Below are 72,089 nucleotides of genomic sequence, written 5' to 3'. Positions count from 1 at the left end.
TCTAAGTTTGAGATTTTAAGCTCTCGTTGGAATATAGTACTTTCTTAACTTAAAAACTTAGCTAAATTCTTAGTTTTGAAACAAAACTTAGCCTTAAAAGCTCAGCTAACTTTTAAGCTATGGAAATGACTTACCTTTCAAATTAGCTAATTTTTTATGCATTAAAAATGACTTAGAGTTTTTTCCAAAAAAAAACTTAGCTAAATTTTAAACTTTAAAATTAACTTGACTTTAGTTATACTTTTAAAATGTCAATTACTTAAATTTTTTTTAAAAAAAACCTGGCTAATTTTTAAGCTTAAAAAAATTAGTTATACATTTGAAATGTTAATTTTGAAAAATATAACTTTACTTTTTGAAACATTCTTAAAAATATAACTTTAAACTTTTGAAAACTACTTAAGAAAAATGCTTAACTTTGAAAACAGGACTTAGGAAAGACATAACTTTGAAAACTTACTTTTACTCCTCCTTTGACATAAATCAAAAAGAATTTCAAATAGAGAGAATTAGGACTTTAATTTTGAAAAATGAATTTTCTAAAGAAAATTTTAATTGTAAACTCCCCCTTGATTAGTGCCTTAAAAAAATTAATTAAGTGCTTTTATTCTGAGGGGATAGTTAAAGTAAATAATATTTATCCTAGAGTCCAAGTATGGAAAGTTCAAAGTAAAGGACATCTTTTGAAAAACAAACTTAAAAAAATATCTATTTTCCTTGGAATAAATGTCTAACCTTTAGTTACTAGTTGTTTACCATAAGGTAATAGTGTTCAATTTGTCACGCCCCAGAGGAGTCCTGCTAGACAAAAATCCGACAGCATCTCCCCTGTACCAGTGACAATCTGAAACATACATACATACATCACAACATATAAGCATAAACAACATACTCATCTATATAACCATCAGCCCACACGGCTAGAACATACATAAAATAGAACAACATAACACAGTTTAATAAGCCTACACGGCTGAAAGTAAATACACAACAGCGTAAACACAGCGAAAAACACAAACCAATACGAACATAAGACCAACAACGACACTAACAAAAATACCTGCAACCACTAGACTAGACTCCAAAAATCCACAGTGACTTGTTCAAAAGCAAAATACGTAAAGTTAACATACCACCCAAACAGTAACAAAACCCCAAAAGAAAACTATCCTCGAGCGTGACGTGGGACTGGCAGCTGGGACTCTCCAAGCATCCATGACTCGTCTACCTGTTACCTGACGAAAGAAAACCAATTTGCGAGGTGGTGAGTATTGGAACTCAGCGGGTAAAGAAAGAGATAGTGCATGAACATAATATATAAATAGAGAGTGTCAACAGTATACAGTCTCATAAGAAGAATAGCAGATATTAAAACAAAATCATAATAAATGATCATACCTGAAGCCATATCCTAGGCTAGTAATAGAAGGTCAGAAATAGTACTAATCTGCTACAGTATTGCTCATAACTACAGAGGAAATATGTAAGGTATATACAAACTTCCAATAAGTAAACCAAGGACTAAACCCCTACAACGAGGGCATATCTCAACATAAGCAAGCATAGCAATATAAGTGAGCAATAGCCACATAAACTAATACCAGCAGCAGAAGCAAACAACAACAGCATAAGCTAGTAACAGCAGCAAAAGTAGCAACAACAGTATTAGCAGATATAACGATAATAGCGTATGCACAGATGGTCACCCCGCCCACCTCTCTGCACCATGACCCCTGTATGGTTGAGAGGCTGGATCGATGATAACTGTACCACCCAAACGCCGCCACTACTCTCGAGTGACCGGATGAACAGCTGCTGAGTAGCTAACTAGCTACACAGCGAAGGGGGTCCCTGCTGCTCGCAACTCCAGCTACCACTACCCACGCGTGGCCGAGTGCGGCATGACAGGACAAGCCGCATCAACTCCAGCTACCACTCTCTCGAGTGGCCGAGGATGCGGCCCTGGTCAACGACTCTCTCGACCGCAAGGGAGAATTGGTCGTTGACATGCATGCCATGATATGATGCGCCAAATGCAACAATCATCATACAAATATAAGCAGAAAATTAAGTGTGCTACATGAAGCCAGCATGTTCAATATAATACATAAATAAACAACAATCAAAGCATACAAACATGGTATCTAGTATCTGCTACTTATCATGGACAACAACAAGAGACTGTATCGATATGGAAACGAATATCTCAAAGATCACGTGGAAATATCAAGCGCAAGAAAAATAAGAGTGGAGTCAAGGAAAAATAGTTTCTTATCCAAAATAGTTCATGCATCAAGGTCAAAGCACTAAAAGAAATAAAGTAAGAAGTATCCGCCTTTAATATATAACTCGAGCCAAACAATCCCCGCGTCGGAGTGCTCGTCTCGAAATAACACCCTGAAAATCACGTGATGTATAAATTTAGCTAATTTCATAAACAACAACTGTCTAAACCCAAGCCCAACTTAATTAGGGAAAACTCCTAATCCAACTATGAACCTCGATTCACCCAAATCCTTCCATGAAACTGAGACTAGCATATCAAAATAGAGCCAACATCGAAATCACCTCACAATCTTCCAAATCTATCCAGAATTCAAGGCTATCTGCCGAAACCAAAACAATATTGAGGTTGATTCAAAATATGCAAATCTGCCCAGAAATCCAAAGTTGTCTCTCCGAACAAAACTACATCAAGATCGATTCACAACCCTTAGATCTATCCAAACAATCCCAAGCGACCACAAAGAATCAAGAACAACATCCAAATAAGTTCATCACCTCCAAATCCATCCAAAATATGTATCATTACAAATGTAGAAATTCGTCACCCTCATCTAGATGAACACCAAGAATAAATGCTGAAATCTAACATCTGTACAACAACCCAAAAAAACATCATCAAATTGCATATCAACACCAAGATCCATAACTCACCGAGACCCACTCTAAGGTAGCATTTCAACACCATCCTCTAGATGTACATCAACATATGCATGAAAAAAAAACCGATAGCTATACAAGAATCGAAACACTTATCATACCTACAAGAGGAGAACTACTTACTGGATCAATTAGGGCACGGTAGGAAGTCTCTGGTGCTCGTGCGAGGAGAAGAGACCGTGCGGTTGTGGCTCGGCGGAGAAGAAGCAACCGCTTGGAGAGTCGTTCACCCCAGCCTAGGGTTCGGCTGACACCGGGATGAGCAACACCGACGCAATCGGGTGTTGAGGCAGCTGTGGTGCTCGCGTGAGGGCAAGATCACCAATTGTGATGGCTCGAGAAAGGAGGTCGCTAGCTGTGATCCGCGGTGCTCGTGCGAAGGAGAAAGATTGGCTGCTGTGTTGCATGCGGGAGGGAGAGAACCAGCGATTGTGGCTCGAGGGAGAAGAGTGTTGGTGCAATATCCTTTAGGTCAAGGTTGACCTGGTTGACCAAGCTTGAGTCTTGGTTTGGGTTTCGATGTTTGACAATATATTAGGTTTAGCTAGGTAGAGGAAAGTCCTGGTGAGTGAAGCCAGGCAGAAGAAAGTCCTGGTGAGTGAAGCCAGGCAGAAGAAAGTCCTGGTGAGTGAAGACAAGCAGAAGGAAATCCTTGTGAGTGAAACCAGGTGAAAATCCTGGTAAGTGAAGCTAGATGAAAGTCCTGGTGAGTGAAGCTAGTTGAAAATCCTAGTAAGTGAAGCTAGGTGAAAGTCCTGGTGAGTGAAGCCAGGCAGTTGGGAAGTCCTAGTGAGTGAAACTGGGCAAATGGAAATCCTAGTGAGTGAAGCTAGGTGAAAGTCCTGGTGAGTGAAGCCAGGCAAGGGAAATCCAGATGGGTCAAGGTTGGCCAGACATCTGGTGAAAGTCCAAGTAGGTCAAAGGGATTGATCGGATACTTGGCAAGAGGAGGAAAGTCCAAGTAGGTCAAAGGGATTGACCGAATACTTGGCAAGAGAAGAAAAGTCCAAGTGGGTCAAAGGGATTGACCAGACACTTGGTAAGAGAGTCCTAGCTGGTCAAGGGTGACCAAATGCTAGGTTTTATATACCAACAAGTCATGATTGACTGGATGCTGGTTTAGGGGGCTTTGGACTTGGTTTGGGCGAAAACCAAGATCTGGATCGATCAGCCGATCGATTAGATCATGCACAATCGATTGCCTGATCGATTGGGTGAGTCCCCGTGATAAAGCTCCTCCCAATTGATCAGTGGATCGATTGGGGAGAAGCATCGCGTGAACAAAACACCTCTGGATCGATCGGCCAATCGATCCAGAGCCCCCAATCGATCAGTGGATCGATTGGGAGGCGCGACTTCACGCGATAAGCCCTAGATCGATCGACCGATCGATCCAGACATTTTTTTTAGAGCACAGAGGCGCTCTAGATCGATCAGCCGATCGATCCAAAGCCTCCCCAATCGATTGGGAGTAATCCAATCGATCGAGATTCGACCGTTGGTGTCGTATTTAGCTGCAAGCGTTCGATTCCTTCGATAGAACTCTCGGCCACTCCTCCCGATCTTCACAGGCGACTTCACAGCTTCTCCACAGAGCTCTCCATGCCAGATCTTGAAGATTCTTGGAAGTTTTGTCCAAGTCAAGAGGTGAAGAAGAGAAGTTAGGGTTAGGGCTTTTACTGCACTTCTTGTAAGCTTTTGCTTGTTCTTTACTGTCCTTTCTTTCTTCTTGTATTGAGAGTCTTGTAGGGCTTCTCCGCCTTTGGTAGTTACCATAAAGGAGTGTTATTTATAGTGGAGGGTGCGTGAGTGTGTGGATCCTTGGATTAGTCACCTCTTGTGAGGTGGATACCAAGTAAAATCCATTTGTTAGCGTTGTTGTAGTTGTTTCTTGTATTTCCGCTGCATATCCTTGAAGAAACAAGCAACGTCGACCATGAAGATCGAACTGAGCTATTCACCCCCCCCTCTAGCTCCATATTTGGTCCCAACAAGTGGTATCAGAGCGAGGCCACTCTTCACCGGAATCATCGCCGGAAGGGGCAAACATAACAAGAAGAGCTAGAGGGTGAAGAAGTTGGAGCAAAATTATCAAAGTCAAAGAATTCAAGAAGCTCAACTTCAAGATGCAATTCCAAGATGAACTTGGATTTGACACAAGGGTGGCTCCACCGTACACATCTACAAGCTTCGATCTTTGGAAATCAAGGATCGAGAATTTCTTGATGGTAGAGATAGAGCAATGGTTTGCTCTTATCGAAGGCTTCGAAGCTCCAACAAACTCCAAGGGCAAAGTCCTTAAGAAAAGCAAATGGAGCCCGGAGCATGTCCAAAGATGCGAAGCAAATGACAAGGTAACCAAACTATTGGTTAATTTATTGCCTAGCACAATTCTATGCAAAATTGGACAATATGAAGATGCCAAAGAGATTTGGAGCAAGTTGACTAAGCTCCATGAAGAACCCTCCACTGTACCGAATCAAGAGGAATCTAAAGAGGGCGACTCATTGGAGCAAGACCAAGAGGAGGACTCCGAAGTTGAGAGATGCTCAACTTTCGAAGAAGAAGTCCAAGAAGCCTCATCTTCAAAGGAATGCAATGAAGAAGGCAAGGAGGGAGCATACTCCTTGTTCCATTTACAAGATGATGAAGCCTCCACCTCTAGGATTGAGGGGGAGCAATTTTCAATGACACCGGATCAAGAAGAAGGAGAAGTCTCCACATCCGGGTCAAGAGAAGAAGAGGATGAAGAAGCTTCCATCTCCACAAGTCAAGACAAATCTATTGGAGGAGTATCAAGTTCGGATCAAGAGGAAGCTTCTACCTCCGGACCAAAAGGAGAAGATGCCACCCCTACAAGCAAAGGTATAACAATTTCAATAAAAAATAACAAAAATCATATCATTTACTTTGAGTGTAGGGAAAAAGGGCATTACAAAAGTAAATTCCCTAAATTGGCCAAGAAGAAGGGCCAAGTGGCACAAAAGGGCAAGGAGAAGCCCAAGGAGACCGCTCCCGGAACCAAGAAGAGCAAGGAGCACATTGTGTGCTTCTCTTGCAATCAAAAGGGACATTATCGGAGTAAATGTCCCAAGGGGAAGAAGGCGGTCAAGACTCAAGGAGGAAGCTCAACTCAAGGGGGAGCCTCCAAGGTAAAAAGGAAGGTATCATTCATTGAATCTATCCCCTTAAATAATGATAAAAAGCATGATAGTTCTAATTTGTATCATTTCAATACTATTTACCATGAAAATAGGAGGCATGATAAAGTTAAGGAAAATCATGTAGCTTATCATGCTAAAACTTCTCAACCTAGGTTTAGAAAAGTAGATAGGAATTTAGGCGAGAACCCTAAAGATTCTAGGTATTTGCCTAAGAAGAAGAAAAATCAAGGTTTTAGTGAAAAACCTAATGTTGAAGAATTATGGAAGGAAAATCAAGTCTTGAGGTCAAGACTTGACAAATTAGAGAGGACTCTTAGAAAAATCACAAATATGACACAAGGGTCCAAGAGTCAAAACCTAGGTCTAGAAGTATCAAAGTCATCCAATGGTCATAAGAGTCTGGGATACAAATCTAAAACCAAGAAGGATGTAATTTCTTACCATAGGGTTCCATATAGCTATGGAACCAACCGTAGGCCTAGTGGGCAAGCCAACAATACTAGGGAGGTTATCCCTAAGAGTATTTTTGCAACAAATGTGACTAAGACTTCTAAGAAGTCTAAGAAAGTCACTAAGAAGGTCACAAGGGAAAAAATTCCTAGGGTTGACCTAGAAAATGTGACCAAGGCTTCTAAGAAGCCAAACAAGGTCACTAGGAAGGTATCTAGGGAGGTTATCCCTAGTGAGTACCTAGAGCATCCAAGGAGCACCAATAGGTTTTGGGTTTCGTGGAGCATCTTCTCTACCCCATAGATGGGTTAGAGAGTGTCAACTCTAAGTAGAAGGGTAGTTAACCCAATCATGATGAAGTTGACACTCAAGGAGCATTTTCAAGGTTATTATTAACCTTGAAAAATGAAGAGGATAAAGGATTTACTCTTGGAAAGAGTAAAATGTGTCATATTTTAAGAAATTAGATGAAAGCTTAAATGACACAATTTGAGAAAATCATTAGAACTACCAAGTTGGGATTTTGGTATCTTCTTAAGAAGTTAAAGGCAAATTTAAGCTTTAACTCAAATTGATTACTCTTTGAAAGAGTAAATTGTGCCAAAATTTGAGGAATATGCTTAATTTAAATTGACACAAATTAGGAAAAGCAAAAGAAATGTCAAATTTGGTTTTTGATATTTTCTTGGGAAAATTGGGCAATCTGGGGTTTAAATTTTTAAGTTAGCTAAGGTTAAGGATACTTAGGTAGGTAATCTAGGTATTTTATCTATGCTAACTTGCCATGCTTTGCTTGCCCATCAAATGCCATGGCATCATATTTATTTATTTGTGTTTGCATTCATGCCTTATTATGAAAAATACAAAAATACCATGTCATGTCATCCATACATCATATAGTTATAGGAAATTTTCTTTTGAAAATTATTTCTTTTAGATGTATGTCATAACATCATCATGCATCATTTTAATTCCTTGTTTATTAAGGACTAATGCCATTAATTAACAAGTAACATCGTTGGTGGATGTCTAGTATTCAAAAATGCCTAGATAGATATGCATGATCCCTAGATTAGGGTAAAACCAAACTTTACATCTCACAAAAACCTATAAGGTGACTTGTATGTGTTTTAGTGCACATTAGATACAAGTGAGATGCTAGGATCATGAACAAAACTCAAGATGTTGATTTAGTGCATTCCTTTGAGTTTTAAGTTCATCAAAACACATAGGTATGTGTTTTCCCATCATTGGGAAAGCTAATGTACAAGTCATGTGCATTAAGCACAAGGAACATGGTGGGATATTGGTTTTGAAAACCATTTTTAAATGCTTTTGGAAAACCTTGGTGAAGGCTATCTTTTGATAGTGATCATCATTGAATAGTTGAGCACAAACTAGAAGAAAACACTAAAGTTTGTACAAGTTTTCTAGTTTGTGTCAATCTTTGAAAATATAAAGTATTTTCTTAGAAAACTATTTTTCCATATAATATATGGCCTAAATAATGTCTACAACGATTTTTATGATTTTTGAAATCTTGTAGAATTTTCTAGGGGTTTCTGAAATTGGCTGGAATCGAATTTCAGCAATTTCAGGTCTCCAATCGATCTCCCGATCGATTAGAGTGCCTCAATCGATCAGCCGATCAATTGAGAAGGCCATTCTCGCGAGCAGAAGCTCGCTGGATCGATTAGTCGATCGATCCAAACTGGCTGAATCGATCAGTGGATCGATTCAAGGCAGTTCAATCAATTGGGACCCAACTCCAATCGATTGAGGAAGCTGATTTTGGTTGGGAAAGCCTGATTTCAGCATTCCAAACCAAGTTTAGTCTAGATAACCATTCCAAACCCATCAAAATACATTTGTATACATACAAATGGGGTTTTCATGTTGAAAACAAGGATGTATTGGTTGAGGAAGACTAAATTGAAGTTTAGGTTGAGGTTTGCTTCAAATTTTGAACATTTGACCCTCTAAACTTCTAAATTTGGGTTTCCTAAAGGTTTAGGGATTCGAAGTCGTTGTTGGTGCAATGACAGAAGGTACGACCATATCTTTAGGGGGAGTTACTCTTTAAGGACATGAAAATTTATTTTTCATACACCTTGGAAGGTGGTTAACCTTCTTTTAGAGAAAATGCTCAAGGTTGGGCATTGAAATTAATGGGGAGTGGATATCCTCATTGTTTAAGTGGAGTTTGCTCATGGATGAGCATTTGATACAAATGAAGGGTATGAGACCTTCATTTGGGTTATTCAAGTGGTTAATGCTCAAGGGTGAGCATTGATGATAATGAAGGATATGGGATCTTCATTATCGTGTTGATCACAACGAGTGAAGTTGTGAACAACAATAAGCAACTCTTCAGGGGGAGAGGTTGTGGTTGATGTGTGCCCAAAGATGGGGGCAAGTCTATGATGTGTGCCAATAGGGGGAGAATGCATGGTTAAGTTAGGCCTTCAGTACCTAAAGGGGGAGTTTGCCCTCTAGAAAAGGAGAAGAATGAAGGGAACCATCATTCAGATATTGGCATGAAGGGAGTTGAGGCTATGGGATTAGCCTAATTTCCTAACTTAACATGATGTATTGTCAAACATCAAAAAGGGGGAGATTGTTGGTGCAATATCCTTTAGGTCAAGGTTGACCTGGTTGACCAAGCTTGAGTCTTGGTTTGGGTTTCGATGTTTGACAATATATTAGGTTTAGCTAGGCAGAGGAAAGTCCTGGTGAGTGAAGCCAGGCAGAAGAAGTCCTGGTGAGTGAAGCCAGGCAGAAAGAAATCCTGGTGAGTGAAGCCAGGTGAAAATCCTGGTAAGTGAAGCTAGATGAAAGTCCTGGTGAGTAAAGCCAGGTGAAAATCCTAGTAAGTGAAGCTAGGTGAAAGTCCTGGTGAGTGAAGCCAGGCAGTTGGGAAGTCCTAGTGAGTGAAGCTGGGCAAATGGAAATCCTAGCGAGTGAAGCTAGGTGAAAGTCCTGGTGAGTGAAGCCAGGCAAGGGAAATCCAGATGAGTCAAGGTTGACCATGTTGGAGGATCGGTGGCCGGCTTGAAGGGGGGTTGGATAGACGGCACCCCCAAATCCTTGCTTCCTATGATGTTAGCGCAGCGGAATACAAACAAACATAAATAGAAAGCTAAACACTAAATACAAGAATGGAAATGCAAACCGCTAACACGATTGTTTACGTGGTTCGGAGATAACTTGCTCCTACTCCACGGCTGTCCGTAAGGTGGACGATCCCTCAATCCGTCGGTGGATTAGTCCCCGGAAACTCCGGCTATCTCAAGTCGCTCCTTGTGGGTGGAGAAACCTCACCACAAACTCACCAAGACCTCTTGGATTAGACAAGCACTTGAGAACTCTTGTGACTACTAATTAGGCTTTAACCAAGTCTAATTTCGTCGCCTTGGCCGACCATACCAAGCTCCTTCTTATAGAGCTTGGAACAAATCAGAACCTGATTTGCCCGTTACCAGTCGACTGGTCCATGCACCAGTCGACTGGTGCCAGCCCAACGGCTCTCTCAACGGCTCTCTGCTACAGTGCATCAGTCAACTGATCCATCACCAGTCGACTGCTACAGTGCACTACAGTAACTGCTACAGTGCGCTACAGTAACTGCTACATTGCCGCTACAGTAAACCCCTAAAACTAGGATTTTACTCCGAGTACAATCTCTCATGCACTCGTACCCTCACGACTCACTTGACTCTTCTTTTGCAACCTTGACCTCTTGCCTTCAAGCTTACTTCCTTTGGCTCTCGTCCCTCGGATGCATCCAAGCCCGCGGCTCGTCCCCAATGCCATCCTTCGCGTATGCCTCGAAGTTGCTTCCCTCGGCCCTTGTCCTCGCTGCCTTGTCCACGGTCCCTCAGATGCTCCATCCTTCACCGGACCCAAAGCCGTCAACCTGAGTCACATGTGTCACCTGCAGTCCTGCACAACTCAAGTACACATATCAAATAACAAGGGTAAACCTAACTTAAACCCTTTGCCCAAACACCAAAACACATGGTCCCACGAACCATTGGGATTGCTCCAACAATCTCCCCCTTTTTGGTGTTTGGCAATACGTTTAAGTTAGGGAAAACAATATGCTAAAACAATGGACTTACGATGCCAAGGCTACACACTTGGACTTACAACGCCGAATGGACTTACGTTGCCAAGGCTACACACTTGGTAACCGCCGAATGGACTTACGTTGCCAAGACTACACACTTGGACTTACACCGCCGAATGGACTTACGTTGCCAAGGCTACACACTTGCCAACTGCCAAAACAAAATGCAAACATGCATTAAAACCTATCACAAGGCTCCCCCTGCACCTAATCTCCTCGTTGAGTTAGGATTTTATCACAAGGCTTTTTAAGAACCTATCACAAGGCTCCCCCTACACAAAGGCACCAAAGGTTTTCCCAACTAAACCTTAGTTCTCCCCCTTTGCCTAACATCCAAAAAGTTCTCCAACAATATCCCAATTGTTGAAAATTTATTATCTAAACTGACCCTAAACTCATGTATTAATCCCCCTTGGATCTCATACATCTAAGCGAGTTGACATGGTCACAAACCAATGCTGAAAACAGTTTCAGACTGGTATCAGTCGACTGCCCTAAGTGTCAGTCGACTGCCCCCTTCGACAGAACCTTACAGAAACATTCTGTAGTTGAAATCTACTGTTACCAGTCGATTGGTATTGGCACCAGTCGACTGGTATCGACAAAATGAGCTTACAGAGACATTCTGTGCTCAAAAACATTGTTACCAGTCGACTGGTACCCTATTTCTGAAAAAATCAATATTTTCAGGCCAACTTCAGAAATGCACCAGAAATTCCCTAGACCTCCAAAAATTCCCAAATTTTGTGGAGAGTTCTATTGTACCCTTGTCTACCTGGGAAAAATATATTAAAAAATATATCTATCACCAATCCCAAGATTGAAACAAAATCCAAAACTAGCTAAATGGTTCAATTGAACCTTGACCTAAAGTCCTAGTTTTGGCTTCCTCTTGATGTATTTGCCCATACCAACCCACAATGCATCCCTAGCATTGGTTTATATGGCATCTATACATCCATAACCAATTATCATGCTATATGACCCCAAATGTCATATTTCTTGCATGAAACACAAACCATGTGTGCCAAATCCCTAGGTTTGAGACTCAAATCCGTCTTCAAACCATTTGGCACATTCCATGACTCCTCTAGACTCCCAAGTAAAACCCACCTGAGATCCATTGGTCATGGGTCCCAAATTGACTCTTTGAGCTCCCCCTAGAGCTCTTAACCTTAGCCACCTCCCTAGGTGACTCATCTATTGTGGCTACACCACAATGATGTCCCTTAGAAGATCTCCTTATCTTCTTGATCTTGGACACATCATCCTTGCCATAATCATATGCAACCCTAGCATATTTATTTTTAGCCTTGGATGGCTCTCCCTTGCCCTTATCATGTGCCACCTTAGCACATGGTCTCCTTTTGACCTTGGAGACACTAGATCGGTATCCCAAACCCGATCTATCATTGTTGGGTTTTTGACTCCCCAACACCATACTTAATCCCTTAGATCCAATAGTGAATCTCTTAAGAAATTTCTCTAAACCATCAAGCTTTGCCTTCAAATCTTGATTCTCCCTTTCTAGGTTCCTAACCCTAGAGTCAACATGTCCACCTTGGACATTCCTAGACCTACCCTTTCTAGGCATATGTCTCCCCTTCTTGGGATTAATGCCTTGGGTCTCCTTAGGTCTACCATTTCTAAATTTATCATGCATAGATTTCCTAGGGTTATGATCCACATTTACCCTACTCCTATCATGATATCTAAAACCAAAATTTTGCATGGACATATAATGATTAACATTATTTTTCCTAGCATGCATGGAGGAGTTTAAATTTGAATTAACCTTCAAGTTAGGGTATACCTCCCTTACCCTTGAAGCTCCCCCTTGACTCTTGCTTCTCTTCTTCTCCCATTTCTTCAAATGCGCCAACTTCTTGATTTCTTTCTTCTTTGGGCATTTGGTGTGGTAATGACCCCGCTCACCACACGTGAAGCACACTATGTGCCATTTCTTCTCCTTCTTTTGGGCTTCTTTATTCCTACAACCCATGTTAGTATTCAAAATAACTTGATTGGGTTTAGGAGTTACCTTCTTCTTACCCAATGGACACCTACTCTTGTAGTGTCCCTTCTCATTGCAACCGAAGCATACTATGTGATCTTTTGACATTGCTTCGGTGGAGGTGCTCACTAGGTTGACCTCCTCCAAGATTTCTTCTTCATCCTCTTCACTTGTCTTGGATTCATCTTCAACCTTTGAGGATGTAGATGATGCCTTATCTTGCTTCTCCTCCTCGGATGTTGAGCATGACTCAACTTCCGGTTGCTCCTCCTCCTCTTCTTGAGCTACTAAGCCCATCTCCTTGGGCTCTATCTCCTCATGTGTAGGCAAAAGTTCTTCTCCTAGAACTTTCTTTACCTTGCTCCACAACTCGTGGGCATTCTTGTATTCACCTACACGACTTATCACGTTAGAAGGCAAAATTTCAATCAATATTGATATTACCTTTGAATTTGCCTCCGATCGTGTCGTTTGCTCCTCCGTCCAATGTCGTGGTCGGAGTTTCTTCCCGTTCTTGTCTTTAGGGATTTGAAATGGCTCTTCTACCACCATCATTGTGTCCCAATCCGTCTCGAAGAAGTTCTTCATCTTCACCATCCAAAAGGTGATGTCCCATAAGCTTCCTCCTTCGAACTTTGGCGGATTTATCAAGCCGGTCATCTTTGCTTCCTCGGCGGTTAGTCCGACGGAGAGCGACCTCGCTCTGATACCACTTGTTGGAGGATCGGTGGCCGGCTTGAAGGGGGGTTGGATAGACGGCACCCCCAAATCCTTGCTTCCTATGATGTTAGCGCAGCGGAATACAAACAAACACAAATAGAAAGCTAAACACTAAATACAAGAATGGAAATGTAAACCGCTAACACGATTGTTTACGTGGTTCGGAGATAACTTGCTCCTACTCCACGGCTGCCCGTAAGGTGGACGATCCCTCAATCCGTCGGTGGATTAGTCCCCGGAAACTCCGGCTATCTCAAGTCGCTCCTTGTGGGTGGAGAAACCTCACCACAAACTCACCAAGACCTCTTGGATTACACAAGCACTTGAGAACTCTTGTGACTACTAATTAGGCTTTAACCAAGTCTAATTTCGTCGCCTTGGCCAGCCATACCAAGCTCCTTCTTATAGAGCTTGGAACAAATCAGAACCTGATTTGCCCGTTACCAGTCGACTGGTCCATGCACCAGTTGACTGGTGCCAGCCCAACGGCTCTCTGCTATAGTGCATCAGTCGACTGATCCATCACCAGTCGACTGCTACAGTGCACTACAGTAACTGCTACAGTGCGCTACAGTAACTGCTACATTGCCGCTACAGTAAACCCCTAAAACTAGGATTTTACTCCGAGTACAATCTCTCATGCACTCGTACCCTCACGACTCACTTGACTCTTCTTTTGCAGCCTTGACCTCTTGCCTTCAAGCTTACTTCCTTTGGCTCTCGTCCCTCGGATGCATCCAAGCCCGCGGCTCGTCCCCAATGCCATCCTTCGCGTATGCCTCGAAGTTGCTTCCCTCGGCCCTTGTCCTCGCTGCCTTGTCCACGGTCCCTCGGATGCTCCATCCTTCACCGGACCCAAAGCCGTCAACCAGAGTCACATGTGTCACCTGCAGTCCTGCACAACTCAAGTACACATATCAAATAACAAGGGTAAACCTAACTTAAACCCTTTGCCCAAACACCAAAACACATGGTCCCACGAACCATTGGGATTGCTCCAACAGACCAGACATCTGGTGAAAGTCCAAGTAGGTCAAAGGGATTGACCGGATACTTGGCAAGAGGAGGAAAGTCCAAGTAGGTCAAAGGGATTGACCGGATACTTGGCAAGAGGAGAAAAGTCCAAGTGGGTCAAAGGGATTGACCATACACTTGGTGAGAGAGTCCTGGCTGGTCAAGGGTGACCAGATGCTAGGTTTTATGTACCAACAGGTCATGGTTGACTGGATGTTGGTTTAGGGGGCTTTGGACTTGGTTTGGGCGAAAACCAAGATCTGGATCGATCAACTGATCGATTGGATCATGCCCAATCGATCGCCCGATCGATCGGGTGAGTCCCCGTGACAAAGCTCCTCCCAATTGATCAGTGGATCGATTGGGGAGAAGCATCGCGTGAACAGAACACCTCTGGATCGATCGGCCGATCGATCCAGAGCCCCCAATCGATTAGTGGATCGATTGGGAGGCGCGACTTCAAGCGATAAGCCCTGGATCGATCGGCCGATCAATTCAAGCATTTTTTTCAGAGCACAGAGGCGCTCTAGATCGATCAGCCGATCGATCCAAAGCCTCCCTGATCGATTGAGAGCAATCTAATCGATCGGGATTCGACCGTTGGCGTCGTATTTAGCTGTAGGCGTTCGATTCCTTCGGTAGAACTCTCGGCCACTCCTCCCGATCTTCACAGGCGACTTCACAGGTTCTCCACAGAGCTCTCCACGCCAGATCTTGAAGATTCTTAGAAGTTTTGTCCAAGTCAAGAGGTGAAGAAGAGAAGTTAGGGTTAGGGCTTTTACTACACTTCTTGTAAGCTTTTGCTTGTTCTTTACTGCCCTTTCTTTCTTCTTGTATTGAGAGTCTTGTAGGGCTTCTCCGCCTTTGGTAGTTACCATAAAGGAGTGTTATTCATAGTGGAGGGTGCGTGAGTGTGTGGATCCTTGGATTAGTCACCTCTTGTGAGGTGGATACCAAGTAAAATCCATTTGTTAGCGTTGTTGTAGTTGTTTCTTGTATTTCCGCTGCATATCCTTGAAGAAACAAGCAACGTCAACCACGAAGATCGAACCAAGCTATTCACCCCCCCTCTAGCTCCATATTTGGTCCCAACCAAGAGGAAAGTCGGCGGTGGCTTGGGGAGAAGAGGTTCGGCGCGGGTAGAGAAGGGAAGGGATCGGCGAGTGAAGAAGAGGAAGAGGGAAATTAAGGAAAATAAACTTAGGTATTGGTTTTATACCTTAGGTTAATAGAATTAATCAACTCCTAAATTTGGGTATTCCAACCAGACCTTTTCCAAAGCCTATAATTTTATCTCCTCAAAATACGTCCTACGGGCTCCGATTAAATCCTCGAAAATTTCTAAAAATTTCTAAAAATTCCAATACGATTATTTGTCAAATAACCTTATTATTTATTTATTATTTTAGTGACATATTTTACACACTTAGTTAGTCAAGTTAAGTAAGTGATTCAGTTAGTTTGACTAAAAGGTATGACTTAACTTGATCAATTTGAATTAATATTTATTGCCCAGACTTATGTTGATGCACACATAAGTATTCTGAAGCCTAGACAGTACCCTATGCTTCTCACACCATTCTAAGTATTTTTCATACACATGCAAGGTATTCCTAGTGTGCTTGTGAGATGCTCTGGCTTAAACCTATGGGTACATGCTTTCTAGGGAAAAAACCTAGGCTAAGTCCAATATTTGAAAGCACTAGTAAAATTGAGAGTTTTGAATAAAACAAAATGATTTTATCCTAAAATTTTAAAACCAAGCTGATTTTGAAGAAAGAATTTGAAAAACCCATAATTTTTTAAAAAGCAACACAATAAAAAGAATAATTTTGAAAATTTTAGAATCTATTCTACTAGACACATACTTAACTGTCTTCTAATTGTACTGAGCTTGAGTTCAGGTAAACACTTTGTGAAAATATCTACTAAGTTTGACTTGGACTCAATATAGTCAAGTACAATATCACCCCTAGCTACATGATCCCTTACAAAGTGATGCTTAACCTCTATGTGTTTAGTTCTTAATTGATGTTTTAGATTTTTAGTTAGATTGATTGAACTTATGTTATCAATTAAAATTTTTATATTTTATATTCTAATTGATAATATCTTAAAGTGTGTATCATTCATAATAGTTGTGATGCACATTCCCCCATGGCTCTGTACTCTGCTTTAGTAGTGGATAAGATAACACAATGTTGCTTACTACTGGACCAGTTTACTAAGAACTAATCTAGAAGTTAACAGCTTTCACTTGTACTTTTTCTATTTAGTTTGCACCCAGCATAGTCTGAGTCAAAGTACCTAGTTAAGTCAAATGTGCTAGTCCTAGGATACCAAAGTCCTACACTTAGAGTCCCCTTAATATATCTAAGTATCCTTTTTATATTAGTTAAGTGTGATTCTTTTGCACAAGATTGATACATAGCACACATATATACTATAAATAAAATATCAGGTCGACTTGTAGTTAGGTAAAGTAGACTTCCTATTGCACTTCTGTTAGACCCCGTGATTATTTTGATGTGATCAACCAAGTTAGGTTAGGTCATGTTTGTTATTTGATCCCTGTGGCTAAGTATGCAGGAGCTTAGGAGCGCAGAAAGTTGAGCGGAAGATGCAGCTAGCAAGAAGGACGGCACGGGAAAGGAGCCGATGGGCTCGGTGTGTCTGAACGATGAGAGAGCTGTGGATGAGTACACCGATGGACGAGAAGAACGTGTGCGGCGTTCAAGGGAGGAGAAGCTGGGTCGGAAACCTACTCGAGGAGAAGGCCGGAAATTAGGTTCGGGTGAGCCCTATTTCGGTTGGCCGCAATCACCCATGCAATCGGAGCCTTGGAAGAAGAAAATAAGTCAAAAGGAGTTGGAAAAGCTAGCTGGAGGCACCTTTAACGAAGTGCTGGAGGTGCCTTCAACGAAGTGCTAAAGGCGCCTGCGTTGCCTGCAGTCTTGGAGGCACCTTCATTGCCTTGAAGATGCCCTCAACCTTGTCCAGGGTGCCTTCAAGGCCATTGAAGGCGCCTTTGACCCAGTCTAGATGACTGTTTCGAGTTTGGATAAAGTTTTATCCGGTAACTCGGCTGGAAGCGCCCTCAACCCATTTGGAGGCGCCCTCAAGGTTCGAGATAGGATTTCCAGGAGCTATATAAAGGCCCCTGGAGCTAGGAAATTAATTAATCAACTCAGTATTCAATTCCTAGCAACTTTTAAGAGCTTTTAGTGTGTAAAAGGCTTCTCCGCCTTCAGAGAAGGAAACTTTCTTAGTGCACCTGTTCAACCACCTTGGATTAACAACCTTCTTAGTTGTAACCAAATCAACTCGCTGAGTTCCTTTCTCTCTTTTCTATTAATTGATTTTTTTTATTATTGTTGCACAATTTCAGTGTTGAAAGTTTTGAGGAAGGTATTTTTATTTTACAGACAATTCACCACTCCCCTCTTGCCGGCCCCGCTGCACCAACACTTCTATAATATTTTAAGTCTACTGATTTTTCATCTAAGTCGGAGTCAATTTTAACATTAGTTACCATTTGGGTATTAATATTTTTAGAAATTTTCATTTTAATTTTTTTAATTAATTCCTTGACATATTTTGTTTGAAAAACATAAATTTCCTCTTTTATTTATTTTATTTGTAATCCTAAGAAAAAATTAAGTTCTCCTACTAAGCTCATTTCAAATTATTTTTCATTAATTTAATGAATTCTTTTAAAAATTTAGTATTTGTTGAGCCAAAGATTATATCATCTATATAAATTTGAGCTATAAAGATTTCTTTTTCTAAGGTTTTAACAAATAAGGTTTGGTCTATTTGGCCTTGGTTAAACCCTTTAGATAATTGGGATGTTGATAGTCATTCATACCAGGACTTAGGTGCTTGTTTTAATCTATATAAAGATTTCTTTAACCTAAGGACATGGTTTAGGCGGTCTAAATCCATAAATCCTAAGGCTTGATTTACATAAACCTCTTTTTTAATGAACTCATTGAGGAATGCAGACTTTATGTCCTTTATGTACTGCATAGTCTACAGGTGCATAAGTTTTGTCATAATCTAATCCTTCTACTTGGCTGGACCCTTTAGCTACTAGTCTAGCCTTATTTCATACTATTTCTCCTTTATCATCTAGCTTATTTCTAAATACCCACTTAGTGTCAATTATGTATTTATTTGTGGGTTTAGGCACTAGTTCCCAGACTTGGTTTCTTTCAAATTGAACTAGTTCCTCTTGCATCATAATTATCCAATCTGGGCCAGGCGGGGCTTCCTCTATAGTTTTGGGCTCAATTTTAGAAATTAGTGCTATTTGATTTAGATTTCTATAAGATAATCTAGTTCAAACTCCTAAGGTTGGGTCACCTAAAATTTGGTCAGGTGGGTGATAGATTCTTACCCTAGGTGGTTTTATTACAGGGTTAACACTTAGTCCTTGTGATTCACTTATTTTAGGTCTAATTTCATTATCTTCATCATCTTCTATATTTCTTATATTTTGATTAATATTTTTATGGATTGAGTTAGTTAAATTATTTTCTTCATTAAAATTACATTAGTTGTTTCTTCAACTTTTAGGATATTTTTGTTATATACTCTATAAACTCTATTGGTTGTGGAGTACCTTAAAAAAATCTCTGTTGTTGATTTTGATGTAAATTTACCTAAATAGTCTTTAGTGTTTAGTATATGAAATTTACACCCAAAAATCTTTAAATAATTTAAGTTAGAAATTTTATTATAATTTATTTCATAGTGGGTTTATTGTAAGATTTATTAATTAATATTCTATTTTAAATGTAACATGCTATGTTTATTGCTTATGCCCAAAATTAATTACTTAGATTATATTCATTTATCATGGTTCTAGCAGTTTCTTGTAATGTTCTATGTTTTTGTTTTACTAGACCATTTTGTTGGAGAGTCCTAGGATATGAAAATTTATGATTATATCCATTAGGTTGACAAAATTTGATAAACCTATGATTTTTGAATTCCCCCCATGATCACTTCTTATTCTTTTAATTTTTGTATCTTTTTCATTTTCTATTAATTTGTAAAAATTATTAAAGATTTCAAAGGTTTCATCCTTAGTTTTTAGAAATTTTATCCAAGTAAATCTTGAGTAATCATCAATTATAACTAAGCAGTATTGGTTTCTGCTTAGTGATTTAGCTCCGTGTAAATCAAATAGGTCTAAGTGCAGGAGCTTAAGTATTGAATTGGTTTGATTTAGATTTATTAGTGTGCGAGTTGAGTTAGTTTGTTTACCTTATTGACAAACATTACAAATTATATTTTTTAAATTTTTTAAATTTAGGTAGACCTCTAACTAAGTCATTTTGACTCATTTTTGAAATAAGTCTAATGTGAGTGTGACCCAGTCTTCTGTGCAACAATTTGATTTCCTCTTGTTGTATCAAGAGATACTTGAGTGAGGAAGTTGGTAGGTTAATTGTGTAAATATTATTTTTCCTAATTCCCTTAAGTATAATTTCAAGATTTTTAATATTTTTAATTATACATTTAGAGTCAGAAAATGTTACTAAGTAAGTTAAACTTAAATTTCTCAACTAATAAGACCTTTCTAATAATGAAATCAGAACTTAGTTCGATATTACTTGTTCCGATTACCTTAAATTTTCTGTCGTTGCCAAACACAACCAACCCTAAGTTCTTGAGTTTTAGCTTGGTGAACTTCAATTGGTCTCCAATCATATGCCTGGAGCATCCACTAAGTTTACCTGACAATGTCAAAAAATATAACGTTTATAAGAGATTCACTCAGAAAGAGTACCTTGATTATAAGGAGACTTCTTTTTTTTTTATCAATTTTGATGAAAGATTCTCTTATGGTAGTCATAGCACTTGTAGCTTATTATGACTTAGTGTTATACCAAATGGACGTAAAGACTGCATTCCTCAATGAAAATATTAAGGAAACTATATACGTGGTGAAGTTCGAGAACTTTGAGTCGAGAGATTCAAAGCACCTAGTATGCAAATTAAGAAAGTTCATTTTTGGTTTAAAGCATACATCTCATCAATGGTATTGAAAGTTTGATCAAGTGATTTTTCGTACAATTTTAAGAAGAATCTAGTTTATCAATGCTTATATATCAAGTTTAGTAGCAGAAAATTTATTATACTTGTTTTATATGTGGATGACATTTTACTAGCAAACAATGATGAGAGTTTCCTGCTAAAACCAAAACATTTCTATCAGGAGAATTTAAAATGAATGATCTTGATGATGCATCCTTTGTCTTAGGCATATAGATTGTTTGTGATTGTTGAAGGTGCATACTTTTATTAGACAATGTCTATATAGAAAAGGTGCTCATTCAGTATGACATGCAAAATTATGCTCTTAGTGACACCTCTATATCAAAGGGTAATGACTTAGCTTACAACAATGTTCATGCCATGAACTTAAGATTAAGGAAATGCAACAATTTCTCTATTCATCAATAGTAGGAAGTTTAATGCATGCTCAAGTATGTATGCATCCTGATCTTGTGTACATTGTGGAGATATTAGCAGATATTTGAGTAACCCTAAGCCAAAGCATTGGAAAGTTGTAAATAGGATTAGCGATATTTGCAAAGAACTAAGGATTACATACTCACATATTGGAAATCAGGTCATCTAGTGATCATTAGATATTTAGACTCCAATTTTGTTGGATGCTTAGATAGTAGGAGATCCACCTTAAGTTATGTTTTCAAGTTGGTAGGAAGGGCTATATCATGAAAAAGTATCAAACAAATGCTAATAATCACTTCCATTATGCAAGCAGAATTTATAGCCTTTTATGAAGCTTCCAACCACAAGATTTGGATATAGAACTTTATCATAGAATTATAGATCATTGGGGCATTAACAGATCATTAGAATCAACTGTGATAATAAAGATATAGAATTATATTTCAAGAATAATCATAATTCATCGAAGTCTAAATACATCAATATAATAGTGTAAAATTGGTGCACGTAAGCAGGGGTGAATCATCTGTCTTTTGAAAATAAAACTCTTTCTTCTTTTAAAAACAAAGTATACAGCAGGACTAAAAACCATAAATAGAAACGAAAAGAAAAGAAAACAAGCACTCGATCAGTTATTTGGTTTGGAGCCTCCAATGACTCCTACTCCAAGACCTAGATCCCTCTGATCTATCGATGGATAATTCACTAAACTCTCTTTTGAAAATGTTGGAAGAGTAATCAAATACAAAGAAGCGAATGGGAAAGTGTAACAAACCTACACTTTCCCTTTGTAAGTATATAAAATAGACACAAATTTAGAAGTCGTTACCAACACGAAGATGTTGAAATGAAGACGCTCGTGTGTTGGCGCTGGTATATCTGTAGCAGTCGGGTGAAGCAGTGTCACAGCAACATGAAGTAGGAGCAGCTGGAACGTTGAATGTGTTGGTGTAATTTTCCCTGGGTTAAGATTGACTAGGTTGACTAAGTTTGAGTTAACTCAATCTTGAGTCTTGATAGTTGAGTTTTGATATTTGACAATGTATGGATATTGTAGGTATAATTATTCATATGAGATATTGATGGTCAAAGGTTGATCAGAAGAGTCAAGGAAGTCAAGGTTGATCAGATACTTGACTAGAAAGTCCTAACTGGAGGTTAGGAAAGAGCAAGACCAACAGGAAGGTTGGAAGAAAAAGAAAATCTAAGTGGTTCAGGATTGATCATACACTTGGTGTGGAAAGTCCTAGTGAGTGAATCCAGCAAGATTGCAAAGTCCTGGTGAGTGAAGTCAGGTAGTTGGAAACCTCTTGTGAGTGAAGCTAGACAGATTGGAAAAGTCCTGATGAGTGAAGCTAAGTAGTTAGAAAGTCCTTGTGAGTGAAACTAAACGGTTGAAAAGCCCTAGTGAGTGAAGCTAGACAGTGAAAAAATTCTAGTGAGTGAAGCCAAGTGGTGAAAAGCCTTAGTGAGTGAAGCTAGGCAGAGAAAAATCCTAGTGAGTCAAGCCAGGTGGTGAAAAACCCTAGTGAGTGAAACCAGACATGTAGAAATCCAGGTGGGTCAAGGCTGATCGGACATTTGGTGTTTGAAAGTCTAAGTGGATCATGGAGGACCAGACACTTGGTATGAGATGGTAAGTTCAAGTGGGTTAAGATTGACCAAACACTTGACACAAGGTTGAAAGTCCAAGTGGGTCAAAGGATTGACCGGGCACTTAGTGACAAAGTCCCTGCAGATCAAGATTAACCAGATGCTAGACAATGAGGAGTTTCAACAGGTCACGACTGATCGAATATTAGACGTCAAAACCCTAGACTTCAGTGGAGCAAGTTTGGGTTGGTCAATCGATCAGGTGATCGATTGAGCCAGAGCCCAATTGATCAATGGATCGATTGGGTAGTGCTTTTTGACATAAGGAGTTCAATCGACCAGGTGATCGATTGAGAGGAAATCATGTGAGCACATAAGGCTTCCCAATCGAACAGTTGATTGATTGGGCTACTACAATTGATTAGTCGATCGATCGGAGCTAGTTTTCTCGTGATGACGTGAGGCAGCCATAATCTATTGATCAATTGATTCCGAGGTCTTCTATGAGAGTACAGAAGATATCTAAATCGATTAGTTGATCAATCCAGCTGCCCCAATTGATTAGCCAATCAATTGGGATATGACATTGTGTAGGTTGCGAGCTTTGGATGACTGAGATTGGCTGGATCTGACGTGGCAATCAATTGGAAGTCAATTCAATCGATTGGAAGCCTTAAAATCACGAAGTATAAAGGTGACGACGAGGTTCAAATGCAATAACTCTTCACATGATTCTTCTCTGACACTCACCACCGGTTCTTGGAGCAAAGTGCTGCAATATTTCCAAGCATCAAGAGGTGCTTCCAAACAAGAAGAGAGCAAACTAGGGTTTATTATTGTAAATCTTGTAAGATTTTATTTGTATTAGCTTCTACTTTTTCTTCTTGTTGTATCTGAGCCTGTACAAGATTTCTCCACCTTCGAATTGTTCCGAGAAGAAGTGTTTTTATTGTAGAAAGTGTGTTTGGGTATGGATCCTTATATTAGTCACTTCTTCTTGAGGTGGATATCAAGTAAATCCTTGTGTTAGTGTTGAGAAGTTCACTTCGAGTATTTTCGCTGCAAAAGATCATTATTGACGAAGTGAGCAAACTATTCACCCCCCCTCTAGATCCCAGAGTGTCCCAAAAGAATGATCGTATAGAAAAGTTATAATTGAGTTGATTCTTTGTGTTGCTCAAACTCCTCTTTTAAAGAGTGTTGAGGGCGCCTCCAAACTCATAGGAGGCACATCCAACTCAAAGTTTAATCCCTTAAACATCTATTGCGATAAACAACATGAACTTTGGCTTTTATCCATTCGAGGGTGTCTTCCATGCTCTCCAAGGCACCTCCGAAGCACTTTGAGGCGCCTCCAGTGCTCTTCATGTAACAACCCAATTTTTCCTATTTCAAGTTTTAAAAGTATATAAAAATATTTGGAAATGCTTTTAAAATATTCTAGAGATTTTTAGAAATTTTTAGAGTATTTTTATGTCATTTTTGGAGGTCGTTTAGTATGTTTTCAAAAAGAAAGAAATTTTGACAAAAACCGTTGAAGGCGAGGTTCGAACCTACGAACTCGGGTCGGACTGACCCAAGCAAAACCGGCCCAACCAGCTGAGCTACACGATTTTGTTAACCTTATAAGGAGAGAATTAAGTTTATAGCATAGTTTTGATTAAACTCGAATATAAGAAAGGGAATTAGGTTTTGGATTTTCGGAAAACCAAAACATTTTCTCTCAAAAATCCCTCTCCTTCTCCCTCGCGACGGCGCCTTCTCTCTCGGCGGAAATGAAGAAGAAGCTAGGTTTTGGGTCTTCGGCGCCGGCGAAGCTTTCTTCCGGCCAGCCCTCACCCGTGGGTGGTCATCCCGACAGAGAAGAGCTCGCGGGCATAAGAAGAAGCCGGAAAATCTGCAAACCCGAGCCCTCCGAAAACCCTAAGAGCCTTCTCCTTCCTCCTTCTCTGTTGTAAGTGCAAGAACAAGGGGTAAGTACTACTCACCCGTGGTAGGAGTTGCTCCGAACTTAGGGTTCTTGTTTCCTTGCTTCGGTTTTTGCTATGCCGAGTAGAATTATATGCTAGGGCTTTATTTTTCCTTGCCCTGTTTATCAAGTCAAACAATGCCTTTCAACATTAGAGATTGTAAACTTCAGTTTTGAACCTAAGTGTAGCATTTAGAATTATGATACTGCTGTGAGAGAAATCTTTACTTAAAAGCCTTCGGATTAGATTCAAGACAACACTAGGCATTTATTTGGCTTGCTGTTTTAGTTCTTTGAGTTGTGTTTTGTGCTTGAATTTCCTTGCCATTGAAGAGCCTGATTAATTACATCTTCAAGCATGTCTCCTTATGTTCCTTATTGATGAACAGATTCAGTTCTTGGCATTTCAAGAGCATGAACAGCCGTAAGTTCCAGCATGCAAATATTAGCATTTTCGTTACGTTTGTGCCATTTAGCAAGATCAAATTAGTTTTTTTTTGCTCCATTTTGTAGCATGATTAGCAAGATCAAATTAGTTTTCTTTTTGCTCTATTTTGTAGCATGATTAGTAAGATTAGATTAGCTTTCTTTTCTCTTATCACAGCATGTTTTAAAAGTTCAAACTAGCTCTCTTTTGCTCTATTCTATAGCATGATTAGTAAGTTTAGATGTGCTTTCTTTTCCTTTGTTTTACAGCATGTTTAGAAAGTTCAGATTTGCTTTTCTTTTGCTTTGTTTTATAACATGCTTAGAGAGAGTTTAGATTTGTTTCCCTTGTATTGTTTTTATATAACATGCTTAGTTAATTGTAATCCTACACTTGTTAGGTATATCTAAAGGATTCCAATAAACTCTAATAAAGGATTATGAGAAAAATGAGTAAAGAAAAAACCAAGTTCTAGTTAAAAAGAGATAACTAGTAAATTAAAGTAAGAGACTAGTACCTGACTTCCAAGGTTGTCGTTAAATAAATCCACGTGACCAATTCCAAGGTCTTGGCCCTGGTAAGACCAAGGTCTCTACCTCATAGGACTAGAGGCTCACTACCTCAGTCACTATTAGAGAGCGCGCAAAACAAAGATGGTACTAAGCATGGGTCCAAAGAAAAGAAAAGAAGAAAGAAAAGAAAAAGAAGAAGAAAATAAAAGAGAAATTAAAAGATTAATTTCTGGTACAAGGATCTAAGAAAATGAAATAAGCTTTATGCTTAGAATCAATAGAAGTTTAGTTTCTTTAATTCTAAGCTTACAGTGTTAGTTTCCTTATTTTTCTTGTCAGTTAGTGAGCGTGTTTAGTATTCAGTTTTATTTCTGTATACCATGAGTACATGCAGCTTTGCTTTAGCATTTCAGTTTCAGTATTATTGCATTACTTTTATGCACTTCGAGTTTTTGTGAGATAGATTAGTACTTACTAAGCGTTTTCGCTTATAGTTTTGTTTTCTTTCCTCCTACTGCAGATAAAGGAAAAAGCTAAGATATGAAAGGGAGGCGACAGGGTGGTGGTGGTGATGAAGGTGTGTGGTGGCTTGACTATGGAGAGATCCAGAGAGTGCTACCAAACCTGCAGGACCTATTTGATTAGAGTTTATGCTTTAGTTCTTTTCTTTAACACTATTATGAAGTTTGTGAGATTGTAGTTGAGTTTATTTCCGCATATGCATTTAGTCACTTTAATTATTTGTGGAGTGATATAGTTGGTTGTTTTTACTGGAGTAGTTCTTTCTTTTACTGTTGTTTTTATAACTGCGTGGTTGTGAAAAATGTGTTCTAGCCGCCTGTGGCTGCATATATATCTTATGTACTATGGATTTGGTTACCGGTACAGGGGAGACTCTGTCGAAATTTTTCGATAGGAATTCCTCTGAACCGTGATAAATCTAACTGATTCTAATAATAGCGTCAGTGACACTAGTAAGTAGAGTAGTAGTTAGGTAACGGTCGCCCTTAGAGAGTAGTAGTAAGAAGGGTGAGTTGTTACACTTCAGGGCACCTCCCTGTAGCGAGAACTTTATCTTTAAACTTCATCTGCGCGAGGGCACCTCCTATGGATCCAGGTAAGGGTGCAAACGAGCCGAATCGAGTCGAATTATGTAAAAATATTAATATTCAAATTCAAATTCGAAATATATATATGATGTTCGAATTCGATTCGAAGCTCGAAAATACTAATAACTTTAGCTAGAATTCGATTCGAAATAGGATTCGAGCTCGAATTCGATTCGAATTATTCGAATATTAATTCGAGCATAATCAAACTTTTAACTAGAAATGCCTTAAGTTCGAGTTCGATTCGAATTATTCGAATCTAAATTTAGTTATATTCAAACTAAAATTAGGTGTAATACAACAAAAATAAAACCACAAAACAAATACACAACGGTTTCATAACATAAACAAAATATAAATACAAAACAGAATAAAAACGACACAACACATAACATATACAAAATAAAAATGAAGCCTAAACAAGTAAACAACATATAACATGTACAGTTATGCACAATAAAAATATAAAACAGAATGAGATTAGTCATTAAAGTAGAATAATAGCCAAAATGAGATACACATACTAGAAGCATATCTCTTAATGCATATCCCAAATCCCAATTCTCAAGTCCCACTCCAGAAGCTCATAACATAGACAAAATAGAAGTTTAACTTAAGTTAAAATGAGATTAATGACCACAAAACTAATTACGGGAAGCCTTTGTAACGACCACCCTTTCTTATCTATACTACTACTCTCTAAGGGCGGTCGTTACTTATCTATTACTCTACTTACTAGTGTTACTTATGCTATTATTAGCAACACTTAAATTTATCACGGCCCCAGAGAAGTTCCTACCGAAAAATTTCGACAGAGTCTCCCCTGTACCGGTGACAATAATCATCAATACATGCAAAATAAACCATCAGCCACATGCGGCTGGTATATATATTTCACAACCACGCAGTAATAAGACACAACAATTTAAAGAAAACTATTCTAGCAATAGCAAACGAATAAAACTCCAACAGTGGGAAAAACATCCAAACTAACAATGCGGAATAGACTCAATTAGCAACATAAGAAAAATGAAACAACTCCTTACCAATCTCAACTTCTCTAATAACATTAAAGAAGAACTCTAAACAACTTCTTAGCCAAGTCCCGAGGCTTCCATAGTTCAACATCACACACCATCCATCACGCATCCTCCTTGTCGCCTTCCTCTTTATACTTTAGCTTTTCCTTTATCTGCGGTAGGAGGAAAAAATAAATCTATAAGCGAAACGCTTAGTAAGTACTAAACTATCTCACAAAAACTCGAAAGTGCATAAGATACAAGGATGTTAAAACTGAAATGCTAAAAAGAAAAGCTACACATGCTCATCTAATAGCAAAGCACTAAAATAATCTGCATACTCATGATATACAAGAATAAATCTGCATGCTGGAAATAAAGTTAATCATGCTCAATAACTCATAAGGAAAGCAAATGAAATCTAATACTGTATGCTTAGAATTATAAGAGCTAAACTTTGCTAGTTCTAAACATAGGTGATACTTGTTTTATTTACTTATAGCCTTATACTTGAAATTAATATTTAACTTTCTTCTTCTCTTTCTTGGGCCCAGGCTTAGTACCAAATGCGCGCTCTCTAATAGAGACTGAGGTAGCGAGCCTCCAGTCCTATGAGGGTAAAGACCTTGGTCTTACCAGGACCAAGACCTTGGAATTGGTTACCTGGATTTGTTTAAGGACAACCTTGGAAGTTGGGTACTAGCCTCTTATTTTAAATTACTTGTTATCTTTTCTAACTAGACCTTGGTCTTTTCTCTACTCATAATTTCTCATAAATCCCTAAAAGGATTTTATAGAACACTATATGTGCATATAAATTCTAGAGTTGCATAGAACGAGTTCAATTCGTTAAGACTTGTTGTGAAAATAAGGAATTTGCATCTAACTGAATATGTTGTCCAATAACAAAGAAATCTAAGATTTGCATGCTTTAAAATAGACCATTCAAGCTCACGGATTTGCAAGGAAAATAAAACTGCAAAGCTAAAGAGAAGGTCGGTTGTCCATGCTTAATAATATTTACAAAAAGAACTAAATTGAATTGCTGACCTAAAGCTATTCATACTCATTAATTTACCACAGAAACCACATCTGACACGCTAACTATAAGGTTGTTCTTGCTTGTGGAATTAATCTTCATGCTTCTACAAACACTTACTACGAGCAATGCACAGATGCCACAACACTAGAACTGAAATGCAAGGGAAAGAAAACAACCGATCATGCTTGCTGGATAGTGAGAATTTCACCAAAAACTGAAATACAAGGAGGGAACTGTTCGGGCATGGTAAAACAGCAACTAGAGGTTTACTACATGCTCAAGGAAAATAATTAAGGAAACTGTTCGTGCCCCTTAAATGGCACTAGATCTAAACAGTATGGGAAATTACTGCTGCTATCAAAGTTAACACATGTTACACTAAAGCATGCACTCAACAGGTCTATAAATTCTGAATCGTTCCCAGCATAGCAAGGCATAAGGAAAATAAAATCCTATTACTATAAAACAAATTGATGCATGAAGATGATGGTATTGCTTGAATCTGCTGGAACTTAAAAAGAAAATCATATCTTATCCAGTTACAACATCTACACCATAAATTTGTTCATGAGTCCTAACACCTAAATAATCAATCTCTTCTGTTTCCCTCATGTAACCCACGACAGTCATCCTAAACCCCCAAATTCAATCACTTTCAAAGCATGATTCGGAAATAAGGAAAACCACTTATCCAAGGTTCACCGCAGCAATCATCTAAACATGGAAGCTCACGGCAGATTCAAAAACAAGGAGAAATACAATCCGAAAACAAGGAAACGAAATCCTAAGTTCGGAGCAACTACTACCACAGGTGAGTAGTACTTACAGCGGTTTGCTTGGACTTACAACCGCAAGAGAGAAGCAGATTCTAGGGTTTCGGGTGGAGCTTGAAACCTCAACGATTCCTTTGTGTCCGCGTCTCTTCTTGACGAGAGGAGCTCGATGGTGTGAGGACCTCTCGGAAAAGGGTGCTCGTCGGCCGCTGGAAATGCCCTAGCTCTCTGCCGCGGTTCCGCCCGAGAAGACGTCGTCGTACGCGTGAGGAGGAAAAGAGAGAAGGTTTTTCGGAAAAAGAAAACCTAATTCTCTTCTTATAACTAGGGTTTTCATTAAACCAACTACTACTTATATACAATTCATTCTTTCCTTAATTAGCATAGCCTGCTTGCACACTTGGTCAGCCACGTTTTGACCGGAACCCTTGATCGCGGGTTCGATCCCTCTTCTGCCTCTTTTATTTCAATTTATTTTCTATTCCTTACTGCTTAAATACATTTTGTTCCATATTCATTCACAAAACAATTGCGGAACAGTTGGCTAGCTGGATCCGATCAAGGTTTGGTTTGGTCCGGGGTTGCTGGTTCGAACCTCGGCTTGGACATTTTTTTGTCAAAACTTTTTTCGTTTAGTAAAAATACCAAATGACCTCCAAAAATTACATAAAAATATTCTAAAAATTCCTAAAAATCTCTAGAATATTTTAAAAGCATTTCCAAATATTTTTAAGGACATTTAGAACTTGAAATAGGGAAAATTGCGTCGTTACAACCTCCTCTTAATGCATCCCAAACTCCCAAGTCCATACTCCAAAAGCTCTCCATTTCTACTGCATTCCAAAGCTACCTAATCATGCTTCCATTCCAAAGCTCTCCATCCTTCTGCCATCCCAGAAGCTCTTCATTCCTCTTGCTGCATCCAAAGTTCACCTGTCATTGCATTTCCATGTTACACAAAACAATACAAAGACTTTTGAAAATAAAAAAGCTTTATACTTCCACGGTTCCAGGCTTTCATCTTTTCAATCTATGCAAAATTTAAAAATAAAATATATAAATGATTAAATACGTTAGCAAACTCAAAATATAAAATGCTAAAAATTAAATTTATACCTCAATCCGTGACATAACCATTCAACTTCTAATTATCAACTTTATTTATAGGTAAATCAATTGTCAAATGTTATTTTTCAACCTGCAATAATAAGGATAAAAAGTATCATTTATTTTTAAATTTGTTTTCTGATTAGAAGTAAAAAAAAACATAAACAAAATATTTTAACATCATACCTTAGACTTTTTAGTCACTCCATGTCGCTTTCGACACCAATCTCCACCGCACATCAACATTTCTACTGTTGTAGGAGCTAAAGAAGCACGATACTTGTCAATAACATGATCTCCAGCACTAAAAGTTGCCTCTGAAGCTACTGTGGAAATGAGTATTGCTAATATATCTCTAGCCAAAGTTGACAACACTGGAAATTTGTATGTATTGAGCTTCCACCAACCAAGAGCATCGAATGCATCATTTGGATTATACCTATGACACCCTTCCTCTAGATACACATCCAGCTCAGATTTTTTAGGTTGTACCATTTCAATTTCTTTTAAATAAGAAGAGAATTCAGTCCATCCAGAAGAAAATGTAGTATGTTCTCTATTACTTTGAATTGAGGTGTTGCTATCTTGAGATTCAGAGTTGCTTTTTGATCCTTGAAGCTTTTCAATAGCAGCATCTGAATATTCCTTATAAATTGCATACAAAAGCCTTTGGACCTCTTTAATATTACTTTCTGATTTAAATGAGTTATAAAGTTTAGGAAAAGTGAATTCAAGTACTCGCATTTTGCATCTAGGATCCAAAACTGAACCAACATCCATTAATAAATTGCATTCACCCCAATATTTATCAAATTTTTCCTTCATTTTTGCACCATTTTTCTAATAAACTCTTATTCATCACAAGATTTCTCATCCAAGATTACTTTTACTCGATATACTTCATTTAGAAAAAGATTGACAGTAGGATATTCAGTTCCAGAAATAATTTTGGTTGCCTCATAGAATACTTTCAAAATTGAAAATACATTATGCAATTTCTCCCAATCATCTTCTGTTGGACAATGAGTGTAGTTAGGTTCACGATCTTTAAATCTTGAAAATACTTCTTTAAAAGCAATTGCTGTTCTCAACATCTCATAAGTTCAATTCCATCTTATCTTACAATCATCAACCAATTTTCTTTCTTGTAACTTCAATTGTTTCACAATTTCAACAAATTGAATGAGTCTAGCATTTGTTCTTCTAATGAAATCTACACTCTGACGAATTACATGAATAATATCATTAATTTCATTGAGGTCATCCTGAGCTATAAGATTTAAAATATGTGCACAACACCGAACATGGAATAATTTCCCCCCACAAATCAGATTTGTATTAATTTTCAAGAAATCTTGCTTCATATATTTAATTGCAGCATCATTAGCACTTGCATTATCTACAGAAACAGTATATATCTTATTTTCAATTTCCCATGCGCTTGCACACTTTAGAAGGGTATCTGAAATTTGAGGACCACCACGAGGAGGAGGAATATGAAAAAAAATTAAGAACACGTTTATTCAATTTCCATGAAGAGTCAATCCAATGGCCAGTGATAACCATGTACTCTATTTTTTTGATTTTTTGACTTCCATAAATCTGTCGTGAGGCTGATCTTTGTTACATTTTTCAGCAAACCATGTAATTTTTTTTCTCGAGTTCATATATTGCAAAACAACTCTTTTTTGTTGTTGTTCGTGATATACAGGTCCACTCAGGCATTCCACGTCTACAAAACATATTAAAACCTTCTTCTTCTAATAATGTAAATGGATGTTCATGCATTAGGATCCATGACGCAGCTGCTTCTTTCATTCGTTCCATACAAAATTTTCCATTAAATAATAAAGGTGACATAGTCGTTTCAACACTTTCGAAGCCTAACAATAGTTGTTGTTGTTTGAGTTTATCTTCAAGTTTCTTTTTAGACTCCAAGTGTTTAGTACAGTGATCCAAGTGTCGTCTTAAGTGTGTTGTAGTGCCTAACTTCATTTTTGCAAGGAAGAGATTACAATGTTTACATTTGTATTTATCGCCTTTTGGATCCTCAACCTCAATCATGTCTGACCATACTAGAGACCTCTTTTGTTTCTTTGACTTGTGAAGTAAATTACCATCCTCAATCAAATTGTTTGTCACACTATCCCCTTTATCTATTATTTGTTCAGAGATTTCATTAGACTCTAATGAAGCTTGAATAGCTGAATTTGCTGCTGGAGCAGAATCAGCCATATCTTTGAAAATCAAAAGAGAAAGTATAGCTAAAAAATATTAACAATGCAATAAATTATTCAAAGTATCCTAAATCCTAATCAACATATCTTCAAGAATAAAGCATAAATAACACAAATAACTTAGATGGAAATATTACTGTATTTAAATATGTAAAATTGTAACTCTAAAGTTATCAAATTCAACAACTATTGCTTTAAAAATCAATATTTAACAACTATTTCTTTAAGAAAAAAACAAACAGATAGATTAAAGGAAAAAAAGAAAATAATTCCTTTAAAAAAAGGATAAAAACAACTATGGAAAGGGTTGAATCCATTATGTACTTCAAAGAAAAAATTAGAGATTGAGGGGAAAAAGACATACATCTTAGGTTTTTCCAAGCACAAGTAGTATGTGGACTTTGGCAAGAGCAGAGAAAGCAAGAAAAGTTGCGCTTGATCTTCCGACAGAGGGGGAGGCAACAGAGCCACCAGGAGCTCTCGACGCCGATAATGCAGAAAAGGCAGTAGGCACCAGCAGTGACAACAAGAGAAGTTGCACTTGATCTTCTAGCAGAGGGGGAGGGGAGACAGTAGAGCCACCAGAAGCCCTCGAGTCTCGACTCTCAACGTCGATAACGCAGAAGAGGCAGACCCCCAGCGCCTTCTCCTTCTCCAACACCAGCTCTAGATCCTAAGCACTTGAAGCACAGTCGCACAACCTTATCATCTTCATTCTTCAACTTCAGCACTCTTCAGAATTGCACTTGAAGCGCAATCGCATGCCAGGAACCCTAGCTATCTTCCGCCGCCATCTGAATTCCTTTGTGGAAAGATTAGGGTTAGCTTTGTAAAAGGATTGGGTTATAATATAAACATAAACTATTATCCATTAACCCATAATCCATTAACCCGCAATTTTTTAACCCATTAAGCATGAGTGCAGAATCGTTACTCATCAAATTCAAATTTTTAAAACCATTACAATATATTTATTGAATAACATATTATAAAATAATAAATATATAATAAAATTATACAAAAGCTTGCGAGCGGCTCGCGAATATTCGAACAAAATGTTATAGATTCGAATTCGGCTCGAAATCTTATCGAACATGTTCGAGTTCGGCTCGAATTCGATAAATTCGAATACGAATCGAATATATTTCTAGCCGGCTCTAAAAGCTCGCGAGCCGGCTCGATTCGTTTGCAGCCCTAGATCCAGGGCACCTCCGAGGCCCCTCCATGACCCATCGAGGCATCTCAGTACTGTTTATCCGAGGCTTAACTTAGTTTTTACTCCTGCAAAAATATATTAGGCTAATAGAAATATATATGACCTAGCAAACAAGGTTAGCACAATTTATAAGTATTATTAATTAGTGTTGGGGCAATTTCCCTTAGGTCAAGTTTGACCAGTTTGACTAAGCTTGAGTTGGGTCAAGCTTGAGTCGGGATTTGAGTTTTGATGTTTGACAATATAAGGAGATTACCGGAGCAATCGTCGGGTTGTGAAGATGGTCAAAGGGTTGACCAGGTTGATGAGAATACAAGTTAAGTATGTCAAGATTGACAGGAGACTTGACTGGGAAAGTCTTAACTGGAGGTTAGACATTTGGAAAGCCCTAGTGAGGAACTAGGTAGGAGAAAGTCCTGGTGAGGAACCAGGCAACGAGAAAGTCTTGGTGAGGAGCCAGGCAAGGAGAAAGTCCTGGTGAGGAGCCAGGCAATTGGAAAATCTAACTGTGATCTTGGCACAAGTTGTAAGTCAAGCATGTGGTCTTGGCAAGGAAAGTCCTAGTGTGACTTGGCAAGGAGAACTTGACAACTAGGATGAGGCCGAAGGAAACTCCTGGATGAGGCCGAAGGAAGCTCCTGAAGGCAAGGCGTGAAGGATGGGAGATATTCGAGGGACGCAAGGCTGATGGAGGAGGCTAGAAGGCTAGTTCGAGGTTGGTCGGGTGTGGCCAAATGTTAGGCATGGAGACCCAACAGATCACGGTTGACCGGGAGTTGAGTTTGGGAATTTGGACTTGAGTTTGAGTCAAGTCCAGGCTGGTCAATCGATCGGGCGATCGATTGAACTAGAGTCCAATCGATCAGTGGATTGATTGGGAGCTGCCAATCGATCGGTCGATCGATTGGGCAGGGGAATTCTCGCGCGATCGCGAGAACACAGAAAGCTTCTGAATCGATCCACCGATCGATTCAGATGTTCTCAATCGATCGGTCGATCGATTGGGATTCGACCGTTGGGCAGGATGCAGGTGATGGACGGCTACGATGGAGCGGTGCTGATGTGGCAATCAATTGGGGATGGATTGGATCGATTAGGAGCACTGTTTAAAGCCTTGGCGGAGCATTTTCTCCGTAGATCTTTGCGATTTCTACCTGCGGTTTTCTGCGATCTTCACCAGCGATTTCCTCCGAGTTTCTTACCAGTTCTTGAGGGTTCTTGGAGTGCATCTCCAAGATTCAAGAGACAACAACAATACACAATAAGTAAGCAAGAAGAGTGTGTTTTCACTTGTATTTTTGTATTTCTCTTCTTATGTGAGTTGTATTTGTGTGTTTGGGTTTGTACGAGGCTTCTCCACCTTCGACTGCGACCGAGAAGGAGTATTTCATAGTGAAGGAGTGAGTTGGTGTGTGGATCCTTGGATTAGTCACCTCTTCTTGAGGTGGATACCAAGTAAATCCTACTTATTAGCATTGTATAGTTTATCTTCGAGTTGTATTCCGCTGTAAACCATCAAGATGAAGCAAATGACGCAAGCGCGCGATGAACCTCTATTCACCCCCCCTCTAGCGGGCACAAAGGTCCCAACAATTAGATCCTATCTTTTCGAGACCGGGATCTAGTCATAGTCTCACTCTAGACTTCCAAAGTGGACCAAAAGTGGACCTATGCCTAAAGTCCCTAATTGGGACTCGTCCTCACTAGACACTCTCCTCCATTGACTTGCCTTACTTACCACATAGAATCTCTTAACTCCCTTTCAGTTCACTAGATCTTCCTACTAGTTGTCAAATCCGTAGACTGAACTAGACTTCAGCTAGCTGTCAGATCCTGCATGTTAGGTCTAGCTGAGCTAGAGGGGGGATGAATGACTCACTTCGATTTCTTGATTAACTTGACTTTATACAGTAGAAACTTGAAAGAAATGCTAACTCCTTGCATTTACTTGGTATCCACCTCCTTGAGGTGACTAATCCAAGGTTCCACGCCATGGTCACACTTTGCACTATGAAACTTCTCCTTCTTGGATCAACACCAAAAGTGAAGAAACTTTACACAATGATCCACAACTCTCCCTCTCAACAGAATATCTCACAAGGAAGAAGAAGTTAAGAGATTAGGATTTTGAGTACACCTACTTCTTCTTTGAGTGACTTAAGATTGTAGCACTAGTGAGAGCTTGAGCACTTGAGATTTGAACTTGATCTTGAGCTTGAGCACTGGAGAGCAATGGAGAACACTTGATTGCAATGGAATAGTTTCCTTCAAATAGGCGACTTCGGATCTTCTTAAACCATAGAGAAGGAGTCATTTTTCTTATCATTTTGTGAGTCTTAATCGATTAAGAAGTGATCTTAGTCGACTATCAGGCGATAATCGATTAAGGTAGTTGATTTGGTGCGTGTTTCATTTACACGACTCCTCCAAATTGCCTACCCTAATCAATTAAGATTAGGATAATCGACTAGCTTAAGCGAATAGGAATTATTCTATTTTTGAACAGAGTGTCTCTTAATCTACTGAGCCAATCGCTTAAGCTTCGAACAGAAGCATTCTATTTGAAGCAAAACAACACCATAAACGATTGATTCAATCACTTACGGTTTCCTAATCGATTACTGTAATTGATTAGAAAACCTTCTGTTTCAAATAGAATGTCTCTTAAGCAATTGACTCAATCGCTTAACATTATCTTAATCGATTAACATACTTTGCTTCAGTTGATTATCAATTGTCTTGCCAAGAATCTTGTTCTTGACCTCCCTGGACTTCTTTTACCTTACATCCGGTCTCCCGACTAGCAAGAACTTCTCTTGTGCCAAAGATCTGGTCCCCTGACCTCCTTAGATGTTTCTTGCCTTGCATCCGGTCTTCTGACTTGCAAGGGCTGCTCTTGCTAGGAATCCGATCCTTAATCTTCTTGATCCTGCAAACTCAAACTCATATTAGATCCAATGTATTAGCCTAAACTTAAATAATTATCAATCATCAAATTTCTTCCTTAGGGCATGATTGCACCAACACCATGGACCCAACCGGACTTTCTGCCAGATATAGGTCACTTCTTGACCTATTTGGACTTCTACACCAACTATCAGGTCCTCTAGACCTAGCTGGATTTTAGCTTGGTGTCAGACTCGTCAAATCCTGCATACTTGGTAGAAAGGTTAGATAATATAACATCTAACTTTAATCCATTTATCATTCATCAAAACTTAGGTTTAATTATTAGTACTAACTGCACCAACAGATAGAGCATATAGGAATATATTTTATGTTAGCAAATCCACTCAGCAAGGGTTTGTCATCCAAGGTATTTCATCAGCATGTGTTGAATATGAGATTCTTCCTTTTTATGAAGTACATATTTGGTAGGAATTTATATTTTGGTGTAATACTTTATATTAATGAACACGTATATTTTTGACTTATTGTACGTACTAAAGTTTTACATGTATATAAGGTTTTGATTCTTTGACATAAAGACATCATGATTTACTTTTGTGATCTTGCTTATGATATTTGTAAATATGTTGTAAGACTTAATTTTGAATCATAAGGTTGAATTATGATTTACTATTACAGTTTAACATAAGATATTGATAAATATGATTTAAACTTGATTTGGGTCATAAGGATGACTTATTGAGAATGAACATGTACAAATCACATTTAATGTCATTCTTGTACTACACATTCATATTTGATCTATGTCATTAATAAAATTAGTATCGTGATTACTATTGAGTCTTATTACAGTTATAGTAACTCCGACTTCATTAATCCTGTACTAATTTAATTAATGAAATAGATGGTTTAAAAGAGTATTTAACCTATAAAGTTTTGACATATTGAGTTCAACTAAGGTGTTATGTGGTGTATATGGTATCACAAATAGTCTAACTAGGAGATTGAAGGATTAAGTCTCTATTTGGCGGGATAATATGAGATTAATAACAACACACAATAATTTTATCATTAAGGAATTAAATCTCAATTAAGTGATCTAATGTTTTAATTTTAAAGTGACATTTAGATTATTGGATGTGAATTTGATGTGTAGATCCATTAACTCTGGACTATTAATGGGTTATAGGTTTTAAGTGGACGATCCTTACAAGTTGAGCTTAGTATATAAAAAAAAAGCCTTGAGATGTTTGGGCTTGATTTTGGTTACTTCATTTTCCTCCTCTCTTCTCCATTGAAATGAACTAAGGTTGTCGTCTATTCCTGTAGAAGACTTCCGTTGCATATAGGAATTCACCCGATGACAAATTAGGAGTAATTGGTGGCAAAAATGTGAATACGCTCGTCCCCAGTGCAAAAAAATTGTATGGGTAAACTTTTTATAATGACTGACACCACCGCCGAAACTGCCCCTTATCAAAAACCCTCGAAGAGATTTTTGGATGAACGGTACCACTTAATTGATAAGAGCCTGCGCAAGGGGGTGCTCGAACCTGGCACCTCAGTCAAAAGACATAATGTCATAACCAAAACATCCTTAGTTCGATTGTAACCTTATGAGGAGTATTGACTCTTATGATGGATTTAAGTTAGCCCTCGCTTGCCATTTGCATTCAATTTTCCAATGTAGCCTTAAATATGATTGATAACTAAATCTTACGTTGCATTTCGTTTCGATGTCTTAATATTGCTTTCCGTAATCTCGTTGACAAGTGTCAAAGAACTATATGATAATCTCATGAACTTTGAGAGCCTACCTCTAGACACATTCTCGATTTTTTTTTTTTTTTGTGAAGGACAGGTGTTTTATGTTCACCCATTTTAGGCTCAACCAAAATTGTTAGAAATCTTTTCAGTGAAATCATGCACAAACTCTCTTTTATTATTAGAAATTCATCAAAGTAATTACTCGAATGAACCATTTGGTTAAATTCCTTTTTCGATGAATTCGATATGATAAAATATAAATAAATTTACAAGGAGTAGAATCCAAATATAAATAAGTTCAATACTATTTTGAACTAACTTTATTTCCTTGTCGGTTAACGGTAAAATTGAAAGACAATTATTGAGGGGGAGTAATTTGAAAAAACTAATCAATAAGATGTGATTTAGTAAAAAAGCCTATCATTTTAGGTCCCATTTAATTGTCCTTGGTTAACGGATGGGCGAATTTGTGGGGTTAATTGAATACGCTCTTACGAATTCGAGGGGGTAAATTGATAAACTTCCGTGTCGCTGGCCGCCCCCTCTCCGGCTGGAGTGCGACGCCATTACCCCAGACCAGGCCGTTCTCCAGATTCCGATCTAACGTGTAGAATTCGGGGGAAGCGGATGAAGATAGTGACGTACAACGTAAACGGGCTCAGGCAGCGTGTTGCTCAGCACGGCTCCCTCCTTCGCCTTCTCACCTCGCTCGATGCCGACATCATCTGCTTCCAGGTACCTTTGGTTTACCTTCGTATTCTTTCTTTTCTTGCATTCTCTTTATAGGATTCTTCCTTCTAAGTGTTTGTGTTACTATGCAGCTGCTGCGGCAAATCTTAGGTCAAATGATTTATGTTTCGCTTTCTTATGCTGTATGCGTGTTTTATTTTTGTAATTATTGGTGGTATAACTTAATTTTCTGGCTGCGCGAGTATAATGTTGGAACTGGAATCTTATTCTGTCAAATTATAAAGAATAAATTGCATGCTATCTAGTCCGATCAAGAGATGTAATAAATGAAGCCACAGATTTAGCCCATATAAATAAATTATATTAGAGAGAAAAAAATCTGAAGGCTTTTTGGAAGTGCAGAGTTCTAAGGCAAAGATTCGATCAGTTCTTACGAGTTTTATTCTGATAATCTATCCCAAGGATACAGCCAATAGTGAACATCGTAAGAATATTTACACTTAAATTATCGAATAAGAGTAGGGGGTGAAGGAAAGCGGATTGTTGATAATTTTCTTTGTCAGAACTTCTCAATGGTACATCACGACCTGTAGATTAATTCTCCTTTTGTAAGAGCAAATGCATATCTAAAACATCCATTGAATAGAGTTATATCTTTCTCAAAATAACTATTACAATAACAAGAATAACCAAGCCTTTATCCCAATAAACGAGATCAGCTATATGGATCCTCCTATACCATTGGGCTTAATACCCTACTAAATCCTCATTTATAATTAAATGAACTTTATTCTTATTTATCATTGCTAAATAAGTTCTTTTATTCCTCCTTTCTCAATTAATGTGCGTATTTGTTATGCTCTCGCATCACCTGAGACATTTATTAGTCACCTAAGTACATCTTCATATCATCTTAAATGCGTCTCTAAGAGTTTTAGCTCAATAGGAGCAACTTCTACTTTTTCTTTAATATTTTCATTTCTTATTCTCGCATGCCCATACATTTACTTCGACATGCTCGTATGTTCTCATTTTTAAGGTAGTTATTAATAAATAAAAATTTTAAATTAAAATAAAAAGGTATACCCGGTGCACGAAGTTCTTGCCATGCGGGGTCCCAGGGAAGGATCCATTGTACGCAGCCTTACCCTGCTTTTAGCAAGAGGTTGTTTCCATGATTCAAATCCGTGACCTTTTGATCACATGACAACAATTTTACCGTTGCGCCAAGACTCCCCTTCCAAAAATTTTAAATTAAAATAATAATAAAATTTTAATTAATATTTTAAATTTGAAAACACTAATAATCCCTTAGAAAAGTTGAAATTTTAAATTATTGTTCAACATTTAAACTATGTGCTTATTGGGGGATTTTAAAAGTTGGAACCTTTACATACTACTAGATCATCTATTAGAAGGAACCAGGTGAACTAGATATTAAATGCTGCCCATTTTGGCTTTACTTTGATTGGAGTACGTATAGTACAATAATGTATATCACGAGTTGATGCATTAGCAACTGTGTGCAATGCCTTGACTTTTTGGGCGTGGAGAGCCCTATTACAAATGTGTCTAGAGTCACATCTCACAATAATACCTCTTCAAATATTTTTAAGAGTTTTCTAGAAACTTATCCTATACCTCTGCATACAAGTACTTACCATCATATGAAGAATTGAAAGTGGAAGGTCAGTATTTTGGACATTCTGCACAGTAAGTGTTTTTCTTATTTCAAATTTTCTCTTTGTATAATGTACACCTTTGGCCAGCCAGTCACCTTGTTAATATCCATCGAACCTAGTTCAAGAGTTTGCCTATGAAAGAGTTTGGGCTGCCATCGTAAGAAGACTCATTATGGACAAATCCTCAAATGTCTTTCACAAGCCAGCTCTACATAGCCTAATAAGGCCTCATCATGAATCCAACATCTTAATCAAGTATTGGTTTCACACGGCTAGTCCTATTTCTCCTTCAATAAGGGCTCATGTCAAGATCTTAGTGTTATTATTATCTACATTTTCTTTTCTAAAGAATAAAAAAGATTTTAATCCTGCTTTTACCCTTTTATAGGTAATTAACATTCGGGAAATAAAACGTCATTTGCTGCAATATAATCATTGAAAAATGCATCCATGTCACGCATCCACATTTTTCAATATGGAAAAGTTATCATATGCAATAAACCCTGCATTTCAATGACAAAATGCATATATATATTATGTCATGCATCTTTCCTGAATTAAAGTGCATTGTGATTAGGGTGTTTAATTATCTATAATTGGATTGCATCGGCAAGCCCTCCACATTACACTAGCAACCTTATTGTTCTTCAACAATCTAGTAAAATTTGTGAGATTATTAATAAGAAACATGAAGAACTATGATAAAAGGGCACCCCGATGCACGAAGCTCCCGCTAGGTCTCGGGGAAGGATCCATTGTATGCAGTATTACCCTGTTTTTTTGCAAGAGGTTGTTTCTAGGATTCAAACTCGTGACCTTTTGGTCAGCAACAACTTTACCGTTGCGTCAAGGCTCCCCTTCGCATGAAGAACCATGATGAGTGAGTAAAATTACCAAAGAAGAATATTAATTCTATTGTACTTCAAATTGCATATTGATTTTCACTGGATATAGCATGTGTTATTGAATACACTAAGGGTGCATTTGGTTTAAGTTATCATGCATAACTAAGCTTATGGGGAATAAAATATAACCTAATATTCTTTAGCTCAACCCTAGATAATGCGATAACCCAATTTAGCATTTACTGTATTACTCTTAGTTCAATTATAGACACTTTTGCAACTAAATCAATTTAATATTTGATTATTTTTTAAAATAAATTGAATTAATAATATTAATATGAATGATAATAATAAGTTGATAATATATATAATAAATAAATATAATTGATTTCCATACGATTTGGTGGACGAAGTGGTTGCAGCAAAGGGCAGCTATCACAAAAGACTCCCTGCAACATCCTAGATTTGTAGATGTGGCGGTGATCGCCTCCCAGATCTTGGATTGAACGAGGTCATAAAGGCGTAGAGGCAGCCGACAGTCATGGATCTAGTACCGAGGCGTTGGGAAAGGTCAACATGGAGGAAGTGGTGGGCGAATGGAATCACGGAACCAAAACGTCCAAGGTAGGAAGAAGCATACAACTCAAAGTGGAAGCGAGGGAAATCTAGAGGGGCATCGAGGGAATCGATCTCGGCGGCATCAGAAAACCGATAGAGCTTGGAGAGGGCACGAGGGGGCAGATGGTGAGGGCTAGCGGGAGATGTTAAGTTTGTGGAGGGTAATTTTGGAAAAAAAATTGATAGCCTCGGAACCTTAGTGATGTCAGGCAGGATAGCGATTATCCTGTGGCTAACGAGAGGGGAGATTGGAGGAGAACTTAAGAAGAGAGAACGCCAAAAATAAGGGAAACTCGTCGGATTTACTAGAAAAGAAAACTTTGTTAAATAAAAGAGGGATGATTCCTCGTACAAATAGACATGTGTTTATATAGACTCTAGACCCTAAGATAAAGAAAGGAAATAAATCCTAATATATGGACCTCAATTCCAATCCTATAAAGAAAGAAAAGAAATCTTTGAAGCTAATTATAAACATAAATTAAAATTAGTAAAATAGAACGTTATAGACTAATTATGACCCATAATTACCGGGAATACCAAAAATACCTTAAATACCATAAAAATAGAAATTACTAACAAAAGTAATAAAATCTTAGAGGCTCGGTTGAGGGCCTAAAAGGTGGAATTTGGGCTTGAAAATTGGCGGATACGGGTACCCTTGACAAATGTAGATTTTTAAATTCTGCACGCATGACTATCGACAGAACTTGATTTCGAGTCCCGAGTCAAAAGTTATGACCGTTTGAAGTTCAAGGGGTCAAGTTGGGTTGGACCTGCATCACTTAGGCTTTCAAGGTTTTCTGATTTCGGGTTGTATTCCCAAATTGCTTATGTGGCGGGAATCGCTCATTACCTAAACTAAACAAGGTTTTTGTTGATAACCTACCAAGGTTATCAACGATAACCCCCAACCGAATGCACCCTAACTGATTACTCATTTTAATACCAATTGCAAATCTCTTGTACTATAAGCATTGACAAAAATAAATAAATCATGCAACTACTGCAGCATCTACATTTTAAAATAATGCAATAATTAAATTAAAGGTGCAAAATCAAAGTAAAGCACCTTTGACAGCATGCATGACCTTGGTGCTAGATTGAATTGATTAACTAATTAATCCAGCCAATTGATTAACGCGGAAGGCTGCCAATGTTAAAGATTCTAGGTTCTGTTTGCCTTGGATGATAGAAATTGTGTCGCTATCTCCCTTACTGAATTGAAATGTTGCAGTTGTTGGCATTTCTGCGGTGCATTGGTCATGTAGGTGACAGTTGTGGCTCCTTGTTGCACTTTTTGTTCTTTGATGTTCAAAGATAATAATCCAGAGCACCAGACAAAGTTACAAGAGTGCATCACCAACCACCGTGTGTTGTGTAGAATTGCACCTTTGTTGTCTTGTCTCCCTTGTGGAATGCACACACACCCCTTGACTGCCACCTCCATGGATTGGGGAAAATGTCCCATGCCCGCCCAACCCGAAAAAGCCCAACGTTGATTTACCTGCTCCCTTGTGGCAACATGAAGAAGTGCAATGCCTTGGTGGTGCCAGCAGTAAGTAGGCCTTGTACTCGGCTTTGGTATCATAGAATGGCATCAGTTTGGTGGCTCTGTTGCCATCTCAACTTCTTGCTGTGATGTCAAAGGGTGTTGTGACACCACCAGCTTGAGATAACTTTGCATCTTATCTTTCCCAAGGAGTAAGCATAGCACCCTGCCTGTACTTTAAGAAACATTTTATCCATGACAGTTATTAAACTTGTAAGAAAGGAGGTCTTGTATAATATACCAAACTATTTGTTCCTTTTTTTCTTCTGAATTTTGAGCAGAAGAATTAATGTAATATCATCACTTCTCAAAAATCCTAACTGCACCTTGGAAACAGATCATTCATTTCACTCTAAAATTATGTTATGACATCTTTGTTGTTGATAATTTACTTGAAAGTAATCATACTAGTGCTAGATGAATCAATACTATTGGATTGTCACACTAAAAAGTAACTCATACTTAACAATATTTAGTTACTATTATAGAATTGTTGTATGAATTTAGGGTTTAGATGAACTCTGCCCATGACGAACTAGTGGTCTCAAGCCCAGATAAGAAGAGGGTTGCATTAGGTAGTCAGTCAACGTTAAACTATGACAAATATTAAATGAATGGATCCATTAAACTATTGTGCTAATGTTAGGTTGTTTCCTGGAAAGAACATGTTGTAGGATCCGACTGTAATGTCTCAGCAAGGATCGCTAGATCTCCAAAATTCGAGTATAGTGATAAATATGCAAGAGTTTGCGTTGCAGTGTCTGGCGTAACGTACTAGCACCATTATATCTTCATAAGAACTTGGGTGTAGTGTTAAATAGGTAAGAGTTCTTATACCATAGGTTGGATAAGAATAAAAATTATAGAAAAACTAATAGTTTAAGATTTGGAACATGGAATATAGAAACCCTCATTGGTAAAGTAATGGAGATAGTATATATTATGATTAGGGGAAGAATTAGTATTTTGTGTGTACAAAAGACAAAATGGGTAGCGAGAAGGCAAAGATGATAGAGAACTCGAGTTTTAAGTTATGGTACACATGAAAGGAAAGAGTAAAATAAGAAATGGATGGGTATTTTTTAGATAGTTCGTTAAAGGATAAATTATAGGAGTAGTTAGAAAGGGGATAGTATTATAACTTTCAAGATAGTAGTGGCGAAAGAAACTATGAACGTAATTAGCATATATATGTACCTTAAGTAGGATTAGATGAAAAATACCAAATCAAAGTTTTAGGACACCCTAGATGAAATATTATAAAACATTCCACTAAATGAAATGATTTTAATAGGAGGTGATCTAAATGACCATGTCGGAGTGAAAAATGAGGAATATGAGAGGGTGCATGAGCTTATGGGTTTGGAACAAGAAATAAATAAGGAAAAACTATATTGGATTTTGCGATAGCATATGACCTTCTACTAGCTAATACAGAAGAATACTTGATCACATTCAAAAGTGGGAATAACAAATCACAAATTAACTTTCTTATGGTTAGGAAGAGGGATAAAAAGATTTGTAAATATTGCAAGGTTAACCCTGGAGAAAGCTTAACTGTCAACATAGGTTAGTAGTGTTGGATATACACCCCAATCTTAGTATCAATAGAAGAAAAATATACACGACTCCAAGAATTAAGTGGTGAAAGTGAAAAGATTTGAAGCAAACATATTTAAGAAGAAGGTGAGTACAAACATTAGGTGAAATATACGATGACTCTAATACGTCGTGGGATAGGATGATATTAAAGTTAAAAATAGTAACCAAGAGTGTACTCGGCATACATTATCAAATAAGAAATCCTGGTGATGGAATGAGAAAGTATTGGCAAAAGTAAATGAAAAAACAAACCGCCTATAAGGAATTATATATTTGTAAAACTGAAGAAAACTTAAAAAAAATATACAATAGTTAAGAAATAGACTAAAAAATATGAAGTAATGAATAAAACTTTTGAACGGTTATATCAAAAATTGGATACAAAAGAGGGAAAAGAGATATTTATAGAATAGTTAAAGTGAAAGAGAAGAAGACAAGTCCAAACAAGATATATTAAAAATGAATGCAATAGGGTACTTCATCAACTTTTTAAGTAGGTCAAATGAGTATAGAAATGTAAAATTTTATCGTAGAATTCAAACTTTAGAAGTAGAATTAAATGAGATGTAAAATGGTAAAGTCGTTGGACTATATGATATTCTGATAAAGGTATGGAAGTGCCTCGGGAAATATGATATTAAATGATTTATAAAATTATTTAACATGATATTTAAAAAAAAAATGTAGAGAGTAAGTACTCTAGTTCCTATATATAAAAAAAGAGAGACGTGCAAAATTGTGCCAACTATAGAGGTATTAAATTAATGAGTCATACTATAAAATTTTGATAAAGAGTAATAAAAAAAATTTGAGACCGCGGTGACCGAAAATCAATTTGGGTCCATGCCTAGAAAGTCGACAATAGAAGTTATATATCTTCTCAACAAAAGCAAAATCAAGATCTGCACATGATATTCATTAGAAAAAGCTTATGATAAAGTTTGAAATTATATAGAGAATTTTAGAAAAGAGTGGTATTAGCATAACATATATTGAACTAATTAAGGATATGTATGAGGATGTAATGACCAGAGTGAAGACTTCAGACGGATTAACTGAAACATTTCCAATAAAGATAGGATTACATCAAGAATTAGCTCTAAGTCTATATTATTTTACACTAATCATGAACGAACTCACTGCACATTCAAAGCACAGTATCATGGTGCTTATGTTTACAAATGATATTGTTTTGGTAGATGTGACATGTGAAGTAGTAAATACTAAACTAGAATCTTGGCAGGAAATACTAGAAGTGAAAGATTTTAGGCTTAATAGAGTAAACACAGAATATATAGAATTTAAATGTAGCAATATTAGACGTCATGAAACAATTGTTAAGATAGGAAATGACGAGTTGTCTGCAACTAATAGCTTTAATATTTACGATCATTTTTGTAAAATGATGGAGGGATTGAGAGAAATGTCTTACATAGAATACAAGCAGAATGGTTAAAATGGAGGAGGGCGTCAAATGTTTTATGTGATCGTAAAGCTAAAGCAACTCTAAAACTTAAAGGAAAGTTCTACAAAATGGTGGTTAGACCTGCTATGTTATATGACGCTGAATGTTGGGTTATGACTCGAGCACATGAGCAGAAGATGAGAGTTGCAAAGATGAGGATGTTAAGGTAAATGTGTGGATATACAAGAATGGATAGAATAAGAAATGAAAGTATTAGGAAGAAAGTCGGAGTTACATCTATTAAGGGAAAATTTCGAGAGATACATTTAAAATGGTACGGATATGTACTTAAACAATCAATAAATATTCTGGTTAGGCGATGTGAAACTATGACAAATACACACATCAAACCAGGAAGATGAAGACAAAAAAAAAATTTGGTTAGTAATAATAAAATAAGATAAAATTTATTTAAGTATAGATGATAATATAGTAGGGGATAGATCCCAATGGCGTAGAAGGATCCATATAGCCGACCCCACCTAGTGGGATAAGGCTTCGTTATTGTTGTTCTATGAATTTAACTAGTGAATTATTTTGCTAAAGAAATACAGAATACACGCATCTACTCTTTGACTTTAAGTAGTAAACAAACAGAAGTGGAATAATAAAAAACAAATATCAAGACAGAATGTTAGGATTCCAGAAGTAAAAAATAGAGAAACATATAGAATTTTATTAGGTTTAACACAAATGGAACAACAAAGAACACTCAAATTTGGTAAAGAAACTCTCTCAACCTGCCAAAGTTGATGCTTTCTTCTGATAATAATTCTCAGACCTTCCACAAACCAGAAAACTATCAATCCTTTTACCCCCACACATTTAGGTAACTAACTCTAAGACATGCTAACACAACTACCACACTAATATAACTAACTCTAAAACCTAATAATTACTTGCAAGATATCTTCCTATATATTAGTTTTGTTTAGACCCCTTTTTGTTTTGTTCCTCCTAGAATATACAAGCCATGTTTTGGCCTTGTTTCCCCCATGATGAAGATTAAACCAATGAATGGTGGTGCCTTCCATACTTACATGTGCCAACTTGACCTTAACTTCATCAAAAGTATTTTGGACTTCAAAATAAATATCAGTCCAGGTAATCCATGCTACTAGATTCCGACCATCAAACAGACATCCTATACTTGTCCAATTGATCACCTTGTTGTTCTTGAGGCTCAGATTGAAAGGACTTATCAGCAGAAGTGGATGCTTCCTTCAATGGTGCTGCTTCAATGCTTGTTCCTAACTATTTACCGATCTCTAGTAAAAGAGACCATGTCGCTGCATTTTAGACATCAATCACTGCATACTCCCCCTCATTTCCTCTATTTTCCTTCTTGGATCGCCATCCTCTCTTTCAAAACATGAATCTTAGCCCACATCTTTGACATTCCTTCTAAGCATACAAGCCCTCTTAGATTCAGCAGGTCGGATTAATATTATGATTCCAGAAGTCAAAATAGAGAAACACACAGAATTTTATTAAGTTTAACACAAATAGTACAACCCACCTAGTGGGAAAAGGCTTGGTTGTTGTTGTTGCTGTTGTAACACAAATAGTACAACAATGAACACTCAAATCTAGTAAAGAAACTCTCTCAACCAGCCAGAATCGATGCCCTCTTCTAATAATAATTCTCAGACCTTCCATAAACTAGAAAAATACCAATCCTCACCCCTCTAACTTCACACATACTTATAACCACACACATTTAGGTAACTAACTCTAAACCATGCTAACATAACTACCACACAGATGAAACCGACTCTAAAGCATAATACTTGCTTGCAATATAACTTCCTATGCATTAGTTATGTTCAAGCAGATTTTTGTTTTGTTCCTCCTAGAATATACAAGACAGGATTTGGGCTTGTTTCCCCCATGATCCAACACTTGGCTTACATTTGGAACTTGGTTCCTATGATAGAATATCACCTTCATCAATAATATTTCTGGACCACATTTTCGTTATCTCAAAATCGGTAATTTTCTTTGCCTTAAGATCGTTGGAACCAAATTTAGATTCTATTAAATTATAAAGAATAAAATTGCATGCAACCCATTTTGATTAAGAGAGATAATAAATCAAGCCACAAATTTAATGGATATAAATAAGAAATATTAGAGAAAAAAGAATCCGGAGGCAAGCCGAAGTGCATAGTCCTAAGGCATAGAATTTATTACTGCAAGTTTGATTCTGATCTTCTATCCGAGAATACATCATGATATTAAATTGACTATCCTTTTCTATAGAGAGTAAATGTCTCTTTAATCTATCCCTTGAATATTCAGTGGGATTGCATCTTTCTAAGAGATGTGATCTTTTAGTACTAAAAAAATTCAAAATTAAAACTATAAAAAATAAAACGTGAATTATATGTTTATTTTTAGTTTTTGTAATCAAAACTCCCAACATATAATTTGAAAACAACCGGACATTGAGAAAGTTCAATTAGATATTTTCTTGCCATGGCCTTCTTAAGAGATGTGTGCACTGAGAATGAATTTGCTAATGAATCTGGCACTAAAAGTGCAAAAAACGTCCAATGACTTTGAAAATGATTCCAAGAAGATTACAAAGTTTCAGGGGCATTTGACACAATGTTTAGACATTGTCAATGAAAAAAGTTCACTTAATTAATTGTATCCACTATCACTGGTCATTTAAGGGACACAAAAAGCAGTCGTGGTCATTTAGAAAGCATTTAGGATGCAATTTGAGTGATTAATAATGGATTCTTGTAATGTGTGTTCTTGGTCAATCATGATCTCTCCTGCCATATTGTGTAAGCCTCACAATTTGGCTCAGCATCCTGACACTCAAAATGAGAAGACTTTAATGATGATACAAGAAGCACATCTGATTGCTTGCTTTGCCAGATGTTAATCTTAGAGTACATATTCAGCTTCTACTTCTGTGTAGTCATGCTTAAGGCACTCTCTTCAAGACTAAATATTCAGCAATGACTAGGAGGAAGTTCTTGACTCTTCGTAGAACATGGAGCATAAAAATCTCAAGGAAAAAAACCTATCATCTTGTAGTAAAAATGCTAAAATACTTGCCAAGTCTAATATCAGGCATCATCTACTTGACTGTTTCACCCCAATGATAGAGAATAATAAGAAATTTTGATTTCTTCAGTTATAAAGGGAAAGATTATTATTATTTTTTTCAAATGTAATTTTATAGTCTGAGAAAGAATCTATGGAAATCAATTTCCTAGCATGGTAGTTAGTGCCTATCAAATATTTTGATAAGTTACTGATAATTTTAGAGGTAAACACATGACTTTGTGAAAAATATTTGTCTGTCTGTTTAAATAGGCAAACTGTTAGATGATTCTTTCATGCAGTTTCAGATAAAACAATAGTGAACGTTCATAAATACATAATTATTTATTTAGTCATGGTTTAATACTGTGTGAACTGATATCTACATGCTATATATATATATATATTTATATATATATCACTGTAATTTAAATGCATGCTTAGAAAAACAGAATTTTCAGGAAGTCACTGCAATAAAATTTCTTGCTAAAAAATTATTGGTTGACAGAATTCTACCAGCCATATTATACACACTTGGAGCCACAAATTTGTTGTTTTAACTTTAACTAAAAATGAACAATATAGTGTTTTTAGAAATCTTTTATTTTTTTTTTTGGAGCCATAAATTAGGTAAGGGTGCTAGCAAGATTGTAACACTGTATAATCAATGAAAAATCTATTTCAACACTTATTACCCATAGGACTCTTTTTTCTTGGTATGTCTGCACTGTACAAAAGTATACTTTAGTTGACTGCGTTTGCTTCTCAATATACTGATACAATTGTATCCTTAATACTCTTTCTTGATTATAATGTTCTTTTGATTAGCTTTAGCATATCTACTGGTAACATAAAAGGTGAAGATTACTATCAGTTTTACTTGACTGCATTTGCTTCTTACTATACCAATGCTATTATATACTTATTGTCTTAGGTTTATATTGTTTTTCTATTAGATTTAGAAAATCTGCTGGTTACGTATAAGGTGAAGATTACCAGTTGACTCTATAATCTGGAATCTCTTCACCAAGTTAACTAGATTCTCTGTGGCAGGAAACGAAGTTATCAAGACGTGAGTTATCTGTAGATCTAACCATGGCAGAGGGGTATGAAGCTTTTGTTTCTTGCACTCGTACTTCTAAAAGAGGACGTTTGGGCTATTCTGGTAAGATCTTACATGTTATATTAATCTAGATATTTATTCAGTATCCTAGAAATTACCGTCTAATATCTAGTTTAGTTTATGATGATATCTCATAATATCTTATGGGAAAAAATCAAAAGGGTCCCTCTTTTTTCGTTATCTTCAAGAGGATGCCCTATTTTGAAAAAAATATCAAACAGGCTCGTCATCATATTTTTCATCCCTAAAATACTTATATTCCAGTACTGTTGTAGCAACTTTGGCCAAAACTCCTACAACTAGCCAAAGCTGCTCCAAGCAATTTTGGTCAACTACTCCAAAAATTGTAGCAGTTTTGTCAAAAGCTGCTCCACGTTGCAGCACTTTTATGCGCCAATAATATAAGATTAATTTTGACAAGTTGGACTAGTTTTAACAAAATTAGAGTTTTTATCAATATTTGAGCCATTTTGACCAATGTTGAAACAAGCTTAAAATTACTCAAAGTAATTTTAAGCATGCTGTAGCACATTTGATCAAAGTTGCTACAATAGTGTGTTGGAACAAGTATTTTGAAATGGAAAAACAGGATGGACACCCTTTTGATATTTTCTGAAAAAGGGTGCCCTTTTGATGATAACGAAAATAAGGGACACCTTTTTGATTTTTGCCCATATCTTATGGTCTACTAAGATGTGAGACACTTGCAGGAATTTATAATGTTGTGAATATGAAGGATAATCATTTCACTTGAACTCCTTCATTGTCAAGGAAGTCCTAGTTTATTATAGATAATTGTGTGCTCCGTAGGTTGACAAGACTGCTATAAAACTAATCATACTTTGCGGAAAGTATAGCAGAGTTTGAGAATGCTATGATAATATGTGAGGTTATTGATAGGATAAAATTAAAAAAGTGTCCAAAATTTATATTGCTGCAATAGATTATAAAATGAGAGAAAATTAAAATAGCTATAGATTTTGTAGTTACACAAGTCGAATTGATTGGAGTTGAAGATCTGCTGATTAAAGGAAGCACTGTTGGGATGTAACTAAAAGTGATTTAAGAAGTTCAAATGTTCCTTGTGATGTACATCATGTACTTTTGTATAGAGTTCAATGGAAAGATGAGTTCTATACAGCCCACACCAAATACTAGGGATACACACAGCTTATTGTTGTTCTCACCTATTTGGTCATAAAATCTAAGCTGTTGACTAGATAAGTATTCTCTTCAATCAAATTCAGTTTGTTCATCTGCTGCCATATTTTAATTTTCCTTTTCTGATCCATATTATTCAGTTAACTGTTTTCTAGTTGTCGTTCTTTTCTTTTTTAAACAAGGAAGGAACTGTTTTTACGGCTATATTCACCAATTTCCTAGAGCTTAGCCTACATACCTTGTGCTATCGACATATGCAAATCTTTTCTAGTTTATCTCCTTAATAGAATTTAGAAATTTTCAGTATATCACTCTTCACCATATGACGTCATGTCATTCTCACCTATTTATATGTCTGCTACATGGATCTTCTCTTTCCATACTCGGCATGATTGTATCAAAAGTAATATTTAGATCAATTAATTACTTTTCATTACATTTACTAAATTTAGAATACATTTCAAAAGGTTTGTTACTTCATCAATATCCTTCAAGATACAGATTTCTCACACAGAACTCCTTTGGTCAGTACATATTATTTTTTGAGACAAAACCACTGCTAACCTTAGCTTAATTTACTTGAATGCCAACAACTTGTAACAATGTATTGACAGTTTTATGTATTTCTTTAAGATCATATATAATAATAGTAGTGGTAAATACATTAGGTTTTCAAATATTGGATGCATATTCTAGTTACAAAAGAATGAAACTATTTAATAATATTATTCTGAAAGTCTATAAGAGAGTGCATGTTGTACTAGTACCTTGGTTGTGGAGTTGTATTGTCTTAATTAATTAAAGTTTCAACTAATAGATTATTCCAGTTACATGAGTGAGATAATTTATTAGTATTCTGAAAGTATACAAAAACAACAACTTAAACAATGCATTTATAGCAAGGTTTAAACTCTCGAGCAGTATTGAAGTTTTGGCCTTTGACCGGAACGATATTGTTTTGGGATCGTGCAAACGTTTGGATGTATGGCGTCGGCAATATATTGGAGTTGAAGAAAAAAGATGTAACATAGGAAGGATATTGACGGTGCTGAGCATGGTTTTAAATCTTGTACCATGCCGAACGAAACAGTCACATATCATTTTGGTAATTTATTGAAATTTAATACCACTTAACACAAACAATGTCTCTTTTCTCCTTCAAGTCTTCAATCTCCAATCTCCAATCTCCAATCTCCAATCTGTCACTGACACCATACATCGGAGCATCGGCATGATACAATATCTATTTGGTCAAAGACCAAAACTATGGCACAGTTTGAGATGTCGAACCTTAATACCGAGTGGTATTGAGTTTCAGGGATTTATTGGGCCGATACATTTAGACTATTTCATCCGGCATGGTAGGAGATTTCAAACCAAGATTTATAGTTTTATCTATTTATTTATGATCAGATAATAATACCTGTGGTAAATACTTTAGGTTTTTAAATATTCAACGCATTTTCCAGTTACAAATGAGTGAAACTATTTTAAGAATATTATTCTGAAAGTATATAGAAGTGCATGTTTTACTGGTAGTTTGGCTGTGGAGTGGTATTGCTGTAACTAATTAGGGCTTCAAATACTAGATGCATATTCAGTTACATAAGTGAAACTAATTTAATACTATTATTCTGAAGGTATATAGACTTGCAAGTTGTGCTAATAGTTTCTGTTTGATTGTGAAGGGGTATTGCTGTAACTAATTATACAACTTCTAGATTAGACTAGGGACATGCATTCAAATATTTGCTTTGACACAATAAGAAAAAATAAAATATTTTTTTGTTAAAATCTAATGTTTGTGAAATGCTATTTGGGTAGCTGTTATTTCTTTGTTTGGTCATTCTTCTAGCCTCATGTGTATGTGTAGCATTAGTGGGTGAGTTATGTTTTGCATTGTCAAATTGGTTGGCAACACAGCAGATGAGAAAAGACTTATCCTCTCTCTGACTTCCTCATTTTCTGCTATTATTTTTTCTGTAAAAACAATAGAACTAATAATATGCAAGGATTATATATCTGATTATATAATTCAATTAAAGACATGAAGTTGGCTACCTCCAATTGATTTAGATCGATCCTTGTTATTTCTAGTATTTTCATGAGAAACTTGCAGATATTGAATCAGTGAATAATCCTGATTCCTGATATGGTCCAAATCTATTGTATTCTATGGCTGTTTTTCCATTCTTTTATTCTCCATCTCTGCATCTCACAATTATATCTTATAAATTGCAGCTATGATCAATGTTTCATTTCCCAGATTTGTTGAGGCTGTAAAATAGCCATCTTTAACTGAACCATTTTCCACAACTCCAGCTCCTTTTAATGCTTGACAATCTTTTAGGTGTTGCTACATTTTGCCGGGTGAGATCAGCATTTTCCAGTAAGGAGGTAGCATTACCAGTGGAAGCAGAAGAAGGGTTTACCGGTCTTCTTGAATGTTCAAAGAAGAGGGATATACCCACAGATTTATTGCTTGAAGCACCAATTGAGGAACAAAAACTTGAGATCACACAGGAGGATTTGTTAAAAGTGGATAATGAGGGTCGTTGTATAATCACTGATCATGGACATTTTGGTAAGATAATTCCCCACTGCTTACACGTGTAATAAGTCAACAAGCCAATAGATAAGGAAATTGCACAAAATACCTGTTCACTCATGACCATCATAAACTTCATTTCAAGTCTTGTATTACCTTATCATGTTTTTTGTTTGAAATATCATCCCAAACTTTCAGTTTTATTTATTTAACATTAACAAACCTTCCTTTGCAACTTCTTGATGCAGTACTTTTTAATATATATGGCCCACGAGCTGAACATGATGATGAGGAAAGATGCCGCTTTAAATTTATTTTCTTCAAGATCTTACAGGTAGTTACTTTCTCTCTTCTCCCTTCTGATATTTAATTATGGTTCAGCAACTTGTAAAACTTGTTGGTTCAATGTTAAATTTTTATACTAATTTGCAACTTCCTTACCTATTGCCACCAGATGTGTAAGTGAGTGTTTTTCATCGAACTGAATGCTCATGCTTGTCATACTCGTTGCTACAAATTGACAAGGTTGATAACTTAATTTTCAGGACATTATGGATTCCCATTTTCTTCATGTTACCTACTAATATTAGCAGTGGTTATTTATGAAAGTGTCATATATTACTCAGAACTACTTGATGTTATTTTGTTCTCAGTTATATTCTGATATAATTATTTCATTTAAACTCCTGGGTTATTTTTCTAAGAAGTTCAAATGTATTGTAGAGAAGATGGGATTTTCTCCTTAATGAGGGAAAGAGAATATTTGTTGTTGGAGATCTTAATATTGCTCCCACTGCGATAGATAGATGTGATGCAGGTCCAGAGTTTGAAAAGAACTTGTAAGTTGCATGTGCAATCACAATATTCCTGACTGCATGAGAATTGAAAGCTCAAGTGCCTTTGAGATTTTATTTTATTTCATAAGATGATTCAGCAAGTGTGATAAAAATGTCACTGAACCAAGTTTTTTACCTTAAAAAGAACACAAATATTTTACCCTAAAAATATAACACTAGTTTAACTTTGGATTATGTAGGAAAAGGTTGTTGGTGCCCTTAAGGGATAGAGGAGTACAACTAGAATAGATGTTTTTTGTTGTGAGAGTACCGATAAGATATCATTTAGAACACCAAAGATATTTTCTCAAAACTGCAAGCATCTCAAAATAATGAATTAGGTTAGTTCTTTTGCAGTTAATGCAATTAGGTTTGGGTTAAATAAATAACTTCTTTGTCTAAGAAAGTGACTATTTATGGACCCAAAACCAGTAATACTTGTGAGAGATATTGTTAGTGTATACATCACATTCATAGATCACTAGATATATCGTGGCTTGAAATCTCGTATCGTGCAAAACGACCGAAACGTATCATTCCGGCAAATTACCGAAATTCAATAGCACTTGGCAACAAACTTCAAAATCTCAAGCCATATAGTTTCGACCTTTGACCAACGTTATTGATTCAATGTCGTGCCGACACTCCAATGCATTAAAGGTTCAAGGAAGAAAGATAGTAGTATCAAGTTTGGGTAATTTATTAGAATGATACATTTCGCCCAACATGGTATGAGATTTAAAACCATCATCAGCACAGACATAGTTCCTTCCTATGCTTCATCTCCTTCCTCCAACCTCCAATCCACTACTGAAATCATGCATCGAAATATCGACATGATACAGAAACAGCTTGTATGGCTTGAGATTTTGAACCTTGAGATATATCACTTTCATATAGCTAGGTTCTGACAGTCTAACTTGTTTAATTTAAATAGCAATCAAGTAAAGCTAGACGTAATTGATCTTAGCTGATTTCACCTCTGTGTTACATTATATAACCTAGAATCTTATGATCAAGGGCTAAGAAGAGCACCTTCATTGTGTATATTGAGCAAACAAAAAACATGTATTCTAGTTATACTGTTTTGTGTACTTTCTCAGGTTTCGGAAATGGCTACGGTCTTTGCTGCGAGAGTATGGAGGCCAATTTTTTGATGCTTTTAGGTCAAAAAATCCCGGAAGGTATGATCCTGTTTCATCATAATCTCTATTCCAAATAACTTGTAAAGTTGTCTTGGGCCCTGGGACGGGTTGGTTGGGGCGCTGGGGCGAGCGTATTCGCCTTTTGCCACTTGTAAAGTTGTCTTGACATTGATTTTTTACCTTGTGGTTCATAAATATGCTTCCACTTGTAATCATTTCATCTAGCTCTAAACTTTTACAAGCCTGCGATTGTAGAATATTTTATTGTTGAAAAACATTGGTTATGTCATCTGAATTTTGTTTTAAACTCATTTTGTATTCTAAATTAATTGGAACTTGTCAGTGACGGTTTGCTGTTAACGTAATTCTTCATACTAAAATTCTCCTTGATAAAAAGGTTTTAGAATCTTAAGTTGTATAATATACTTTTTGAGTTTCCATTCCTATTCCATGATTTCCATCATATAGTTCATACAAATATCATTCTATCAAATGTTTTCATTTGTAGTTGGAAACATATATCTGCCAAGTGCTTAGGTGAATCCTTTTGCTTAGATTCAAGTATGTCACAAGGAGGCCCCCACGGGTGTGGTGCAATAGTAAAGCACTTGGGGGAACATATAAGAAAACCAGAGTTCAAATCCCAATAGGAATGAATATTCTAGAGGTTGGCCTCTAAGTATGCATAAGCTGGGTTTTTGGATTTACCCGGTAAGAGAACCGGGAGGAAGGTTGTCTACCTCCAGGATTAGTAGAGCAAAGCCCGGACACCTAGATTATTATTTTTTTTAAAAAAAAGTATGTCATAAGGAGAATACAACTTGACAAAACTAATGCGCTTAAATGGACATGGATTCTGCAATGAAAAAATTATCTGCAGAATCTTCTAAAGGCAATGACATATTGGACTTCAAACTCATGCATGATTTGCTACTTTGCTGGTTGTACTTGCTTATAGGTAGGCAGGTTGATTGGAAGTCCCTAAGGCCTGGCATGCGACTGACATGGAATAACATCACCTCAACAACTTAACATCCAGTATTCAACGAAAAGGAAAAAAGGCTCTTTAGGAGACAAACTGATTAATCACTTTACTGAGAACTTCGACTCAGTGGATAAATACTGTTGCATTCCTTTTACTCTGCTTGCTTTATCCATGAATGCACTTAATATGGGTGTTTTTTGTTTGCAAAACAAATATTTATTTATTATATACCAATTCTCTTTTCAATGTAATCTAGTCAATTATACCTTTATTTTGATGGTGAGATTCTGTTCTTGAATTTAGGAGGTTACTTATAGGAGATTGAATAATGCACTTAATGTTTTAAACATAATTCAACACTGTCAGTGACAACATTCAACAATTGCGTTAAGATCTTTTAGGGATAACTGGTCATTAATTACGAGCTAGTGTCTTGACTCCAACCAGTTATGAGCTAATAATGATAAAGACTCAAGGTGGCACTTGCAGTGATTTTGAATAAACATAGTTGACACATGGAAAGAAGGGGAGCCTTGACGCAACGGTAAAGTTGTTGCCATGTGACCAAAAGGTCACAGGTTCGAATCCTGGAAACAGCCTCTTGTAAAAAGCAGGGTAAGGCTGCGTACAATGGATCCTTCCCCGGGACCCCGCATGGCGGGAGCTTCGTGCACCGGGCTGTCCTTTTTTTTTATAGTTGACACATGGAAACATCTTATTTTAGCTCAAACTGTCAGATTTTACACTGGGAAGGAAAGTTATTGTTCAGGTAATACTGTTTATGAATGTTTTTTGTGAACTTAGCAGAAAAACAAACAGAAAAAGACCCATGTTCATGACATTGTTTGACAGTTTCCCCCGACCTATCAAAACTTTCCACCTTTTCCATCTGAATTTCAGACATAGACCACAATTGATTCATTGACAATAACTCAGGTATTATTAGAGTGAGTTTTTGTTATATGCAAAATCTATCAACAAGCTTACCTAGATATTGCATTGGAAGTTCTGCGAATTCTACTATTTTCAAATAATGGTATTCACTTTGAACACGCAAAACCCCAGAAGAGTGAACAATCTGTAACAATTTGGTGTTTCATTTTTTTTTTATTGGTGTCTAGTCATCCACCAACTATACCAATCAACACTTTCTTTACTCTTGGCACCGTATACATCAACGCCATCGTCCAGCAGAGGAGACAATCTATAGAAATTTGCTATGGGTGTCATTTTATTGATTGCTCAAGTCCTCACCCACCACCTATGCTAATCTACCCCAACTTCCTTGAGTCTTGTCATGAGACCTCCACTCCATAGCCATCCTTGTTTTAGAACACCCAAACTAATGCAAGTTATTGACCATTGCACTTGAGTGTGTCATGGGAGAAATTTATGGCCCTTGCAGCATTTGAAGAAAGAAACACTTTTCGTGTGCCTTTGTAAGTTTGATTTATGTGTTGGTGGAAACTGTGATGGGATGAGTTTGAGTTTGAAATTTAGAATTCCCAGAAAAATGTTTGGGTGACAGTATGGCTTGATTATGGACCCTTTATGGCATATAAATAGTGATGGTATTAATGGGCTATAAGATGTTAGGAGTGGTAGTGTCATGTTGGTTAATTGTTGTCATGCTAAACTGTACATTCCATAGTGGTAGGTATCTATTGTACTAAGTATCAGTGTACACTGTGCTAATGTTTTCTGAAGGTGCCAACATATGGCTAGTCATGAGTCATGACAGAAAGATATATTCAGCATATCCTTTCTTCCAATGCCCATTCCATTAAACTATCTTGTCTTATATTCTCTAACCTACTCGCCTCCTCTCTTTCTCATGGCTTTATCTGTCATATTTCATGCAACAGATAATGACCATTAAGTGATTACTTTTCTTTTTTACTTTGATTATTCTTGTTATCCTTGGCTTTTCAATAGCCAGCAGTAGCTTACACACTGTCTACTACAGAAAAGAAGCATACACTTGCTTCTCACCACGTATTGGAGCCGAGGAATTCAACTATGGCTCTAGGATTGACCATATTCTTATTGCTGGGTCGTGTTTGCATCAGAAGCATGATATTGAAGGACATAACTTCTTAAGCTGCCATGTTGAAGCCTGTGATATTATGAGTCAGTTTAGAAGAGGAAATTGTAGGAATGTTCCAAGGTAAAGAATATAGATCAAGATTTTACTGACTTCTTATTATTTTTTTGTATATATCTATTTTGATTATTACTATTTACAGGTGGAGAGGAGGGAGAAACATTAAATTAGAAGGTTCAGATCATGTTCCTGTTCATGTTATATTGAGAGATATACCTGATCTTCCATTACACAACACTCCATCTTTGGCCGTCAGATATATTCCTGAAGTCCGTGGTTGGCAACAATCTATAGGTGTTCACACAATTTCAGTTGATCTTGCCCTAAAATCTTTGAAATTACTTCCATCTTTGTTTGAGGAATTTACATGGATAGATATTCTCATGCAGGAAAGTTCTCTAGTACTGAATTTTGTTTTTTTCATCTACCATGGTGCATTCTCTTTGCTAATCCTTTTTACTGAGCTACAAATTTCTAGCTTTTGTGCATTTCAGGACATTTGTATTTAACAGGGATATTTCGTATCCTTGAAAAATGCTCTTAAGGGCTTCAAGTAAGTTAATCAACTTCAACAATTTGTGTTTGAATGAATCATAGAGAGGCCAAACATATATTAGGTCAAAGCTGAGATATGAATCATATATTTTCCCTTGAAGTACTTGTTTGACTCATTGAGTACACTAGTACTCCATGATAGGACCCTCTATTTTGAACATCTGCCCACATGTTTAAACTTTCCATGATTCTCAAAACATTGGATTTTTAAGGTTCCTTGCACAGTTCTTATTTGGCATCTATCTATTTTCTCCAGTTTCCTTCTTGGTGAAAGGGCAAGTAACACGTCATTGCTTGCCAAGCGACTCGTCGAATGACAACAATACAAGAGCAGGTCACGAAGAATGTGTAATAAGAAGTGAAGGCTGTAGCTTAACCACTGAGCAGGAATTCATTGCCACATCTCAGGACTCTCCAGATCCTAGCATTTCCAAATTGAAACTAATACAAAAACCCTATACAAGTCTAAACAACGATTCTGGTCTTACTGCTTCTCAGAAGAGTATTATGTCATCAGAAGTTGAAAAGAGAGAGTACGTGTCTGGTTCCACCACAAGCATGAAGAAAAGGACAAGACATAGTACATGTTCTCAGCTTACTTTGAAATCTTTTTTTAAACAACCCAAGACTGTTGGAACATGTGATGATGATTCTTTGAGGGGTGATGCAACATCTCAAAATTTTTATTCAGAGAAAGATGCGGAGGAGGTATCTCAGATGATGGAACAGGAAGTTAATCAAGATCTACAGAACAATTGTGAAATGAGTGCGACGAGTGTAAACACATATGATGATGATTCAGAGATATCCTTTCCTTGTGAGAGGGAGAGCAACAGTTCTGCAGTAATAGAGTGGCAGAAAATTCAGCAGAAGATGAAGATGACTTTGCCAATCTGCAAAGGACATGGTGAACCTTGTGTAGCAAGATCGGTGAAAAGGGAAGGCCCCAATAGAGGTCGTCTCTTCTATGTTTGTGCTCGTGCCCAGGTTCTCAAACATCACTATATATGTTTATCTTTCTTTTAGTTGCTATTTGATTTTCCTTTTTCAGCAAAAAGCCACATATATAGCATGATGGTAAGAACAGAGACCCACTTTGTGGTATAACATCTCAATAGATAATGAAGCTAAAATGTTCCCTCAGTTAATTTAAAAACCTCTAAAGTCTTAACTTTTAGTGGTTATGAAGTCGCCAACAATTGGTATCTTCATGCACTGAAATAATGAACATACTAATCTCTTTTTCCTTTGCCTTTTCTGCTTTGGCAATTTGAATTGATTGAGATTGATTCGGTTTGAAACTATATGTGATTGTCAAACCAATGTTCTGACATATCAAGTAATTACCTTTTTTTGTGCTTTTGTCTTGATACAAAAATTAATTTTGTTCTTCTAGGGACCTGCTTCTAATCCAGAAGCAAACTGTGGTTACTTCCAATGGGGTTCTTCAAAATCTAAGAAGGCCAAGTAAATTGCTTCAGTTTCATGACTACTTATCTAATTGATCACTTGATCCTTTCACTTGTTAAGCACAGTAAGTGTTATTCTTGACACTAAATGCTGTGTGCTTTATAAGAACTTGACAAAATTTTCAGTTTCCCTGATCATTTGATGCTGTTATTCATCTTTGTAATTATATCAATGGTATCTCCTGTTGAGCACTTGCAGAATCCAGATATATATATACAGATAATTATATTAACCTGCTTATCCCCAATTGCAAAGACTAATTGACAAAAGATACCAAGTCATCACAAAAGATTAAGAGCCTCATCTTTGTAGAGCAAAAGATTCTTGGCTCGGTGGTTTGTCATTGCCAGTGGCGATTATGCAGTCGACAAGCGATTGATAGACTTGGTTATTCACAGCTGGTAGTGTTTAGTTGCACCAATAAAGCTTTTTACTTACCAAGTAGTGTCATTTTTGTTAAATTTGTTTCCTTTGGTGTATTGGTGATGGGCAGTTATTTTATTTCTGACAGAACTGAAGAGGTAACTTGCTTTTAATTTAATTTGTTGGCGTCAAGGCAGCAGAATGCAATTACTAGCCTCTCGGACCATCAGTTGTGCCCATAAGAATGCCTATGATGTAGCTACAGAATGCAACTGCTTCATGGATGATCCCATGATCCCATTGGGGGGGGGGGGGCCTTCTTTGCATAATGATAGGATATCTTTTATAGCAGCAACAAAGCAAAAGAATTTAGCTTTGGATCAAAGGAATGAGTGGAGAGGATAGGAAGGAGCAATGCAAATAAGGAAACCGAGTTCTAAAGATTTAGATTTTTGAAGAGTTTGTTTTGATCTTTTTAGAAGAGTAAACTTTATAGATGTTTTGTAAGTTCATAATTATTTTATTTAAGATTTTTGTGGAAGTGGCATCTAATTTGATAAGTTGATTTTTTTTTTCTAATTTCATTGAGCCTTATTAAATATAGGGTTATTTATTTTTATATTGGTTTTAGTTTATTTCTAACTTTGTTTAAATTAATTCTTCTAATGTAAATTAGTTTTTTTACATAATTATATTTGCAAAAAATTAATCATGGACTAAAAGTTGAGAATTGGTTATCAGCACTACACGATGGATGCTTCTTTTTTTTTTTTAAGTAAAAGCCGTAAAATACCTTCTTCTATTTCAGTTGCTCCTTAGTATTGTATTGGTGATTTTCATAAAATGGAAAAGAAGCGAGAACAAGGCAGCAGAACAGTTGTATCGGTTTCTTCTTATTATAATTGTTATGTAATAATTTTTTATGGTGCCCCTGTGTGTCTTGGTTTTTTTTAATTGGTATCAGGCATCTTGCTTACATCGGTTAATCTTAGAGGTGATCAGTCTAATCTTAAAGATGATCATGAAAAATTTTCACTTGCCATTAAAGTGAATCAAAAGCGCTTGTGGAGGCTCATCTAAGATGTCAGTGTTCTTAGAGTTGTCATTTCACTCGAGGAAAATCTATAGTGCGTCAGAGCTGGAATTCGACCCTTAGATGCTTAGTTAACTGCTTGAAGAATCTAACCGTTGCAGCATTGTCTTGGGGGTTATTTATTGGTGACTTTTGGTAAAAGGTCAAATGTTAATCTCGGGTGTCCCACATTAAGAGGTAAAATCACATGTGTCCCGCATTGAGAGATAAATCAAGAAACTGAGTAGGTCACCATATGAGAGGGTATCTCTCCCGACTTCATCAGGAATTGATCCTTTCTTGATTTGGAAATTCTACTATGTGGTGGCCAACTCAGCCAAGCCTTAAAGGTTGTATTGATGTCTTTTGATTTTTTAATGAAAGGTTATGATCCAAAAGATATATCATTTCATAGATAATCATTCAAACACTATAAAATACCATTCTGCATAAACAATCCAGCATCGTCATAACAAAAAACATTTCCTCTCAAAGTTACTTGCTTTCAAAGTATTGTTTGTATGTTGTTATAATGCAGTAACAATATACAAACATTCAATCATCAAGTTTGATAAATCCAAGGTATTTAGTAGGGATGACAATGAGTCAGATTTAGATAAGATTTTATATTTTTCATATCCATCTCCATTTATTATATTCATCCCAATACCCACCTCCATACTCATCAGATATTTAACTTTCATCTCTATCCCCATACTTATCGGATAATCAGGTATCAATACTCTGTCCATCATCCTATTACTATCTATAATTCTTGTTAAACAAAAAAAAAAAACTAACATCTACTCAGAAGAGGACTTACTACTTGTGATGTTGCTTCAGCTGCTATTGGGAATACATCTAAATCAATTTATCCATCGTCAAATAAAGTAGGTACTTCTTCAGGATCAACCAAAGAATCAGCAGCTTTTGGATTGACTTTTACACAAACAAAGACTTAGGAAGTAGAGTTAGCAACTTGACAAGAAAATTTCAACGGAAATTTTGACAAATCTAAATAAATATAGCCTACTTTTCTTGCCATATGTTTTAACAAAAAGCAAGTTATTCAGAAAAAAATTGGCGAAGAAAAAAGAAACATACCTTACTAAGATCTTTTTTTCAAAATGATACAATTTTTGATACTTTGCTTGGAAGATATGACCTTGCCATCAGTGCAGCTTCTGGAATCTGATATTGCAATTACCGTAAAACATGGATCCTTAATAAATGAAGGTAAACTTTCACAGGACAATAAAAATATGAGATAGAAAGCATATTGGCTTATAACCAACACAACACGAAATTACCTGTCTACCAATAACTGAAGGCAATCTTCTAGTTTACTTAGCATGAATAGACAAAGAAATGTAATGTTATTATTTCCTTGTTCTTTTGCAAGAAACACTAGTTTTATTATCCCTTCAACATCACCAAGGGATAAGTAAAGGAGCAACAATCCACTCAAATCCATAGCTTGCGATAGACATTCCTGAGCCATCTCTAACTGCATAACAAGAAATGAAATGAGTCGATGACTATACTATATCAATTGTCAAAAAGTACTAAGACAAAATGGCATAGGACTTCTCCATGTCAACAAGCCAATTTTCAGGGTTGATACATTAAATTTAGAACAAGACATATGATTATATCTATCAAATATCAAAGTTAAGTAATTATGTGCATTACGATAGACATTTACCTATCTTTAGGCATCATTTTATCCAATTCATTAATAAAGTCTACACCACCATCTGTTAAAATCATGACACCCTCTTCCAAATAAAGTTCACTATGACAACAGAGAGTTTCAAGTTGTAGTTAATAGAAAAGATTTTAAACGTTTTACTATGAGGAATCCACCAAACTTGTAGCTTTGTGATCAACAAAAATATATTAGAAATCATATTATATCCCAAAAGTATATTAGAATTCACATCATATCCCAAAAAAATATAATTCAACAAAAACATATTAAGTATCTATATGTTACTCCTGATTTAATCATATTTAAACATCATTCAAAAAGTAAAATAGATCAATTTCAACTCTGAACTAATCATAACTGTCTTCATCACTTGATATTATAGTTCCTTGTAAAAATATAAAATAATGAGAAATATAAATAATTGACCCAATAATATTAAATTTAATGAAATTAAGTTATATTAAAAACTTACTCTATCAACATCAATAGTATCCTCGTCATATTCGACTGAAGAGAGTAATATTCGTTTGTTTCTTGTGAACTTGTAGCTACAAAATTCAATGAAAAAGATAAATAATTATCGGAGATTATAAAAGAAGAATATTTTCATACAAAAAATAATAAAAATTAATTTTCAATTTATATTACCTTGTTTCTCATTTGATAACCAACTTTGAGCACACATCAATGTTTCTATGATTTTCGGATGAAGTCTGCTGCTTCAATGAGAACTCACCAATCTACCACTTGTACTAAATGCAGATTCTGAAGCCACAATCGATATTGGAATGGCAAGTATATCGCGTGCTAGCCTCATCAAAGTGGGATATTTGGTTCCATTGGTCTTCCACCACTCCAATATATCAAAATCCACATTTCTTGGCAACACTTTATATTCCAAATAATGATCTAGCTCGGTCTTTAGATCAGTATTAATGTCACACTCAAATGCTACTTCTTTATCAAAATTATCCAAAAAATCATCAATACTTGCATGCAATCTAGTCTCCATTGATCTTTTTTCAATATTAGCATGACCATTATTATTTGTGTACTCCTCAAGCAAATCATAACACATTTTTTTAATCCTTCTAAGAGGTTCTTTAAAGCCAATCTCTCCTTGTGTTCTTTTGAAACAATACTCCACCAACTTTTACTTATATCTTGGATCTAAAATAGTAGCTATTCCCATAATTCCATGAATATTAGACCAATATTTTTCAAATTTGGAAAGCATTCATTCAACTATAGAAGAAATAACCTTATTAGGAGATGTGCCCCACTTTAACAATGAAGCTTTAATTTCACAAACCTCAGGAAAAATGATATTTGTTGTGGGATACTTTCTTCTAGAAAATATTTCAGTCATAGAATAAAAGACTTTCAACATTTGAGATATCTCTTATGCTAACAACCACTCTTCCTCTGTTGGAAAATATCTATAAGATGAATCACGAAATCTCATACGAGCAAACACATCTTTAAAAGATATAGCAGTTATGAACATCAAATATGTTGAGTTCCAACGGGTTTTACAATCAAGCACCAATTTTTTAGCATTCATATTGTGTACTACTATTCATGCCACATCATCAAACTTTTGCTCTCTTTTAGGAGATGCTCTCCATTATGCAATACTTTCACAAATTTTCTCAACACTTGGTGCAATGGCATCCAAATTGTCTTGATAACTAAATTCAAAATATGACCAGCACAACGCATATGAAATAAAGATCCTCCAAGCATAAGTGTAGAATGATCAAGTTTATGCAGCACATAGTTTATAAGAGAATCATTAGTGGAGCAATTATCAACAGTAATGGTGGTATATTCCTATCAATATTCCAATCCATCATAGACTTAACTATCACATTAGTAAGGACTTCTAAAGTATATGGGGAGCGAACCTATATAATGCAAACAAAATAGTGTATATATTTAACTGTTCAATTAAAAACATAAAAAAAATATGAAAAATAGTATATATTTGAGTGACAACGAGAAATTATATCTCAAAATGTGACTTTGCAAAGTCCAATTATCATCTATGAAATGAGCTGTCAAAGCTAAAAACCCCTTCCTCTGATTAGATGCAATCCACATGTCGATGGTTAAAACAATCCTACCTTTATTACATTCCAACAAGCTCAATACTTTTGTCTTTTCATAGTCATACATTTTTAGTATATCACTCTTAATGGTATTGCAACATGGAAACTTTAACAAAGGTTGAAGACTTGCTAAAAGCTTACGAAAGTCATGATGCTCCACTATTGTTAATGGATACTCATGTAAAATTATATATCATTTCAGCAAGCATACATCTTGAGGTTTCTTGGTCAAATTGAAAGCCTTTAATAACAAAATCTCCCTTGTTTTTCTCTTTAATTAGTATTTTTCTACCTTATATCACTAATAGTTAGTCTTGGACAAATTTTGAAATGCTCGTGCAAATGTGTTATCCCATGTTTACTATTGCCAGAAAGGGATTTCTCACAGTAATTATAAATTACCTTATCCATTCCATTAATTTTCTTTCTTTGAAAATGATTCCAAACATCAGATGTTAACATTCTCATCCCTATTGCACTAAGAGAAACATCAGTGCTAGGAGAAGCATCAGCGACAATAGATGTCATATTTGGTTGAACTTGTGAAACCTCATTATTTACTTCAAAAATTTGTGGAACCTCATGGTTCACGTTAGATAGTGGCACTTCATTTTCTACTATAAGATCTACTGAGTTCATTTTATAGACCTAAATATGATGATGTAATATATATTATAAATGAAAAGAAAAGACAACATAAAGAAAACAATAATGACTTTCTCATTTAAACTACATATAAATGGAATAATCATTAACCTTTCTCATCTTTTGCCTCTTATTTTTAAATAAAATCAAGAAGTCAAAATCATTTAAAAAATGTCTTGAACCCTAAATAGTATTCGACGAACTGAGAGTCTAAGATGGTTGCTTCTTTTCATCCAAAACAGAGGCGGAGTCGGAAGCAAGGAAAAACTTTTGGGTCGCTTGAACTGTTTAATCCCCACCTCTGCAGCGTCTTCCTCGTCTTGCTGATTCGCTCTCACCCCTTCGAGGCTTCGACCGACTTTGAGAGAAAAAGAGATATACGGTTCAAAATTCTAGCACAGTCGTACATGTATAACCGTATAAGGTTTATAACTTTATATAATATATATATAAGTGTCAACTGTAAAGTACGCTTCAAAATTTTAGCAACATTTTTAATATATATATATATATATATATATATATATATATATATATATATATATATATATATATATATGGGTAAGATTTTACAACATCTGCCTCCATACCTATACCTGAAAATACCCATACCCGATTATTTAATTGGGTATGAAAATTACCTCCATACCCTCCTCCTTTCGGGTCGGATTTCGAATTCCCCATCAAATTCATGGAAAATTGTCATTCCTAGTATTTAGGGTTGTTTTCAAGTATGCACTTTGGAAACAATATTATTAAGGAATTTATTGTTTCTTAAGGAAAGCAAGTGTATGCACCTTGGATTCATTCTCTAATTTATTGAAGAATTTACGAAGTTTCTCAATGATAGTAGTTCCTTGAGAAGAGCAAAAAATTGAAGAAGTAAAATTTTGCAACAAACAACAATAACAATAATTTCCTAATAGAAGCAAAATCAACCAAGATTTCCTACCAACAATTTTAAGAAACTATTTATGGTTTCTTAAGGAAATTTGCTTCCTAACTTTGCTACAGATTTTGTCAAGTTGGAAAGGTTCGATGTAGAAAATTTTCGGCATTGACAAACTTCCTAATTCATGGAAAGATTATAAAAATAATCTCAAGCATAAAAAGAATGACTTGTCTCTAAAAGAATTGGCTAGCCATCTTCGTATTGAGAATATTTTTATGCTAACAATTCGAAGGAACAATCCTCTAAGGTGCTTATGGTGTAGGAAGTCAAAAATCTGAGCAACAATAATAATGATAACCCTTCCAAAAATAAAAGGAGGAAAGTTGATAACAACAAACAAACCTCTACGAACCAATTTAGAAAAGACAACTGTCATTATTGTGGTAAACCAGGGTATTACAATAGAGAATATTATATTCTAAAGAAACAAAATCAGGAAGGAAGGTCTTAGCATATGGTTATGATCATAGAAATATGTTTGGTTGAGGATTCCTGAGATTGGTGGATTAATACCGGTGCTACAATGTACATTTGTATCAATCAAGATCAATTTTCTACTTATTCACCGGTAGAAGAAGAGATAATTATCTACATGAGGAACTACTCTATAACAACCATCAAAGGAATCAGTATTGTCAAATTGGAGTTCACTTTAAGGATGACACTTACGTTGACTAATGTGTATCATATTCCTGAAGTTAGGAGGAACTGTATTTCTAGAAGTTTATTTAGCAAGTGTGGATTCAAAATTGTCATTGAATCCGATTTTATTACCATCCATAAAGGAGGTGTATTTGTTGCCAGAGGATTTATGTATGATGGAATATTCAAGATGATTATAAATAATATGATTGTTTTTGCTCATATAGTTGACTCATTTAATTTGTAGTATTTTCATCTAGAACATGTTAATTCTAGAAAAATACATGACATAAGTAATCTGGGTTTAATACCAAAATGGAAGGATGATATGCTAGAAAAATGCAAAGAGTGCATGCAAAATAAAATAATTAAAGCTTCATTTCCTAGTATCAAAATAACTAGTTGTGTATTGGAATTAATATATAGTGATGTATGTGTTTTACATGCTACACCTATAGCTAAGATCCTCTGGTCCACTTTTGCGGACCAGAGGATGATCCTTTTGCATGTATTGGTAGGGATTAATGGTCCCACCTATAAAATAGGTAGGGACCATCAATTTCCACCAATGCATGTAAGTGAACCATCCCTTGGTCCATAAAATGCGGACTAGAGGATCCGTCCTCCTACACCTACTAAGGGAGGAAAATGTTATTTTGTTATCTTTATAGATGATTTTTCTAGATATTGTTATATTTATTTAATGAGGACTAAGAATGTAGTATTGGATAAACTTAAAATTTATAAGGTCAAAGTAGAAAATCTATGTAATTCTAAGACTGGATGTCTTAGAAGTGATAGAGGAGGCTAATATCATTTTCCTAAATATTGTGAAGATATGAGCATTACATCTTCTATATATACTCCTCAACAAAATAGAATGTCAAAAAGGAAAAAAATAGAACTTTATTGAAATGGTGAATACTATGTTAAGTAATTCACAACTAACGATTATTGGGTGAAATGATAATGACTGCATGTCACATTTTAAATCGTGTTCCTTCTAAAGGAAATAAAGTCATCCTATATGAATTATGGAAGAAACACAAACATAATCTATTTTACATACGAGTTTGGGGTTGTTAAGCCATTTTTAGATTGTCTGAAATAAAAGTGACGAAGTAGGAGAAAAGGACATTGAGTGCATCTTCTTGGGCTATGCTGAGCATAGCAAAGCGTATAGGTTCCTTGTTATTGAATCTAATAATTCAATTTCTGCTAATGTCATATTTGAATCACGTGGTGTTGTATTTTTTTTTAAAAAATAGATTTTCTACTATACCTGAAGACCTAGATTCTAAGGTTCCTTATGATTCTACTACTGGTGCATCGTTAGTCAATAATGATGCAACTGTTCATGCAAATGTTAATTTTGATCCTCCTTAATTAAGGAGAAGTAAAATGACTCGAAAGGAGAAATCCTTCGTATATGACTTTGTTATGCATCTTTTAAAGTGAGCTAGGGATTCAAATGTGAAGAAGATAACCATATATGATTCAATGGAATCTGATCCCAAAACATATGAAGAAACAATGAAGTCGAGGGATGTTGCATTCTGGAAGAAGCAATTGATGATGAGATAGTCTATTATTAGCAATAAAACATAGAAATTGGTTGATCTTTCACTTGGCTCAAAACCAATAGGTTGTAAATGGATCTTTAAAAAGAAGATGAAACTTGATGAAACTATAGACAAGTTCTATGCAAGGTTAGTAGCAAAGGGCTTTAAACAAAAGGAATGCGTAGGCTATTTTGATACTTATGCACTTGTTTCTAGATTTGCTACTATTACAACCTTGATTGCATTAGCATCAATCTATCATCTTGAGATATATCAAATAGATGTAGAAATAGTTTTTTTTTTAAATGGAAAGCTAGATGAGGAGATCTATATAAGTATTGAAAAAGTTTAACCATTTTGATTGTAAAATAGTTACAACACCTTTTGATTCTAGTATTAAAATGTATCCCAATTCAAGAAGGGTAGTTAACTAACTAGAATATGCCACTAGGGTTATCAATTCCTTGATATATGCAATGATATTGACTTGACTTGATATTTCATTTGGAGTTGGAAAATTGAGTAGGTATATAAGCAATCCTAATTAATTGTATTAGAATGTAATTTATCAAGTATTGAAGTACTTAAGACACACTATGGATTATGGTATACATTATCCTAGATATCCTCATGTTCTAGAAGGATATATAAATGTTAGTTGGATATCTAATTAAGAAGATCATGCACCTACAAGTGGATGAGTAGTCACAATTGGTGGAGGAGCCATATCTTGGGGTTCCAAAAGTTAAACTTGTATTACTAACTCTACAATAACAGGTGAGTTTATAGCTCTTGCTTCGTGTGCTAACGAGGCGGAATGGTTGAGTAACTTGTTAATGGAAATTCCTTTGTGGTTGAAACCAATGCCTCCAGTAGCTATACATTGTTATAGTGAGGCTACACTATTAAGGTCATATAACAATATTTGCAATGGAAAGTCGAGGCATATTGGATTTACATATAGTTCATTTAGGCAATTGATATTTGAA

At 36.4% G+C, this 72,089-nt stretch overlaps 1 protein-coding gene across 1 annotated transcript; it reads left to right on the top strand.

The window, feature by feature from the left end:
- The first annotated feature begins 39,066 nt into the window (after positions 1-39,066).
- LOC122038371 (DNA-(apurinic or apyrimidinic site) endonuclease 2-like) lies at positions 39,067-62,984 on the top strand. The gene is made up of 12 exons (XM_042598091.1): positions 39,067-39,336; positions 51,169-51,280; positions 54,750-54,983; positions 55,196-55,281; positions 55,671-55,786; positions 56,887-56,967; positions 59,880-60,080; positions 60,160-60,311; positions 60,829-61,559; positions 61,969-62,106; positions 62,241-62,443; positions 62,554-62,984. The coding sequence occupies exons 1-10, from the start codon at positions 39,229-39,231 to the stop codon at positions 62,041-62,043; spliced, it is 1,896 nt and encodes a 631-aa protein (XP_042454025.1). The 5' UTR covers positions 39,067-39,228; the 3' UTR covers positions 62,044-62,106; positions 62,241-62,443; positions 62,554-62,984.
- Positions 62,985-72,089: the final 9,105 nt, after the last annotated feature.

This window comes from Zingiber officinale, chromosome 1A (genome assembly GCF_018446385.1).
Source record: "Zingiber officinale cultivar Zhangliang chromosome 1A, Zo_v1.1, whole genome shotgun sequence".
NCBI lineage: Eukaryota > Viridiplantae > Streptophyta > Magnoliopsida > Zingiberales > Zingiberaceae > Zingiber > Zingiber officinale.
The sequence above is the reverse complement of the archived record's forward strand: the minus strand, read 5'-3'. Positions and strand labels throughout refer to the sequence as shown.

Bases quoted from the DNA above. Each gene is read 5' to 3' on its own strand.
- LOC122038371 (XM_042598091.1), top strand. From the start codon at position 39,229: ATGAAGATAGTGACGTACAACGTAAACGGGCTCAGGCAGCGTGTTGCT. The intron at 51,281-54,749 runs GTAAGATCTTAC...ACAATCTTTTAG, and splicing joins AGGACGTTTGGGCTATTCTG to GTGTTGCTACATTTTGCCGG. The intron at 61,560-61,968 runs GTTCTCAAACAT...TTGTTCTTCTAG, and splicing joins ATGTTTGTGCTCGTGCCCAG to GGACCTGCTTCTAATCCAGA.